The following is a 72,089-nucleotide window of genomic DNA, read 5'->3' on the forward strand; positions in this document are numbered from 1 at the left end:
GAGACCACTGTCTCATTCACAATTGCTTTTAAGTCTCTTCTGACATACATCTCTCCATAGATGTCTTCGGATCAGGCTGCCTCTACTTCTTAGCCATTTGCTATAGCCCATATATATATATTTTCTGGTCTCTTCCGAGCCCACTTACCTCATTTTTTATGCATGAGTGTTCACTTTTGCACGGGTTCTGCACTTTTATTTTTTGCACTTTACTCACCTTTATGTACTTATATATTTTTATGGTTGGATCATGTACTATTATGCTATTGTCTTCTATGCTAGATACACTTTGCTTCACATATGTAATTTTTCATGTTTTGACTATATAACTTTTATTTTTCATGTTATGTCTGCCTTATACACAATATATCTGTGGCCTCTTTACAATATACACACCAGGTTTTATCTTCACCTTTTGTAAATATTTTTGCCTGTACCATTTACCTTCAATGTATTATATACAGGGCTCATGTGCAATATATACGATTTGATATACGTATTACACTTTGTCTCACATATGTAAATCTTCATGTTATGATTATATTATTTATTCTTCATGTTATGTCTGCCTTATATGCAATATACACGCACCGGCCACTTTATTAGGTACACCATGCTAGTAACGGGTTGGACCCCCTTTTGCCTTCAGAACTGCTTCAATTCTTCGTGGCATAGATTCAACAAGGTGCTGGAAGCATTCCTCAGAGATTTTGGTTCATATTGACATAACGACATCACACAGTTGCCGCAGATTTGTCGGCTGCACATCCATGATGCGAATCTCCCGTTCCACCACATCCCAAAGATGCTCTATTGGATTGAGATCTGGTGACTGTGGAGGCCATTTGAGTACAGTGAACTCATTGTCATGTTCAAGAAACCAGTCTGAGATGATTCTGACATGGCGCATTATCCTGCTAAAAGTAGCCATCAGATGTTGGGTACATTGTGGTCATGAAGGGATGGACATGGTCAGCAACAATACTCAGGTAGGCTGTGGCGTTGCAACGATGCTCAATTGGTACCAAGGGGCCCAAAGAGTGCCAAGAAAATATACCCCACACCATGACACCACCACCACCAGCCTGAACCGTTGATACAAGGCAGGATGGATCCATGCTTTTATGTTGTTGATGCCAAATTCTGACCCTACCATCCGAATGTCGCAGCATAAATCGAGACTCATCAGACCAGGCAATGTTTTTTCCAATCTTCTACTGTCCAATTGTCGATGAGCTTGTGCAAATTGTAGCCTCAGTTTCCTGTTCTTAGCTGAAAGGAGTGGCACCCGGTGTGGTCTTTTGCTGCTGTAGCCCATCTGCCTCAAAGTTCGACGTACTGTGCGTTCAGAGATGCTCTTTTGCCTACCTTGGTTATAATGGATGTGTTAGGATAGGGTACACACAAGACAGGGGAAGGTGAGCCCTGAGCTTACCCCAACCTCTGTCCCTTCCTATAGCCCCCCCACGCTAAACCGTGGGGCGACTACTTGAAGACTCGGAATATACTGAGTAAGTGTGGATAAGGGCAAACACAAACAGACTGACAAACATAGAACATGAAAGAATAGTAAACAAGCCGGAGTCACAACTAGAGGGAACGTCAAAGGCAGAATCAGTAAGCAAGAGTCAAAGTCCAAAAACTAGCCGAGTAAACAACAATATAGATACAGATACTGAGCAATACAAACGAGCAGCAACCAGGGAGAAAGGGATTTTCAAACACTGGCACTGGGAACTAGTGAAGCTGCAATTTATGCAGCCAGAACTCCACCTCCAGAATCTGATAGGAGCTGGACAGTACCTGGGAATTAACCCCTCACGGTGCAGAATAACCAGGCACCCAGCAGAGGTTCAAAGTCCCAGCCCCTCCTAGACAGCGCGAGATCTTAGCAGCCGCTGCCCAGGACGAGAGGTGGAGTTTGCGCGGATACGGGGTACGGAGAACGCTGCTGGCACCACCAGAAGAACCAGAAGTCCCAGCAATCTCCCTAGCGAACCTGACAGTACCCCCCCTCTGACGGGGGGCCTTCGGACCCCTAGATCTTAAAGATGGCTTCTGAGGGTTGGCCTGATGAAACAACCTGAGCAACCGTGGAGCATGAACATCTCTAGCCGGAACCCAAGACCTATCCTCAGGACCAAAACCCTTCCAATGGACGAACTACAGTGGTTATTAATAGCAAATTCTGCCAACGGAAGGAATTTCACCCACTGGTCCTGACTGTCCGAGACAAAGAGTCGCAGATATTGAATCATCTCCTGATTCATTCTCTCGGACTGACCATTAGACTCAGGATGAAACGCAGAGGAGAACGACAGATTAACTTCCAGTCTAGAACAGAATGCTCGCCAAAATTTGGAAACAAATTGTACGCCCCTATCAGACACAATATCATCTGGTATACCATGGAGGCGTACAATATTCTGTATAAACAAATCAGCCAATTCTTCAGCTGAGGGTAACTTTTTTAATGGAACAAAGTGTCCCATCTTGGAGAAACGGTCCACTACCACCCAAATCACTGTATAGCCTTGAGATGCTGGCAGATCAGTGACAAAATCCATTGACACTTTAGACCATGGCCTGGTGGGAACTGGAAGCGGAAGAAGAGGCCCCTCAGGACGTCTCCTGGGAGTCTTTCCTCGCGCACAGACCTGACAGGCTTGGACAAATGTGTGCACATCTTTAGTCATGTGAGGCCACCAGTAACTTCTCTTTACGAGATCCAAGGTACTCCGCTTACCCGGATGACCTGCCAATACTGAGCAATGCGTCTCCTCCAACACTCTCAAACGACAAGAAATAGGAACAAACAATTTGCCTTCCGGAAGGTCTTTGGGTGCAGATTTTTGTCCTGCTAAAATTTGAGAGGAGAGGTGGGAGGAGACAGCTGCCAACACAACACCTGGAGACAAAATATTACAGTCCGTAGTCGCTGGAAGCTCAGGAGTCCCAAAGCTACGGGACAAGGCATCAGCCTTCACATTTTTTGACCCAGGTCGGTAGGTGACCACAAAATTAAAGCGAGAGAAAAACAAGGCCCACCTAGCCTGACGTGAGTTCAAACGCTTAGCAGTATCCAAATATACTAAGTTCTTATGATCTGTGAGCACAGTTATCGGATGAAGAGCTCCCTCCAAAAAGTGTCGCCAGACTTCAAATGCCCACTTAATGGCAAGGAGCTCTCGATTACCAATATCATAATTCCTCTCACAAGAGGAAAACTTTCTAGAGAAATATGCACAGGGCCTCAGTCTGGTGAGAGTGGAGGACCCCTGAGACAACACTGCACCTACTCCTACCTCGGAGGCATCAACTTCCACAACAAACGGTAGAGAGAGGTCAGGTTGAACCAAAACTGGGGCTGACGAGAATGCCGCTTTTAAAGTTTCAAACGCTGAGCAAGCGGCAGGGGACCAGTTGTTTGGATCAGCACCCTTACGGGTTAGATCCGTGAGGGGTTTGGCGATCACAGAAAAGTTCTTTATAAAGTTCCGATAATAGTTAGCGAAACCTAAAAATCGTTGAAGGGCCTTAAGATTTGTAGGCCGAACCCAGTCCGTGAGCGCCTGAACCTTACTCGGATCCATCTGTACATCAGAGGGAGTCACAACATAACCTAAGAAGGAAACCTTCTGGACGCAAAAAACACACTTTTCCAGCTTAGCGAAGAGGTGGTTTTTGCGCAACCTGGTAAGTACTTGGCGGAGATGTTGCTGGTGAGAAACCATATCAGGAGAAAAAATCAAAATATCGTCTAGATACACCACCATAAACACACCGATGTAATCATGAAAGATGGAGTTCATAAAACCTTGAAAAACCGCTGGGGCATTACTCAAACCAAAAGGCATAACCAGGTATTCAAAGTGCCCCAAAGGTGTATTAAATGCGGTTTTCCACTCATCCCCTTCTCGGACCCGAATCAGGTTATAAGCCCCTCTGAGATCTAATTTAGAGAAAACTTGGGCCCCAGAAACCTGATTTAAGAGATCCGGGATCAAGGGGAGGGGACCAGAGTTTTTTACCGTTATCTTATTTAATTCTCGATAATCAATACACGGCCGTAAACCACCATCTTTTTTCTCAACAAAAAAGAACCCGGCCCCAGTGGGCGACTCAGAGGGACGAATATGTCCGATTGCCAAACTCTCCTCAATATAGCTCTTTAGTGCCTCCCGTTCTGGCACCGACAAGTTATATATACGACCCTTAGGCAATCTAGCATCGGAAAGAAGGTCAATTTTACAATCAAACTCCCTGTGAGGAGGAAGGACTTGGGACAAGGGTTTAGAAAACACATCTGAGTAGTCAGAGAGAAAACCTGGAAGACTCTGATCTTCCGTCACTACTGTACATAGTGAAACTCTGGTCAGGTGTTCCTTACAGAGAGGACCCCAATGAACCAGCTCCAGAGTTTCCCAATTAATTACCGGATTATGGATCCGGAGCCAGGGTAGACCAAGAATGACATTTTCAGACAGGTTTTCCATAACTAGAAAAGAACACCATTCTTCATGCATAGCTCCCACCATAAGCTTCATCTGCGGGGTTCGGAATTTGATCAACCCTGCCTGTAGAGGGGTCAAATCCGCACCCGACATCTGGATAGGAGTGGACAATGGAATCAATGACATGCCAAACTGAGAGACAAAATTATAATCGATTAAATTAGTCGCAGCACCTGAATCCAAAAAGGCGCGACCAGTGCAGGAAACAGACTGAAACTTAACCGTACAAGGTAAATACATTCTAGCCACAATAGGGAGTACCTGAGCTCCTAAGCAGTCCCCCCGACTACTGCTTAGGAGCGGAAGTTTTCCTGCTGCTGCCTCTTGGAACAGGTGTTGATCTGATGATCAGGACTTCCACAGTAGAAACAAAGATGGCGTCTCACTCGACGTTGCTTCCGCTGTGCAGGAGAGATGCTATCCAGCTCCATGGATTCCAATTCTGGACTACCCGGAGACGGACTGGCCGCTGGCTGACAGTCCGAGGACACCCGAGGTGATCGCCTGGATCTTAGGCGACGATCAACTCGGATGACCAGAGTCATAGCATCATCTAATGTCTGAGGCTCGGCATAAGCTAAGACTAAGTCCTGTACTCGGTCTGACAGTCCGGACATAAATTGGTCTTTTAGGGCGCAGTCATTCCATTGCGAGTCAGTCACATACTGTCTGAACTGGGCACAATACTCTTCTGCTGTCCGTTTTCCCTGACACAGAGATCTAAGGTGGGAAACTGCAAGTGCTCGACGGTCAGGTTCGTCATAAATCTGGCCTAAAGCAGAAAAAAAAGCGTCAAGAGAAGAACGGGATGGAGAGTCAGGTGGGAGAGAAAAAGCCCAATTTTGCGGATCCCCACGCAACAGGGAAATTACCACGCCCACCCTTTGAATCTCTGTGCCCGATGAACGAGGGCGTAAAGAAAAGTAAAGTTTACAGCCCTCCCGAAATGAAAAAAAATGCTTACGGTCACCAAAAAACACGTCAGGGAGAGGAACCTTAGGTTCAGGTATGGGTGGCAGTGGATCCTGCGGTGATGTCTGCCGTGGAACCTGCATAGATTCCTGAATTTGGAGACGGGAAGCTAGATCCTGAACAAACTGAGTTAGGGTCTGGACCTGAGCGACCACAGCTGACAAAGGCTCCATGGAAGGAGAGAATGTAGCAGGTCGGATACAGGATGCAGACCTATGTTAGGCCAGTGTTTCTGTTAGGATAGGGTACACACAAGACAGGGGAAGGTGAGCCCTGAGCTTACCCCAACCTCTGTCCCTTCCTATAGCCCCCCCACGCTAAACCGTGGGGCGACTACTTGAAGACTCGGAATATACTGAGTAAGTGTGGATAAGGGCAAACACAAACAGACTGACAAACATAGAACATGAAAGAATAGTAAACAAGCCGGAGTCACAACTAGAGGGAACGTCAAAGGCAGAATCAGTAAGCAAGAGTCAAAGTCCAAAAACTAGCCGAGTAAACAACAATATAGATACAGATACTGAGCAATACAAACGAGCAGCAACCAGGGAGAAAGGGATTTTCAAACACTGGCACTGGGAACTAGTGAAGCTGCAATTTATGCAGCCAGAACTCCACCTCCAGAATCTGATAGGAGCTGGACAGTACCTGGGAATTAACCCCTCACGGTGCAGAATAACCAGGCACCCAGCAGAGGTTCAAAGTCCCAGCCCCTCCTAGACAGCGCGAGATCTTAGCAGCCGCTGCCCAGGACGAGAGGTGGAGTTTGCGCGGATACGCGCCGGGGTACGGAGAACGCTGCTGGCACCACCAGAAGAACTAGAAGTCCCAGCAATCTCCCTAGCGAACCTGACAGGATGGTGATGTGAGTCACTGTTGCCTTTCTATCAGCTCGAACCAGTCTGCCCATTCTCCTCTGACCTCTGGCATCAACAAGGCATTTCCGCCCACAGAACTCTTTTTCGGACCATTCTCTGTAAACCCTAGAGATGGTTTTGTGTGAAAATCCCAGTAGATCAGCAGTTTCTGAAATCCTCAGACCAGCCCTTCTGGCACCAACAACCATGCCACGTTCAAAGGCACTCAAATCACCTTTCTTCCCCATACTGATGCTCGGTTTGAACTGCAGGAGATTGTCTTGACCATGTCTACATGCCTAAATGCACTGAGTTGCCGCCATGTGATTGGCTGATTAGAAATTAAGTGTTAAAGGGGGGCGTGGCTGGACCTCGAAGACGATGGCCGCACACTGAGTGAGCTCCGTCACCCTGGTGCCAGATTAACCTGAATAGAGAGGAGCTACCCTGGCCCCCAAAGTTAAAAAGGCCCCTGGAAGGGGAGTGAAGACCCCCGGACCACGACCTGCCACACCGGGAGGAGATACGGCACTTACCCGGTACCTCTGCTCCGCTCCCGCCACTGAATCACCGGCGGGGTCCGCGCACAGCTGCAGGATGCCGGCGAAAACGGCTCCACCAGCTTCCCCGAGGACCACGATGTCGCCCACGGCTCCGGCGGGTAAGCGCAGCTCTCCGGACACCACTGCGTCACCCCCGCAGGCACGGCGCTGTGCGGCGGCTTCCCTGCACCAGGCAGCTTCCGGTCGCCATCTTGGCGCCCAAGCGCCACACGGGCAGCAGGCCTCCCCTCTGGCGAAGAAGCGCCCGTCTAAAGACACCTCGGCTCAGGAGTCACAACAGGGATATCCCCAGCAGCAGGATGAAGGTGGGAAGGCTTCCCAAATCGCCCACCCTCCACCCGCTGATGATGGAAACAGGGCAGGGGGACCCTCGGGCACAGGCACCACCTCTCAGATCCCCTACTATCTCACAGCCAGGGGTGTTTACACCCGGAATCCCATATGTCCCGCTGTCACAGTCAATTGGAGATGACATCAGTGCTACTCCTGCTCTTGCACGTTATGCGGCACCCTCCCCAGAATGGAAGTCCTCACCCGGACAACAATATACCGCCTCCGCTACGGATAGGAGACTACCGGTCCCTGATTTGAATTGGCATACCCATTTGCAGAATCTACCTACTAAAAAGGACTTTAAGTTTTTGATTGCTGTCAAGGAAACCTTTAAAACCGAATTCTTGGAGATGCGACATGATATCCAGTCTATGACACAGAAAATTGACAATCTGGAAGCTGAGCAAGCGGATACAAAACGTCAAGTTTCACATACGCAACAGGCTTTGCGCACCCAGTCCTCTATGCCACAGGATATAGCCAGACATCTGGAAGACCTGGATAACAGGGGCAGGCGCAACAATATTCGGGTGAGGGGCATCCCTGAAGTAGAGGGTAAACAAGATGTCCGTTCTACCCTTCAAGCTTTATTTTCTACGCTGTTGGGGGAACCGGAGACACAAATTAAGCTTGATAGAGCACACCGAGCATTGAGGCCTAAATCGATGGGGGCGAATCCGAGAGATATCATCTGCTTGATTTTTAGCTAAAAGAACGCATCATGTCCCTGGCAAGAAGAAAGAGAGATTTTGCTTTTAATGGCGAGGAGGTGCAGCTCTATCGGGACTTATCAGGAATTACCCTTCAGAAGAGGAGGATTATGCAACCGTTGCTGAATGTGTTACGTGAGCACGATATCTCCTACCGATGGAACTTTCCTTTTGCCCTATCAGCTACCAAAGATGGAGTCACGACCACATTATCTGCAAGTGCGGATTTGCAGGAATTCTGCAATGCCTGGGGCATCCCGACTCCAAAGATGGATAACTGGGACCTCCTTCCTCCACCGATGTTTCAGCAGCAAGATGGAAGCCAACTACAGCAGAAGCGATGAAGACCGTGAAATAGGGCCTCATCTAGAGACTCGCGTGATTGAGGGCGACTGACTGCCCTGCTACATATCCTTTAAAGTTAATTTCTTTTGTCATGTTGATCTGGGGGGGGGGGGTTGCTTGGTTGTACTTCCAGGGTATTCTCTCTCTTAGTTTGTTAACTACTTACGTGCACTAAGGCACTGGGGTGCTTCTCCCGATGTGACGTCTTACTGTAATTTGTTTACCTTTTTTTCAAGTTATTTGGACTTGTGCCTTAAAGTGTTTATAGTCCATTAGAGGACTCCACTACCACACTGCCCTCCGTAAGTGGGTCCTTCTCAGACCTTACCCCCCCAGCTTTTAGGTGGAGGAAGGTTCTGGGTCAGCCGACTGCACTCCCCGAGTTCAGGGGTAGACGGGCTGAATAGACCTGCACTGGAGACGGGAGGGTTCTCCTCTCTCTAGTTATAGAATTGTTATTCTATTTTCCTTCTCCCTTCCTTGTTTGTCCTATTTTATTTGTTTCCCCTTCCCTGTCGTTCCTAGTCGAGTGCCTGTCTTGTCGGGTGTCTGTTGTGTCTCTGTTTGTATCTTTTTGTCTCCCCATTGATTTAGGGTGCCGCGTGCAAAGAGTTTCTTTCTCCGCACTTGGAAGAGGCGTTGTGAAAGCAGTGAACAGACCTTCCCAGTCAGAAGCTGAACTTAGGTAAAGCTCACATAGGTGTGTACTATCCGTTCCACACACTATCTGCTAAGTCTATCATGGTCCAGTTCCTGACATTGAATGTGAAGGGGCTCAACTCAGCCCGTAAGCATCGCCTTGTGCTTAACGAGTTGAAAAGGACTAGGGCTGATGTAGTTTTCTTGCAGGAAACACACTTTGAATCCACAGGGAACCTTAATTTTGCGAGGCACCTATACCCTGTCTCCTATATGGCCTCCACAGATAATAAAAAAACGGGAGTAGCGATTTTACTCTCTACTTCTTGTCCCATTGTCCCGGGAATCGGTGACCTCAGATCCCAATGAACGATACATTATCATTCAGGGTAAAATGTTTGGGTCACCAATTCTCTTATGAAAATTGTACGCCCCTAATAAGTCTCAGGTTGTCACCAAAGTCCTGAACAAATTGACTAAACTCCCGCCAGCGCCATTACTGTTAGGGGGTGACTTTAATGTAATTTTTTCGGAAACCATGGACCGCTTAGCAATTAACCCAACAAGATCCCAGAACACTATCTTGATGGCCTTTCGTAGAGTTATTCGACGATTTGCCTTGTATGACTTGTGGAGGGTGGGCAACCCTGGCGACCGCTCCTTCACCTTCTATTCTGCCCCACATGGCACACACACCCGTATTGACTACTGGTTTGGAGACATACAAATATTACGGTTGATGCAATCTGCAGAGGTGGGGGATATTTTGTGGTCAGATCATGCGCCAGTCCATTTGACACTAAGGGAGGACTTCTCTTCAGTTAGGGCCTGTCATTGGCGCCTGAATGAGTCCCTTCTTAAAAATCCCTTAATTAAGGAGGGGCTTACTGCAGCCCTGAAAGAGTATTTTCAATTTAATTAGGAATCCATACCCTCCATCCCTATGATCTGGGAGGCTCACAAAGCAGTTTTAAGGGAACACTGTATGGAGCAAGGGACCAGACTCAAAAAGAATAGATTGCATTTGGAAAGGGAATTGCGAAAGGAGATAGGCAAACACTAGGAGTCGCTTACGCCTGCTGACGGAGACGAGGGAGAAGCTTAGGGAAATTCAAACTCAAGCGGTTGAGAAGCTACTTGTGTTTACAAGACAGAGATACTATGAGCAAGCCAATAAACTGCACTCCCTGTTAGCAAAGCAACTGAGGGAAAAGAGAGATCATCAGGTCCCCCATGTCATACAGGACTCTGCAAGGGGCTTACTCCATGACCCAAGGGCAATAGCATCCCGCTTTCATGATTTTTACACTAAATTATATTCCCTACCAGACACCCTACCCCGAGATGAGAACCTCAGGAAAACAGCTCTGGTTGATTTTCTAGAATCATGCTCCCTTCCAGGGTTACCCCGGGAGGCTGCTGAGGCCCTCAACTCAGAACTAACACCAGATGAGATAGGAGAGATAATAAAGGAAATGCCTAATGGGAAGTCCCCGGGCCCTGATGGACTCACATACTTGTATTATCAAGTCTTCTCTGATGTGTTGTTGCCCCGAATGACGAAGCTGTTCAATGCCTTCCTTAAAGGCGAACTCCTGCCACTCACTCATACATTACTCTCATTCCTAAACCTGGGAAAGATGCAACTGATTGTGTAAATTATAGACCAATAGCACTCTTGAATACGGATTTAAAAATATTCACAAAATTATTGGCCAATCGTCTGATTCAGTGGATTCCCCAACTGATCCATAAAGACCAGGTTGGGTTTGTCCCTGGTTGGCAGGGGGGCTACAACACTAGGAGAACGATTGATCTTATTGACCTGGTCAACAAACGGGGAGATCAAGCACTGGTCTTAAGCTTAGATGCCGAAAAGGCGTTTGACCGCCTTAGTTGACCCTTTATGTTTCAGGTCCTATAACAAATCGGTATAAAGGGGCCCTTCCTTCAGGCTCTGAAAGGGCTATACTTAAATCCCACATCTCAAATTAAGCTTCCGCACGCATCTTCCCCACCTCTGCAGATATGAAATGTTACAGGGTTGCCCGCTATCCCCTCTTCTGTTCATACTATGCATAGAACCCTTAGCCTCCATTATCAGGCAAGACCCCAATATTCATGGCATCGCACTTCGAGATAAGGAATTCAAATTGGCGCTGTATGCGGATGATATTCTGCTCACCGTGACCCGCAAGCCCTAGTAGACAACCTTAAATTGACCTTCAATTACAATTGGAAGACGGACGCTATCAAATATCTTGGGATACTACTGACTCCTTCTTATGGCTCCCTTTATGCATAGAATTTTCCTGGTCTTTTCTGGGAAATAAGATAAGTGCTCGATAAGTGGAACTCCATCCCCCTGTCTCTTTTTGGCAGGATAGCAGCGGTCAAAATGACCATCTTGCCCAAGTTGCTTTATGTTTTCAAAACGTTTCCTCTGAGCGCCCTGCGATCTCTGCAGGCGCTGATTTTACATTTCATATGGCCAAAAAGAGGCATAGGATTTCCAAGTCAGTTTTGCTTTCCCATAAATCTAGGGGAGGCTTGTCAGTACCAGACATAACTAAGTATTATTGGGCGACCCACCTGAGACGCTTTCCGGCCTGGTCCACTTTGTGGGCATTCTCCAAGCGGATGGAGATTGAAAAATTGTGGTTAGCCCCATTCCACCCCAACTCCTACCTTTGGTTCAAGAATCCGCCCCTGACGTCTAGCTCCCTACTAGGTCCCATCACCTTCACAATTAAAATCTGGAGAGCTTGTATGAATAGATTTCCCTTGGTGTCACAGTGTTCTCCAATGCAGTCCTTTTTACATACTCCTTCCTTGCAGTGTGCAGGGGCTACACAGGACTTCAAGCCCTGGCATGAGAAGGGATTATTTAGGTTTGCAGACATCGTGGACTACCGAGATAGGAAGATTTTACCTTTTGAGACCTTGCGAGATAAGTTCAATCTCCAGCCCTCCGCCAACCTCCCCCTTGCCTCCCCGAGGCAAGCTCCCCCTTGCCGCTTTGACCTTCTCTCCAGAGTAAGGGGTATTCGCACAATGGAATCTCTAACTGCCTCCCTGAATAACCGCATTTTAGCTTTTGATAAGGTATGGGACCAGTGGGACCGCTTTTGGGCAGAGGAGTTGAGGCGTGATGAAGAGTGAAGTGGACACCCAATTGTTCGGGTTTTTTGTTTGTATGTTGTTTGTCGTCATTGTGAGTATGAATGTTATCCTTATGTCTCTACTACTGGTTGTTTTTCTTTATTGTTTATTAGGATCTTTGCTAGGAAGGTGTTAACACCTCAGTGGTTGCGCCTGATTGCAGGCCTTGGCAGTGAGGCCAACAACTTCGAAAGCCTTATGCAGTACACGATTGTTTATATATAGGCCTCAGCACTGTCCAGATCTTATATCGTATGGTTACACACCTGAGAATTGCTGTATAATTATTATGCTTGATATGTGGATAGATCCTAGCCGAAAGAAACAGATTGATGTAAATATTGCTTTCAGATCCGATAAGTCCTGTTTTTTATATGTTTATATTGGAAAAAATTTTTACTGCATGTTTCTAAGCTGACATTTGTTGTCACATTGTTTGTAAAACTTTCAATAAAAATACAATTATATATATAAAAAAAAAAGAAATTAAGTGTTAATGAGCAGTTGGACAGGTGTACCTAATAAAGTGGCCGGTGAGTGTATCTGTGGCCTCTTTACAATATACACACCAGGTTTTATCTTCACCTCTTGTAAATATTTTTGTCTGCACTATTCACCTTCAATGTATTATATACAGGGCTCATGTGCAATATATGTGATCTGATATATGTATCTTTTTATGCCTTTTACAATACTTACCACCTGTTATGCCGTTTCACTCCGCATATTAGTTCTTTGCGCGTATGCATAAACCATTTTTTCATGCCGGGTGTTGCTGCTGGTTGATACGCGGATGTTCCTGCAATATCTTGCTATTCTGGCGCATGCGCACTAGATCGCCGGACCGCGGCCGGTGTCTTACATGCCAGCAGATACATACCTGTATGGTCGGTTTGCGCACTTCTTCACGGCATTTATCCAGGTGGTCATTATCCAGTGCACTTTGCAATTGGTCCATGGCATCTTAAATACCTGACACCCCCAACATATAGCAGTCCCCTTGATAAAGCCTAATGGCGAAACACGTGTTGGGGTCTGTGGCGTGTGCACCTATTCTGTGGTATGGTATACTAACAATCCGACTTAGGCTCTTGACTTGGCTGTGTGAGTTTGGTCTCCTTACCCTTATCTCCCCTCTGTGCCATATTTTCTCCTATCATGAATTGTATAACCTACCCCTTAGTCCTCTCTTGGCTATCATTACTTGTGTACAGCCACTTTTATTTGTTCCTTTGGTCTACTCATCACTGTCTTTATTTGTATTAATTTTTATTGTGATTAATAAAAGTTTGACTTTGTCATATAAACTTCTGCTTATTTGGTTATTTTGTTCAAGTATTTGCTCTTCTGACATACAGACATACACCACCTCCTCTCCTATTTGCCCTGACTTTCCAAAAGAGTGTGATGCCTCGAGCCATGTCTCCACTATACCAACAACATCTTACTGTACCTCTAATACCTGAGCCTCAAGCTCACCCATTTTCCTTGTGATACTTATGGCATTTGTGAACATACACTTTAATTTTCCACAGTTATTTATCTGATCTAAAGTAATTTTACCGGCACATATATCGTCACTACTGTTTTGCAACTTGTGGATCTCGTTATCCACTACCTTAGTCCCCCATACACGGCCCACCTCACCACTCACCAACATAACCTGCCCCCTCTCTGACCTGTCTACCCCTTTAGTGTCTACCCCCTTTTCCTCCTCCCCGATTCTAGTTTAAATACTCCCCCACCCCTGCAAGGATATTCTCCCCCAGCACAGAGGCCCCCCTTCCGTTTAGGTGCAAGTTATCTGCGGAAAACTGGTTGTACCCCAATGAAAAGTCAGCCCAGTGCTGAGGCTTGAGGTAGCAAGCAGACAAAAAAGTCTGCTAAGATATCATGTAATTCTTTAGTTTTAACTAGAGATGGGCGAATCGATTCTAATGATTCTAACTTCGATTAGGATTCGTGGGAACAAAGTTATTACCAAAATGGGCATAAGTACAACGTGTTACATGGGGCAGAGAATTCTGGGAAGGAGAAAGGAACACCCTCGATCACATTTGCAGACCTGTAAGCCTATCAGCAACTGGCAGGCTTATGTGATGTCACACAGACTATAAAAGAAGCAGACATTTTCTTATCTCTGCACTTCACACTGCATGTGCTGCCTGTAGCGTCAAGCTGCTTTTACTGTACTGTGCTGTTGTGATTTTTGCTCCAAGGATGTCCGTTATGCGGGATCTGTATACCACAAATAGCAGTTCTTTTTAGTTGCTGAAGTGAATAGGAAGAAATCATATACTTTCTGTAGTGATTTCTGCTCCAATCCCACCGTGTCCATTGTGGGGTATCTGTATAATGCAAATTCCAATACTTTTTTGTTGCTAAATTTGAGAGCAACAAATAAGTGTCAAATCCACATAGTTGATTAACCACTATGTCTAACAGAAAGGTGGCAGAAGGAGCTGGCAGAGGTCGCAGCACACTAAGGGGACGTCGCACCAGGAGTGACTCTGTGAGGCCAGAACTGTCATTGTCATCTAGCGGCAGTGTGTTGATCAACAACCAGAAGTTTGTTGATTGGCTGACTAGGTCACCCAATTCCTCAAATATAACATCTGACAACCCCAGCTAAGAGTCTGTGGATTCGTCAGATACAACAATTAGTTGGCATGGCCCAGGAGCAGGTCAGCGGCCCTCACCTGTCCTCAACCAGCCTCTGTCCTGTTCATTTCCCTCAGCCAGATAGCTACTAGGTGGTCTGGGCTCAGCTCCACTATTCAGCGAGGACAAAGTGTTTGAGGAAAGTCGGCAGCTGCTTGGCAGTGAAGAGATAGGGCAGACATCCTCTGCTTCGTGCATTGGGCAGGCTGTGCATACTGACACCGTTAAGGAGAGTAGCAGTGACAGGGAAACACAAATTGTTAGCTTGCGTGTTAGGCAGCGGAGCAGGCAGCAAGTCGCTACTGTGGCCGTGAGTCAGCAGAGTGGCAGCAGTGTGAGCACAGGAGCCAAACAGCCATGGGGTACAAACCCCGCTTCTGAGGTCCAAGTAAGTAGTGGTACAGGGGCTCACTGAGGCAGCGGCATTAGTAGTCAGTCAGTGCACAGTGTTGGTAGTAAAATCACCACCTCGGCAGTGTGGCAGATTTTTGTTAAGACACCAGAGGAGCCGAGCGTGTGTATATGTAGAATCTGCGGGCAGAAAGTGAAGCGTGGCTAGGGAGCTAACGTTGGCACCATGGCCCTGCAAAAACAGGCTATCCAATGGCCTGGGAGAAGCATGGAACAGATGTCGTTGAGCGAGGCAATTACAAAGAGACAACTGTATGCGTCCAGCCATCCTAAGGTGCAGAAGCTGACCGTGCTCTTGTCCAAGTTGTTGGTACTCCCTTTCCAAGTCGTGGACTCTGCAACCTTTAGATAACTAATGGTTTGTACCGAACCGAGGAGGAGAGTTCCAAGTCGCAATTTTTTTTCCTAAAAGGCAGTGCCAGCCCTTTACCATTATGTACAACAGAAGGTGGGCCAGTCCTTGAGTTTATCAGTTTCTTCCAAGGTGCAAGGCAGCGCGGACGTGTGGAGCTGTAACTACAGTCAGGGCCAGTACATGTTCTTTACAGCCCACTGGGTGAATGTGCTTCCAGCCCAGCCACACCACACGCCAAACCGCTTTCTCCTCCACATTGTCAAACAGCTGCTACTACGCCAGTGTCTGCCTCCTCCTTCTACACCACCATCTCAGCTTCCACAAGTGCTGCTCCATCAAACCACATGTGCAAGCCACAGTGGTGTCACTCAGTTCTACACCTGGTTTGCCTGGGCGAACGAAGTCACACAGTAGAGGAACTGTTCCCCGCCATGCAACAAGAAATCAATGGGGTCATTTACTCATTTACTAAGGGTCTGAACACCGCACTTTTGTCGGGTTTCCTGAATATTTTCATTTTGCGCCAAATTGGCCTGGGTTTTTGGTGCACGGGATTGGAATGTGGCGCATCCTCGTCGGCATGCACGCAACAGAAATGGGGGGCCTTCGGACAACGCGACAGATTCGGAAAAAACACAGAATTTAAAAAACGAATTGTGTCACAAGGTCAAATACTCACATGCACCAGGAAGAAGAAGGTGAAGTCTGGCGGACCTCGGCGCAGCAGCCCACACCTGCAGTAACTCCGGGACACAATCTTAGGGAATCGCAGTAGACCCAAATCCTCGTCGGACATTGCACTGCGGGACAGGACCGGGTAAGTGAACCTGCCCCAATGTGTGGCTTTCTCCGCAACAACTAAAAATCAGAACCATGGTGACAGACAATGGGAGGAACATGGTCTCCACGCTGCACCGAGGAGGGATAGCCCATGCACCCTGCATGGTGCACGTGTTTAATCTGGTTGTCAACAGATTCCTCAAGTCTTCCACCCATCTGCAAGACAATCTAAAAATGGCCAGGAAACTATGCATGTCATTCTTACAAATTCAAGCACACCCTCCTCTAGTTGCAGCGTCAGAACGGCTTACCTCAACATAGTCTGATATGCGATGTTTCCACCTGTTGGAATTCCAGCCTCGATATGTTAGACTGCCTGTATGAACAGAGAAAAACCATTAATGATTTTTTGGTGATGCAAGCGGAACGAAGTACTCCCCAGTGTAACTTTGATGTCAGCTCTTTGAAGAGGCCATGTTATTTGTCAGTCACCAGGACTGCGGAATGAATAACGCCATTCCACTGCTTCATGTCCTGGAGCTCATGCTGCAAAATCGTCAGGGTACTGGAGAAGTGCAGACTACATCTAATGGCCACATGGGTCCGGTGGGGGCTGAACTGGAGGAGGAGGAGGAGGACATTGGAGCAGAGTCTGGTGAAATCGGTGGTTTTTCCACTCAGGTGACAAGAGAGGACGAGCATCTGGAGGAGTTAGAAGACAAGGCAGATGACCCAGAAGCACCGTAGCAGTATACACTGGAAATGGAAGCCAGGAGTCCCTCAGAGTCACTTGCGCAAATGGCCCGCAGCATGCTGCTTTGCCTAGCTAATGACAGCCGAATATCAACATGCGGCATAGGGATGACTTTTGGCTCTCCACCCTTTTGGACCCTCGCTACTGGTCAAAAATGGGTGACATTTTCCAGCTGCTTAGAAGGAGGAACAACTGGCACACAACTGGCACACAGTTGGTCGCTGCCTATGTGCGCCATTGTCAGGTCTGACCGGGGGATTCCTGGCACTCATCGCTCACGTACTACTGCCACAGCTGCTGTGGGGAGCTAGGGGGGTAGGAGCAGCTTAAGTCTGGATTCCTTATTGAGCAACTTTCTTTACCCACCTAGTGATGGCGGTAGCCGCCACCAGCAGCAGCAGCGGGACATGAAGTAGATCCTGCACCAGCAGGTGGTGGCCTACTTAGACAGCACTTTAGCACCTCAGGTAGAGGATCCCATGGACTACTGGACAGCCAAACTTGATGTGTGGCCATGATTTGTGGAGTTTGTAGTAGAGATGTTGCCCTGCCCGGGCAATAGTGTGGCATCACTGCGGGTGCTCAGTGTGGCGGGGACCATCGTTACTTCAAGGAGAACCCGCTTGTCCACCCGTAATGTGAAGAGACTGACCTTTGTCAAGATGAATCAGGCTTGGATCAGCCAGTATTTTAACACTCCAATGCCTTATGCATCAGATTAGATCATCTATGACGCCTCCCCCAAACGTTGAGAAATGAGTCTGGGTTCTAACTACCTGCCTCAGCTACTATTCTGATGCTGCCACCCGCCAGATGCCATACTTCTGCTGCCAGTTGCTCCATCTGCCTCCTACCATCTTTACCAGGGACTGGACTTGTCCACACTATATCATTGTGCCACTCTGTGGGCTCGAGTTCCTGCTGCTGAGGACGCCACCTCCACACTATATCATTGCGCCTCTCTGTGGCCTACCATGTTGCCACCACCTTCACATCTCTGACCTCATGCTGGTGCTGCTGCTGGTGCCACCTTTGCAGTTCTTTTCTGGCAAAGGCCTGATATTTTCAGGAAAACTGTAATGTATTATGGATGTGGCGTCTCTAATCTTCAAATTCAGATTTAAATGTAAAATTTCAATTTCTAATTAATTTCAAACTTCGTCATTGTGCCACAATGTGGCCTCCTCTGCTGTGGGCTTTGTGGGCTGCTGCTGCTGCCACCACCTCGACCTCATTGTGCCACTCTGTGGCTTTCCTTGTTGCTGCCACCTTTGGGCTCCTGCTGCCGCTACCGCCACATTCTACCACTGGGCCACTCTTTGGCTTTTCATGCTGCTGCCACCATGTTGCTGCCACCTGTGGGCTCCTGCTGCTGCTTCTGCTGCCCCCACCTCCACACTTTTATCATTGTGCCACTTTGAGGCCTCTTGCTGCTGCTTCTGCCGCCGCCTCCACGCTCTGTCATTGTGCCACTCTGTGGCCTACCATGTTTCCGCCACCTCCATAATTTGTCATTTTGCCACGCTGCTGCCTACTCATGCTGCTGCCAAAAGGCCGTTGTCTCCCTGGAACACCCTGTGATTTTTTTATAATGCTGTTTTCACCCTCCATCGCTCTTTGACGTTTCCACTATGTTTAGTTTCCACCTTCATTTCATCTGTCAGAAGGAATGAAAAGCCTCAGGATTGATTGCCAAAAGCAGGAGTGGATACAGAACACAGAGGACATGCAAGTATCCCATTTACTGGTCATCTCTGTTTGTTTTTGGCTTTAGCAATATTGATGATGGATTATTGACCGATTGAAAGCGGACACTGACGGACGAAATGAAGGGGAAAATGATCAGTGACTTCTATGCAGAATTACAGCCAACACCCTCTGCACTCTTTTGGGGGGTTTCTAGATGTATCAGGGTTTAACAGAACAGGTTGTGTCATAATCTATGTAATTATCTGATGTCAGTGTAAAAAGAGTGCACTCTTTGACTTTATAGTGGGATCTTGGCCCTCAGCTCTGTCCTTTTGAGTTGGCACAGACGTTACCTTGTCAGGCTGCGTTCCCGCTTCAGTTATTTGGTTAAATTGGCCTATGTAAGTGCACATGGAATTGAAGAGTGAAGCGATTCTAAGAGCGCCTGCTGTCATGTGCATGTCAAACTAAAACACAGCATTGTTTGAAGACCAAACCACACTCCCTACGCATATTTAAGCATGGCACAATGTTCTACAACACCTTACAGTCTCTGCATTAAGTGATTAATCACGATTCGATTCGGGTCGAAATTCGCCCATCTTTAGATTTAACGTTTTCTGAGATGCCTCTGAGACTCACATTTTTCCTCCTGGAACGGTCTTCGATATTGGCAACGTTGTTTTTAAGTGCTTTTATTTAATCTTTTTCTGAGTTTGCAATTACTATTTAATTGTGCGTGGCTGTGATCTCTGCCGTTTTATTTTTAAAGTGGCTTGTTCTATTGCTCCGACCTATAATCTCTTGCCTTAAGTTGGAAAATACAACTTGAAACTCATAATGGATTGTGGTTTTTAGGTCTGTGATAAGAGCTCTAATCAAATTTTCAGAGATGGGATTGTTTAGGTTGCTGTGAGCATTGCCGTCTAATAAAGCTGACTGTGAAATATAATCTGGAGGTTGCTCACTACATGCTTTCACCTCTTAGCTGCCCTACTGCTGCTGTTCTCTGTGCCTCCCGACAGACTGGGTGCCTGTGCTGTGGCTGCTGAGAACGTGGATGTCACACTGGCCGAGGGTGAGTGAAGGGGCGTATATAACATTCACTGCTATCTGCGATGAGGCACGACTTTGTAGCAGGGACCCTCGGGTTTCCTCCATGATAGGTGGACCGCCGGAGTAAAGGATGATAGCATTGCTGGGCTTTTTTTTTTGCTTTCCGCTTAGCCGATCTTGATGGCGGACACATTATCCTTTGTTTGTTAGCCGGTTTGCAGTCTTGGGAATTGCTTTGAGCCAGTGTTTTAGTGTTGCGGCTGGGAGCTCTCAGCTCACGTGTCCTGCTCCATGCACCACTAGCCATGCCTCCCATGTGATGTCACACTTTATCTACAACTTTACCTGCACAGAGCATGCTTATAAAACTTTTCATAGATTTCACTGAACCAACAAAACTTGATGGTTCTGCTGCAATCAAAAAATAGAAATGATTTAGTAGAAATCTACACATTAGGTGATTTGGTTTTAATGAGTCAAAAATTGGTAACACATTCCCTTTTAGAGGAGCAGAAGGTTGCATCTCGCATCTGGAATGAATCATGGGTAGAGATGAGCGAACATACTCGTCCGAGCTTGATGTTCGTTCGAGCATTAGCGTACTCGAAACTGCTCGTTGCTCGGACGAATACTTCGCCCGCTCGAGAAAATGGCAGCTCCCGCCGTTTTGCTTTTTGGCGGCCAGAAACAGAGCCAATCACAAGCCAGGAGACTCTGCACTCCACCCAGCATGACGTGGTACCCTTACACGTCGATAGCAGTGGTTGGCTGGCCAGATCAGGTGACCCTGGAATAGACTAGCCCCTGCCTGCGCTGCTCGGATCATTCTGTGTCTGGATGCCGCTAGGGAGAGAGCTGCTGCTGCTGCAGGGATAGCGTTAGGGTGTTCTATTAGCTTACTGTTAGGCAGGAGTGAGTCTACAAGAACCCAACAGCCCTTCTTAGGGCTACAATAACGTTATACTTTTTTTTTTTTTATTTGCAGCTAGTACCATATTGTGAGGAATTTGCAGGGGGACTTGCTACTGTTGTGTTTAGCTCTTAGTGACACACATATCCACCTCAAACACCAAAGTGGGAAAATTTATTAGGGGTTTGATTTCAATTAGGCACAGTCTGCCATTTACTTTTTATTTTACGTTTATTTTTTCATAACTCAGCGTCATCTCATCTGGCATAGCAGTGTGCTTTCATACTTGGCTAGAAAATAGCCAAAGGAGAATCCAAACGGCTTACTTACGCCTACAATAGCGTTATATATATTTTATTTCTGGTTGATCTGCTGGTGGCTGTCCTTGCTGCAGTGCATCTACTACCAAATTGTGAGGAATTTGTAGTGAGACTTGCGACCTTTGTGTTTAGCGCTTAGTGACGCACATATCCATCGCAAAGACCGAAGTGGGAAAATTTATTAGGGGTTGGATTTCAATTAGGCACAGTCTGCCAGTTTCTTTTTATTTTACGTTTCTTTTTTTATAACTCAGCGTCATCTCATCAGTGTGCTTTCATACTTGGCCCGAAAATAGCCAAAGGAGAATCCAAACGGCTTACTTACGCCTACAATAGCGTTATATATATTTTATTTCTGGTTGATCTGCTGGTGGCTGTCCTTGCTGCAGTGCATCTACTACCAAATTGTGAGGAATTTGTAGTGAGACTTGCGACCTTTGTGTTTAGTGCTTAGTGACGCACATATCCATCGCAAAGACCGAAGTGGGAAAATTTATTAGGGGTTGGATTTCAATTAGGCACAGTCTGCCAGTTTCTTTTTATTTTACGTTTATTTTTTCATAACTCAGCGTCATCTCATCAGTGTGCTTTCATACTTGGCTAGAAAATAGCCAAAGGAGAATCCTTTGGCTATCCTCAGTCTGAGGGGGGAGCAGACTGAGGGATCGGAGGATGATGAGGTGACAGACCCAAGCTGGGTTGAGAGGCCGGGTGAACACAGTGCTTCTGAGACGGAGGAGAGTCCTCGACAGAACAGGTTGGAAGAGGCAGTGGTGGGGCCAGACGGAGAGGCAGGGCCAGAGCAGGTGCATCAGCGCCAAATGTTGCCCGTAGTCCAGCTCCCGTGGCGAGGGCTAGATTTTCAGAAGTCTGGAGGTTCTTTAAAGAAACACCGGATGACCGACGGACTGTGGTGTGCAACCTTTGCCAAACCAGGATCAGCAGGGGTTCCACCACTACTAGCTTAACTACCACCAGTATGCGCAGGCATATGAATGCTAAACACCCCACTCAGTGGCACCAAGCCCGTTCACCTCCGGCCGTGCACACCACTGCTCCTTCCCCTGTGTCAGCTGCTAGTCAGCCCCCTGCCCAGGACCCTGGCACAAAAACCCCATCGTCGCCTCCACGATCCTCCACAGCATCCACCAGCGTTCAGCTCTCCATACCCCAGACGCTGGAGCGGAAACGGAAATATAGTGCAACCCACCCGCACGCCCAAGCCCTTAATGTCCACATCTCCAGATTGCTTAGCCTGGAGATGCTGCCCTATAGGCTAGTAGAGACCGAGGCCTTTCGCAACCTCATGGCGGCGGCCGCCCCTCGGTATTCGGTCCCCAGCCGCCACTACTTTTCCCGATGTGCCGTCCCAGCTCTGCACCAGCACGTGTCAGACAACATCATCCGTGCCCTGACCAAAGCCATTTCTGACAAGGTCCACCTGACCACGGACACGTGGACGAGTGCTGCCGGGCAGGGCCACTATATATCGCTGACGGCACATTGGGTTAACTTGGTGGAGGCTGGGACCGAGTCTGACCCTGCGGCTGGTCATATACTGCCGACGCCGAGGATTGCGGGGCCTACCTCGGTCCAGGTCTTTCAGGCATACTATGCCTCCTCCTCCTCCCACCCCTCCTCCACCTCCTCCTCCGAACTACCATCCGTGGGCATGGCGCCATCAGTCGCTAGCTCTAGGCACAGCAGCAGTGCCGTCGCTAAGCAACAGCAGGCAGTGCTCAAACTGCTGAGCCTAGGCGATAAAAGGCACACCGCCCAAGAACTATTACAGGGCATCACGGCGCAGACTGATCTGTGGCTGGCACCGCTGAACCTGAAGCCGGGCATGGTTGTGTGTGACAACGGCCGTAACCTGGTGGCGGCTCTGCAACTCGGCATACTGACACATGTGCCATGCCTGGCCCATGTGTTAAATCTGATAGTTCAGCGTTTCCTCAAGACATACCCCAATCTGTCTGATTTGCTCACGAAGGTGCGCCGCATCTGTGCGCATTTCAGGAAGTCCAGCACAGATGCTGCCACTCTTCAGCGCCGCCTCCAACTGCCCGCTCACCGACTGTTGTGCGACGTGCCCACGAGGTGGATTTCAACATTAACCATGTTATCCAGAGTTTACAAGCAGCGCAGAGCGATTGTAGACTGCCAGATGTCAACTTCCACCAGAACTGGTAGTCAGGTCAGTCAGCTTCCTCAAGTCTACAATGAGGAGTGGACGTGGATGTCTGATATCTGTCAGGTGCTGAGTAACTTTGAGGAGTCAACACAGATGGTCAGTGGCGATGCCGCCATCATCAGCCTCACCATCCCGCTGCTTGGCCTGTTGAAAAACTCTCTGATCAGCATGAAGTCGGAAGCTTTGCGCTCGTCACAAGAGACGGGGGAAGAAGATTCCCTTGTTGATAGCCAAAGCACCCTTAGGTCTGTTTCTCAGCGCATATATCGGAGGAGGTGGAGGTGGAGGAGGATGAGGAGGAAGAGGAGGAGAATGTTGGCGAGACACAAGAGGGGACCATTGTTCAGTCCTTCACTGTTCAGCGTGTATGGGCAGAAGAAGAGGAGTTGAAGGAGTTGGAGGAGGAGGAAATGGACAGTCAGGCCAGTGAGGGGAGTGAATTCTTACGCGTTGGTACTCTGTCGCATATGGCAGATTTCATGCTAGGCTGCCTATCCCGTGACCCTCGCGTTCAAAGAATTTATTCCAGCACCGATTACTGGGTATTCACTCTCCTGGACCCACGGTACAAGCAAAATATTTCCACTCTCATCCCTGGAGAGGAAAGGAGTGTGAGAATGCATGAATACCAGCAGGCCCTGGTGCACAAGCTGAAACACTATTTCCCTTCTGACAGCGCTAGCGGCAGAGTGCGTAGTTCTGCGGGACATGTAGCGAGGGAGAGTAGGTGAGCAGGCAGCTTGTCCAGCACTGGCAAGGGTACGCTTTACAAGGCTTTTGCCAGCTTTATGTCACCCCAGCAAGACACTGTCACCTGTCCCCAGTCTCGGCAGAGTAGGGCTGATCTTTACAGAAAGATGGTGAGGGAGTACGTAGCTGACCATACCATTGTCCTAAATGATCACACAGCTCCCTACAACTACTGGGTTTCAAAGCTGGACATGTGGCACGAACTGGCGCTGTACGCCTTGGAGGTTCTTGCCTGCCCTGCTGCTAGCGTCTTGTCCGAGCGGGTTTTCAGTGCAGCTGGTGGCATCATCACCGATAAGCGTACACGCCTGTCGACTGACAGCGCTGACAGGCTGACGCTTATTAAGATTAATAAAGCCTGGATTTCTCATAATTTCCAATCTCCACCAGGTGAAGGAAGCTCAACCTGAATAATTTATCCTCCTCCTCATTTTCCTCCTTCTCCTCCTCTTTGTACACTAAAGCAGAGGAAACTGGCTATTTTTTGACAGGGCCCACTGGCTCTAGCTATAGTACTTTATGCATTTAATTTTTCTGGAGGGCCACCTACCCGGTCCTCTGTTTTAAACAATTTTTGGGAGTGCCACATACAGGCACTCAATCTATTCAATTTTTCTGGAGGGCCACCTACCTGCTCCTCTGGTTTGAAAACTTTTTTGGACTGCCACATACAGGCACTCAATCTATTTCATTTTTCTGGAGGGCCACCTACCTGCTCCTCTGGTTTGAAAACTTTTTTGGACTGCCACATACAGGCACTCAATCTATTTCATTTTTCTGGAGGGCCACCTACCTGCTCCTCTGGTTTGAAAACTTTTTTGGACTGCCACATACAGGCACTCAATCTATTCAATTTTTCTGGAGGGCCACCTACCTGCTCCTCTGGTTTGAAAACTTTTTTGGACTGCCACATACAGGCACTCAATCTATTTCATTTTTCTGGAGAGCCACCTACCTGCTCCTCTGGTTTGAAAACTTTTTTGGACTGCCACATACAGGCACTCAATCTATTTCATTTTTCTGGAGGGCCACCTACCTGCTCCTCTGGTTTGAAAACTTTTTTGGACTGCCACATACAGGCACTCAATCTATTCAGTTTTTCTGGAGGGCCACCTACCTGCTCCTCTGGTTTGAAAACTTTTTTGGACTGCCACATACAGGCACTCAATCTATTTCATTTTTCTGGTGGGCCACCTACCTGCTCCTCTGGTTTGAAAACTTTTTTGGACTGCCACATACAGGCACTCACTCTATTTCATTTTTCTGGAGGGCCACCTACCTGCTACTCTGGTTTGAAAACTTTTTTGGACTGCCACATGCAGGCACTATCCAAATTAAATTGTCTCCATAGCAGCCTCCACACGTTGTCTCCATTGCTACCTCCAAAAGTCGTCCATATAGCTGCCTCCATACATCGTCCCCTTATCAAACGAGGTGTGTCAGGCAGAAATTTGGGTTGTTTTCATGGATTCCACATCAAAGTTGTTAACTTTGTCGCCACCCTGCTGTGTTATCCACAAAATATACTGCCAAACTTTTACCATTTAGGGATATTATTTCAGCGCTTCTTGCGCATCTGTTTACATTCCCCTCACCCGCCATATCCCAAACTTATAAGAACGCTACTACACTTAACTTGGTGCAGGCTGGGACCGAGTCTGACCCTGGGGCTGGTCATATACTGCCGACGCAGAGGATTGCGGGGCCTACCTCGGTCCAGGTCTCAAAGGCCTACTATACCTCCTCCTCCTCCCACCCCTCCTCCACCTCCTCCTCTTCCGAATTACCATCCGTGGCCATGGCGCCATCAGTCGGTAGCTCTATGCACAGCAGCAGTGCCATCGCTAAGCGACAGCAGGCGGTGCTCAAACTGCTGAGCCTAGGCGATAAAAGGCACACCGCCCAAGAGCTATTACAGGGCATTCCACATCAAACTTGTTAACTTTGTCGCCACCCTGCTGTGTAATCCACAAAATATACTGGCAAACTTTTATCATTTAACGATATTATTTCAGCGCTTCTTGCGCATCTGTTTACATTCCCCTCACCCGCCATATCCCAAACTTATAAGAACGCTACCACAGTTGATCTTATACAAAAGGTTCTTAGAAGTGCTGTTTGGGGAGTAGCCTAGAGACAGGGGCTTGGATTGGCGAAAGCTCGCCTGGAAGCGGAGCGCCAGCTCTATCCCAAGATCCAACTAACATAGTTTTAACTGCAGCACCTTTAATCTACTACTAGTTCACTGCCTCCATAATAATAATAATAATAATCTTTATTTATATAGTGCCTTCATATTCCGTAGTGCTTTACAAATCATAGGAAACAAATACAAATGTAATGTAACAGAGCACAACATTTGTATGGAACAACAGGAGTGACGTCCCTGCTCGCCAGAGCTTATGGTTTATGAAGATGATGGGGTAACACGAGGTAAAAGGTAAAAATATTTAATGGTCAAGCCATTCTTCTTAGGGAATAGAACAAAATATAATAAATGGAATTGCTGTCGCTTGAACCACTCAGCCGTCATCTTATATACCAGGTCCAGGGTGAATGGGACTGCAGAGAAGTCTGGTGCCTGTTGGTTGCTGGATAACAGATGGGAGGACGACACAGGACGGGTTAGAAGAAGAGTTAAAACTTCATGCAGTTAATGAGTGTTATAGGCTTGCCTAAAGAAATGGGTTTTAAGAGCACGTTTGAAACTTTGGAGGTTAGGTATTAGTCTGATAGTCCGGGGCAGAGCATTCCATAGAATTGGTGCAGCTCTAGAGAAGTCTTGGAGACGCGAGTGGGAGGTCCGCACTAGGGTAGAGGTTAATCTAAGATCACTGGCGGATCTAAGAGCACAGGTTGGGCGATAGACTGAGATAAGAGAGGAGAGGTAGGGGGGTGCAGCATTATACAGAGCTTTATGGATGAGGGTTATTATTTTAAACTGTATTCGAAAGGAGACTGGCAGCCAGTGCAGCGACTGGCATGAACTGTAGGCATACATGGTCCCCTTATCAAACGAGCTGTGTCAGGCAGAATTTTGGGTTGTTTTCATGGCTTCCACATCAAACTTGTTAACTTTGTCGCCACCCTGCTGTGTTATCCACAAAATATACTGGCAAACTTTTATCATTTACCGATATTATTTCAGCGCTTCATGCGCATCTGTTTACATTCCCCTCACCCGCCATATCCCAAACTTATAAGAACACTACTACACTTGATCTTATACAAAAGGTTCTTAGAAGTGCTGTTTGGGGAGTAGCCGAGAGACAAGGGCTTGGATAGGCGAAAGCTTGCCTGGCAGCGGAGCGCCAGCTCCATTCCAAGATCCAACTAACATGGTTTTAACTGCAGCACCTTTAATCTACTACTACTTTACTGCCTCCATACATCCTCCCCTTATCAAACGAGCTGTTTCAGGAAGAATTTTCAGGTGTTTCACCAGATACATAGTGGAACTCGGCCCATCTGTTGCCGCCATGCTGGAGACCTGAAGTTGCAATCATAGCAGCGCAATATGGATGCCCTATACTGTCGCTTTTAATCATGGAAGTCGTCTCCATGGCTGCCTCCACATGTCATCCCCTTATCAAACGAGCTGTGTCAGGCTCATTTTTCGGGTGTTTCACCAGATACGTTATGGAACTTGGTCACTATGTCGCCACCATGCTGTGTTATCGACTAAATATACCGTCAACCTTTTGTTCACATAGGAAATCATTTCAGCGCTTCTTGCTCACCTCCTTTGGTTAAGCCTGAGTCCATTTAGGGCAGTGGTGGCGAACCTATGGCACTGGTGCCAGAGGTGGCACTCAGAGCCTTTTCTGTGGGCACCCAGGCCTTCACCCCAGCATAGAGTTTGACAGACAGGACTCAAGGTTCCCTCCTGCGGTCCATGACAGCTCAGGATGTGCCATGCTCAGCAGTATTTTAAAGCAACATCCTTGGCTGCCAGGACTACAGGAGGAGCAAGAAGGTGTGGATAGAGATGGATTGTCATTAGAATTCCTGCTCTGGGTCTCCTGATTCTTCCTCTTCAGGGGACCCTGAAGGTAAGCTACAATCCAAATTTCTCCATCTTCTTTCTATTGTATTGGTGTCCTCAGGATACCAATAAAATTGAAACCTGTGATACAGCAGGAATCAATAAATAATTGTTTAAATTGGCATGTCAGCACTTATAGGTGGGTTTTGGCTGTAGTTTGGACACTCTGTCTCTAAAAGGTTCACCATCACTGGTCTATACATACTAATTTAATTTCATGTTGCAAGATAATATACGGCAGCATGCGACAAAATTCTTCTCCATCGGACAGCAAAGGTCAAGAAGATATATGATCTATGCCGCCCATCTCCACCTTGAGCCCCCAAAAATACCACAGTCACTTATAGTATAGAGTCTAGTGCAGTGGTGGCGAACCTATGGCACGGGTGCCAGAGGTGGCACTCGGAGCCCTTTCTGTGGGCACCCAGGCGATCACCAGTGAGGACTCCAGGTATCTTCCTACAGTCCCAGACAGCCCAGGACTTGCTGTGTACAGAGCTATTTTAGTGACAGCTCTACCTGGGACTACTGGAGGAATGGGAAGATGTGGACAGATCTGGATTATCATTGTAGCTCCTGCTCCGGCCCTGACAATTCTTCCTGTTTATGGGACCCTGGAGGGAAGCTATAACGATCATCCAAATGTCTTCTATTTTCTGCTTCATTGGTGTCCTCAGGGTGCTGATATCAATGTAAGCTGTGACAGAGAAGGGAGTATAAATCACAAATTAAATTTCTGCGTTGGCACATTGTGATAAATAAGTCGGACTTGGTTGTAGTTTGGGCACTCGATCTCTAAAAGGTTCGCCATCACTGATTTAGGGTAAGTCGCCATGACACTCTCTAGCCTGCCGCTGCTGCCGCTGCCTCTGCATGCCGTCCCCTATAGTGACAGGGTCAATTATTGCATGTTTTAGATGCTATCTAGCCTCATTCGGTCACTCTGTCATGGCCATGCTGTTGCCCATAATTTTGGCATAATGGTACGATTAAGCAGCCTCAGAGGCATCCATGCATGCTGCCCCTGCAGTTTCCTGTCCATTTCCGTGGTGTTTCCATCCTTTTCCGAGGTTCCCAGGTGTTTGGACAAGCTTCCCTGTGCAGAGCCTTGGTCCCCTTGAAAAATGCTCGAGTCTCCCATTCACTTCAATGGGGCTCGTTATTCGAGACGAGCACTCGAGCATCGGGAAAAGTTCGTCTCGAATAACGAGCACCCGAGCATTTTGATGCTCGCTCATCTCTATTGTTAATGTAATGCAACTCATCCAAGATGGCACATCAATGTGAGCTGTGGCAAAAAGGTTAGCTGTGTTGGTCCAGAGTATGGAGAACATAAATGAGATGTGGAGAAGGCCGTAGATGGAAACAACCCAGCAGCAAAAGCACTACGTCCTCCATTTTTGAGCAGGCCATAGCCCTTTAGAATGGCCTCTAGCAGGCCACTTATATCCATTTGTCTGCTCAAACTGTTAAAAAAACACTACATGACGGTCATTTGAGGGCTTGAGATGCACAAGCTCACAGCCGGTCACCATGCTGGATAACTATCCCTTACCAAATTACACCAAGATTGGCAGAAACATGTTAAGTGTTAAAAAGGCAGCGAGTGAACAAGGTGATGGAGCTCTGCTTCTGGGGATTTATCTGTTAATTGCCAGTAGCACAGCTTCTTTGTAGTTAGGTTACACCTTGTTTAACATTCATTAGCCAAACAGCCTGGAACGTTATTTTTGTATTGTTCTACTTTGTTGTTTTCTGCTTTATAAAAGCAGATAAAATAAAGAGAATTAAAAAAAAATTGTCTGGCTATGCCATTCTTGACTGGAGGTAAATATATATATATATATATATATATATATATATATATATACAACATATTTTAAATAAAAGATTTATGTGTAATATTCTTTGAGAAGCTTCTACAAATTTGTGCAAGCTAAACATACTGCAACAATAGCCACAGCAGATACTGAAAAGTCTTCAGAGAACAAAGCTTTTCATTCTGATTAGTTGGCAAAATGTCAGCAGTATCTAAACGCAATAGAGGATGGAAGTATAAAAGGGTCTCTGCACTCCTGGTATCTATTGGATAACACTAGTCCAAAAGGCAAAATGGGAAAGGTAAGAAAATAAAAGTATCCTTTTGTACCAAGTGCATTTACCTAATTTATGTCACAAAATGTTTTTGTATCTGTCTTAGATTATATATGGTGACTTTGATATGAGAAATGGAATATTTTGTAGTAATTACTCACCAGTCATTACCTCCCTAAGCCAGCAGCATCCTAAAGTATTAAGTAGTGAATGAAATATTGTTTCTAGAATCAGATGAGTCATGCTGAGAGGCTAAATCTAAAAATGTGATGAAGTAGTACATCATGTTATTAACCAATTTCAAACCTTTTTTCTATAACAATTTTATTTTTTATTAATTTCATTTCCTGTATGTAGATTATTTTCTATGAAGACAGGAACTTTCAGGGTCGCTCTTATGAGTGTCACTCTGAATGTTCAGAATTGTCCTCATACTTCAGACGTTGTAACTCTATCCGTGTAGAAAGTGGTAACTGGATCTTGTATGAACACCCCAACTACAGAGGACACCAGTACTTCCTTCACAGAGGAGAGTATCCAGACTTCCAGCAATGGATGGGTTATAATGACTCTATACGGTCTTGTCGCTTAAGCCCTCAGGTCAGTTGCTTTCAAAAGGATTGTTTGTAAAATAAGGGTTATTTAGTTCAATCTTTCTAGATATAGTAATTCTTTCTTCCTGTTAACAATTTTTATTGACAATCTACTGTTCCACATCCATTAAATAGATACCCTTGATATTTATTGAAATTTATAGAAAATAGATAGAAAATATTATGTTTGTTCATTCAAAGACTATTTCATGTCATAAAAATGTTTCATCGTTTTTCCTGACAACAGCATCAAGGTTCATTCAGAGTCAGGATTTATGAAAAGGAAGATTTCCGTGGTCAGATGATGGAGTTCAATGAAGATTGTCCTCATGTTTATGAGAGATTCCGCTACAACGACATTCATTCCTGTCAAGTACAAGATGGATACTGGATGTTTTATGAGGAACCCAACTACAGGGGACGTCAGTATTACCTGAGACCTGGAGAGTACAGGAGATACAGCGACTGGGGAGCTTCCAACCCAAGAATTGGTTCCTTCAGACGTGTTCATCATTTTAGTCATTTTTAGCAATTAAAATCTCAGCATTTCATCATTGAGAAAAATGAGTTTACTTCAAAAGGAGTTCAATGTATTCAATCATACAATAAAAATTAATATTCTTGAAGATCTCTGAAGCCAATGGTTACCTGTTATTTAGTTCTCGTATCTATTATTTTATATAAATTTTAAAAAGTTTTATAGCTATTTAGAATTGAGTGCAAAACAGAATCCTGTTCATAGTTTGGTGGCAAAGCTGTGTTACTGCAGCTCCTTACTCAGGTAAACTGCATTCACCCTGCATATTAGGAGCAACTGCTGTGAAACTATTATTACTGACTTCATCTTCATCAGGACCATCTTACTGAAGCAGTAAAGCTTCAAATGACAGCGATTTTCCTTTGGATTATCTTCATACTTTCCATGTGGGCAGAACATGGTTTAACAGGTTTGGGAATTAAAAAATTAAGCTGGATTATGGCATGCTGGAAGCACCAAACAAGCTGGCATGTAACTATTAAATTGAATTTGATGGCGCTATATAAATAAAGATTATTATTATTATTATTATTATTAACACAAAAATGGCTAATGTGTCTTCAAATCACTTCATAACTTGTATTCAGGAGCCCATAAAGAATTTTGATTTTGCTCACATGATTAAGTTGTAATAAGTCACAACTACATATAAGCTTATCTTTGTGAGATACTGCACATAGCTGTGGCTCCAGTGCTGGTAGCATGGGGTTGGTCAGAAGGAAAGCTTTGTTCAAATTATTCATTTCAGAGGCTCTTTCTGAATATGCAGCATTTATTAAATTAAACACATAAACACTAAAAATCTTTGGTAACATAGGTATGGCTTACAACAACAGCATCAGATACCAGTTGGAATGGGTCAAACTATGGTTTAAACTGAAGTTAACAAGGGGATTACATGAGGGAGGTAATGTGGGTTAATAATTTCTGTCAAGAAAGATTAATCCAATACTTGGGCTCAGACCGAAGAGGAAACTCAAGAACCCCAAGTTGCTGGAAACACATTTTAGTTATGGATTCAACTGTGTAGTGCACCAAACATAAATATCATTCTCTTTCTATTTTTTTTTAAGACAAGTACTAAATCTTACCTTTTTTACTCTGGTCTTAAAGACAAACACTAATACTTGACAATTTTTAATTTTCTATGTTTTTTTTTTTTTTTTGCTGCTGTCAGCTCATTTACATCATTGAGAGAATTACAATGGAAGACAGCACAAAAATTGAAAACATTTCCTTTACAATGTGTACAAGGCTCCTGAATCAGATGGGTTACACCCCAGAGTTCTTAAAGAACTCAATTCTGTTATTGCTGTACCGCTGTCTAAAATCTTCAGGGATTCCGTAATGTCTAGTGTGGTGCCAAGTGACTGGCGCAAGGCAGATGTGGTGCTAATATATAAAAAGTGCTCTAGAACTTTGCCAGGCAATTACAGGCCTATAAGCTTAAAAATATTGGAAGGGTTAGTAAAAGACTTTATCCTGGAGTATGTGACATCAAATAATATTAGAAGAGTGAATAAATCAGGCAATACCTTTTTGAGGCTAACTGAGTATTTTTGATGGCGAGCTTTCGAGAATACTAGTTCTCTTCATCAGACATGATGTTATGCATGAAACAGAAAATTCACAGCATTTTATACACACTAAACAGTGATCATCAAATGATATTAAAAAAACCCTCTAAAACAACAGATTGATAAGAACATGGACATCTTATTTACAACAGGATGGCAATAAAAACATTAAAAACCTATGAGGCGAGACACATGAGCCCTGGCTCTTATCTGCTTGTGGCCTCCAATGTTAAGACCACTTTGCAAGGTGTTGAATCTCCTCATTAATTTATACTCCCATTCTTTCCTTTCCCTCTGTGTCTTAAAATGTCCCATTAAAATAGTAATCTGCAAATCTTCCATAGTGTGGTCCTCTCTGGAGAAATGTGCAGCCATTGGGAGATCTCTCCTTTCATTTTTAATATCATATCTGTGTGAGTTCATACGTTGATGGAGTCTCTGACCTGTTTCTCCAACATAAAGGCCTGTGGTTGGACACTGCTGACACATAATAAGGTAGACCACATTAGAGGACCTGCAGGAAAAGGTTCCCTTGATGTACCTGCTGTGATTGAGGTACAGGTACCTGGTCACCTGTGCGAATATGCTGGCACATTTTACACCTGCTTTGCAGGCAGGGTGAGGTACCATTTTCTGATGGAGGTCTCAGGGCACTCCGGACAACCAGTTGTTTGAGGTTTGGTGGTTGCCGGAAGGACAGGAGAGGAGGGACTGGAAATATTTCTTTTAGTCTTGTGTCGTTATGCAGAATCGGTTGGAGTTCCTTGGCAATGGGACGTAGGATCTCCAGTTGTGGGCTGTAAGTGACTACTATGGGTACTCCGGCCTCCTGTTGGGTCTCCTTATATTTGAGTAAATCATCTCTGTTGATGGCTGCTGCTTTACCTATTTTGTTATCAGTCACTTTTGGTCTGTAGCCCAACTGGAGAAATTCAGACCTGAGCTCCAGGAGGTGTTTTTCCAGGTCTTTCTTGTTTGAACAGATACGGTTGTAGCGTATGGCCTGGCTGTATATGATAGATTGTCTGGTATGTTTGGGGTGGAAGCTGTTATTTCTCAGGTAGGCGGTTCTCTCTGTTGGTTTATGGAATATTGTTGTGGTTAAGTGGCTGTCTTTAATCTGTATGGTGGTATCCAGAAAGTGTATCTCCTTGTCTAAATAGCTTAGTTTCAGCCACATACAGGCAATATCCAAATTAAATTGTCTCCATAGCAGCCTCCACACGTCGTCTTTTTAGCGGCCTCCACACGTTGTCTCCATTGCTACCTCCACACGTCATCGCCATAGCTGCCTCCAAAAGTCGTCCATATAGCTGCCTCCATACATCGTCCCCTAAGCAAACGAGCTGTGTCAGGCAGAATTTTGGGTTGTTTTCATGGCTTCCACATCAAACTTGTTAACTTTGTCGCCACCCTGCTGTGTAATCCACAAAATATACTGGCAAGCTTTTATCATTTACCGATATTATTTCAGCGCTTCTTGCGCATCTGTTTACATTCCCCTCACCCGCCATAACCCAAACTTTTAAGAACGCTACTACGCTTGATCTTATACAAAAGGTTCTTAGAAGTGCTGTTTGGGGAGTAGCCGAGAGACAGGGGCTTGGATTGGCGAAAGCTCGCCTGGCAGCGGAGCGCCAGCTCCATCCCAAGATCCAACTAACATAGTTTTAACTGCAGCACCTTTAATCTACTACTAGTTCACTGCCTCCATACATCGTCCCCTTATCAAACGAGCTGTGTCAGGCAGAATTTTGGGTTGTTTTCATGGCTTCCATGTTAACTTTGTCGCCACCCTGCTGTGTAATCCACAAAATATACTGGCAAACTTTTATCATGTACCGATATTATTTGAGCGCTTCTTGCTCACCTCCTTTGGTTCCTCTCTGCCACCCAATGGTTTGAAGCCTGAGTCCATTTAGGGTATGTCGCCATGCCACTCTCTAGCCTGCCGCTGCTGCCGCTGCCTCTGCATGCCGCCCCCTATAGTGTCAGGGTCAATTATTGGATGTTTTACATGCTATCTAGCTTCATTCTGTCACTCTGTCATGGCCATGCTGTTGCCCATAATTTTGGCATAATGGTGCGATTAAGCAGCCTCAGAGGCATCCATGCATGCTGCCCCTGCTGTTTCCTGTCCATTTCCGTGGTGTTTCCATCCTTTTCTGAGGTTCCCAGGTGTTTGGCCAAGCTTCCCTGTGCAGAGCCTTGGTCCCCTTGAAAAATGCTCGAGTCTCCCATTGACTTCAATGGGGCTCGTTACTCGAAACGAGCACTCGAGCATCGGGAAAAGTTCGTCTCGAATAACGAGTACCCGAGCATTTTAGTGCTCGCTCATCTCTAGACATAATGTTTAGACTGGACAGTCTCAAAAAATAACAATTTTTTTTATAATTCAGCATCAGACATTGTGATAAATCTGATGCTGCACACTGCTCAAAACAATAAAGGGAATCTAGCATAATAATTCAGTGACACTTACTCATAGATCCAGGCAACATAACTGTGGTAATTTTTTAATATTTGTTATCCTTGTCTCTTAGAGTGTAACCGTCATTTCAAAAAACATTTGATATGTTGTAGGGCAGGTAATTTTAAGTATTTTTGCAATTACCCAAATCTTGCTCCTTTCTCTTGTATTCTGCAGACTTCCCCTAGATGTTAGTAATTTCTCATATGGCTGTTGCTAAGTACATTCCGTCTTCAGACTACAGAGCTAGAGACACGCCCCTCTCCTCACAGCTGATTACCTCATGGCTCTCTGCTCCAGAAGTCATGTGCTGCCAGGAGCCCTCACTAATGTAATAACCAAACACCTACACTCTCATCTCTCCCTCCGCTTTCACTATACTTGTATATAAAAAATAATCCACACAGACAGAAACTGCAGCCCCCTCTTCCCCCATCACCTCACACTCCACAGCAGGAAGTGGCAGGAGACACTCTCCAAGATAGATAGATAGATGGGAGAAAGATAGATTTGGGATAAATAGATAGATATTATATAGATAGGATATACATAGATAGATAGGAGCTAGATAGGATATTAGATAGATTATATATATACAGTATATGAGTAGATAATAGATACACAGATATATATGATATTAGATAGATATGAGACAGATAGTTAGATATGTATGCTAGATAGATGATATGGGCCAAAAGAGGTGCTAAATGAGGACCGAGAGGCAAAATACTTTAAGGAATAATTCCCAAGGACACCTGGAGCAGAATTATGTATTTTTGTTTTTTTTTTGCTTAGAATGACGGTTACACTTTAACTTCTAGAATCAACTTATCATGTTACACTACTGAGCCTGAAGATGTAAAGGCTGTTGCACTCTGAAGGAACGCATCCCCCTCCCACTGTGTGCTCACTACTCCAAAAAGTTGGAGGGGGAATTGCCAAAGTAGCATGGGAAGGGTGAGTTTAACAGCTTTAGCACAGAAAGGCTCTTATAATCCTCCAGGTCAGTAACATAATTTTAAAAGAACATTACCTCAGTCAAAGTGCCTGAATCTTTGTAAGTGTCCCTGGTTAATATATTTTGATTTTGATTTCCTTTAACTCCTTTCTGACATATGATGTAATAGTACTGCATGGGTTCCCAACCCATGCTGTAATATTAAGTCTTGCTATTGCCAGAACTCGTGGGTTTGGACCACTTACAAGCATGGCACACCACATTCATGATTTCAGCCGCACAATATTAGTGAATCGCTGCATTATACAATAGACAGACAGTGCACTTTCAGTGAACTCCAGTGGGCTTGTAAGTAAATGTGCCCCACTGAGTTACATAACAGACTGCAATACAAATCAGGAGATCAGAAGTTTGCCTGTTCAGGCCAAACTCAGTGAATAAAACAGTAGATAATAGTTTTTTTTTAAAATAAAAAATAAACAAAGAAGGTGATAATCCCTTATACCCCAACATTCAATATACATATATAAAAAAAATACGAAATACACAACCCCCCTGCATATTTGTGGTATTTCTGTGTCCATAACAATCTGTGCAAGAAACCTGAAGCATTATTGCACCCGCTCAGTGAAAATTTAAAAACTTAGCAAAAACAATAATTTTTCATCAAATCCCTTCCTAAAAAATGTTCTAAGAAGGGACAACTCATCACACAAAAAAATAAGCTTTCAAACATCAAATAAAAATACAGAAGTTATGCCTCTGAAAAGATGGCAATGCTAAAGGATATGAGATCTTCTCTAGTTTAGTTTGTCTTCAATAAAATTGGATACATATAAAGAAAACTATATAAATGAGGTTTCACCGTAATCTTAGAAAAACAATAATAATAATAATAACGAATGATAAAAATCTGAAAAAATTATGATTTTTTCCTACACACATTAAAGAGTTAATCTCATCACTAAGCAAAATATGACCTAAAATGAAGTGTATCTCATCTTACAAAAAATAAGCCTTCCTATGTCCAAATTGTCAAAAAATAAAGATTGCATAGTCTTAAAACATTTACAATGCAAATGTGCTCTGAAAGGTGCAGCTTCCATTCCATGCCATGGTGTGTACTGGCATACTCAGGAGAAATTGGGTATCAAACATTGTAGAGCAGTTTTTCCATTGTGAATATGTAAATTTTTTGAAAAATATGCTTAGTTAAAAAATGTACAATTTCAAAACTGCACCTACATTTTGTTTTTACCCGTGAAACACATAAAGGGTTAACAAACTTCATAAAAGTTGTTTTAAATATGATGAGAGGTGTAGTTTCTCCAATGAGGTAATTTATGGTATATTATTATTATTAAGTCCACTCAAAGTCTAAAAAGCTGAGCAGGTTCCACAAAAGTATGATGCGTTTTTATCAAAAATATGCAAAATCGCACCTAAAGGGGCACATTTACTAACAAAAGTGCAAACTGCACTAATTGCAGTTTGCCTGTGTAATGTGCAGGGTACTTTCTTCATGAATCAGGCGCCCCCTGGACTGCTCCAACATAGTGCACAACTTTTTTTTAGCATGGGACGAGCAACACATTTCTGTCTGACTTTCCGTGTTAAATCTGCCACACATCACCGAAACGCCCCCTAATTTGTGTCACATGATGCCTAGTGCAGCTGCGCCACAGAAGGTTTGCATATGACACAGATGTGGTGCAGGCACTTCTTAAATATCTGTATAGAAAGCTGTCGACCAACGTTCTAAGCCCTCCTACCATCCTAAAATGAGAGGAGATTCAAAAACCATTTTAACATAAAGCAGACATTCAGTAAATGTTCGTTATCAAGTTATTTCGGTGTTATGACTATGCATTTCGAAAATAAAAAATGTTTATAAATTTTTGCCAAATATAATTTTTTTCACAAATAAGCACAAAATATATAACCCAAAGTTTTGTGTCATGAGAAAACAATCTCAAAATCACCTGAATACATCAAAGCATTCCAAAGTTATAACCATTTATAGTGACAAGTGTCAGATTTCAAAAAGGGTGCTGTACCATGCAGGTGTTAAGGGGTTAAAGGATGTGAGATATATGTCCAGAAGCCTCTAGATATACATTCTTCAAATTAAAACCCACATTTGTAAAAGCCCCAGAAAAGTGTGGGACTGGCCATGTACTTTAACCCCTTAATGACCGCAGTATCAAGTTATTACGTCGGCCATTAAGGGTACCTAATAATAATAATAATCTTTACTTATATAGCACCATTAAATTCCGTAGCGCTTAACAAATCACTTTTTTTGAAGCCCTGCGCGTCAGAAGAAGATTGTGGGACATCGGGTGCTGCCGGTGTTGGGCTGTATCATCACATCACAGACCCGGCACAAACACACGGGATTGAAAATACTCATATCCTTGGTGTTTATCTACTTCAGCATGATTGAACGATTAAGTGTCCCCCCCCGTGGATCGGACCCCCCAATGAGCTTACCTGGGGATCCGATCCTTCCTGCTGAAGCCCCGCAGGTCCGGCATGTCCCCCGAGGCTGCAGAATCCTCTTCACCCCAGGTTCGGCCTGCTGGAAGGACCCGGCTGTAATTATTTACATTATTACTATTTACATGTGTATTGAACTTGCGACGGATCAATGCTTGTTCAAACCCAAGTCTGGTAAAGTTTAAAAATGAAAAATAGGGCAAAACATTTTGTAATAATAATGAAATAAATAAATAAATAAAAGTTCCCTAAACAGCCCAATCACAAATAAAATCCAAATAAAGTGTATAAAACACAAAGACACAAAAACTACAAATTTCATATCACCGTTTCCGTATTAATCTGTGCAATAAATCTAAATCAATATTGAACCAGCTCAGTGAACGACGTAAAATAAAACACGAAAAAAATTCCCGTAATATGCATTTTTTTCATCAAATACCCTCACAAAAATTGTTCTAAAAAGTTATCAAAAAAGTTACCTGCCCTAATATGATATGACTGAAAAGGACAACTCTTTTTCGCAAAAAAATAAGCCCTCAAGCAGACCTGTCAACAGAAAAATACAGAAGTTATGGCCCTGAAAAGTTTTTGAATGGCACTGATTTAATTCTATGTCTGGCCGTCTGTGTCTGAAAAATCGCACCTAAAGTTCTGCGTCTCACAACATCCTAGAAAAATGAGAGGAAAAATATCATGTTGGAAAAATATCATTCCAACATAAAGCAGACATTCCGGAAATGTTAGTTATCAATCTCTTTGGGTATTTCAATTATCTACCAGGAAAGCAGAACATTTAAAACTTTGAAAATGAAGAATTTTTCAGAAATGTTGCCAAATTTTCTTTTTTTTCATAATGAAATGCAAAAATTATCACTTACATCTTACAATTAGCATGAAGTACGATGTGTCTGAGAAAGTAATCTTGAAATCACCTAGATATACTAAAGCAAGTCAGAATCAAAAAATCGAGATTGGTCATTGGTCAAGCTGAAACAAGCGCCACTGATAAGGGGTTAATTGTTTGTGAAAGTTTATCATACTTTTTTTAAGACAAAAGATGGACCTTTCCCTTTATTCCATCTCTTCCTTTTGACAATTTGACTATGATGGTAAAATATTTAGAGAACAGAGAGAAAGATTTTCAGGTTGGTTTGACCTTTTAAGGCATTTGGCTAGGTTTAAAAAAAACTAAACTTCTAAATTCATTTATAAACCCAAATCCTTTATCATAATGATAAAGCTAATGACATAAATAATTCTACATACTGTATACAATTGCGCTGTGCTGGAATAGCACAATTGTGCACACAGTGTAGCTTTCTTATTTGACTTTGTTTTTATCCATATATGCTAGTGTGAAAGAACTTTCTAAAATATAATAGAAAGCATAGTTTACAATAGCCTCAACGAACAAAACGTAAAGGAAACACAACTAGTTATTCTATTGAGTTGGCAAGTCAGCAGGTCCTCCATACAATAGTACGGGTATATAAATCCCCCTTCCATTCAACAGGGATGACTGAGCCAGGCCAGCAAACCTAAATTATAAAGCAAAATGGGAAAGGTAAGAAGATATTTAGTGTTAAACGTTCTGTCTAAAACATAAGTACATTTCATGGTATTTTTTAACGATGCTAGAAATGTTTCTTAAATGTGACAAATGATATGTTTCACAGTGTAGAAAATCACACAGTATTTCAACATGTTATCCTTTAGGCTATTTTCATTGTGTTCAGGGTATCAATTGGTTTACATGTATTTAAAATGCTCCTGTTGGATACCTCCCCATACACAATGAATAACAGTCTATGTTTTTAATGCATTATAAATAATAAATTAGGTAAATATAACAGAAAGTTGACTTTTATGTGCAAGGACCATTGAAGTATTTTTGTTTTTGTGTGCAATTGATTACAATTATGTATGTTTTTCATACATAATAATATATAATTTTTTTAGGAGACTAAATCATTTAAGGTAATGATTGCTTTCATTGAACAGTGCTGCTGCATTGCAATGTTTTACAGTATGGCTATTTGCCTGATGCTGATGGTAATCCTATTAGACATAGCCGCTTATAAGATTTAATGCATGTCCAAAAATGTCATAGAGTTTACTTTCAAGACAAAATATTTCCCCCTATAATCTCATTGCAAGTGTGAATTTGAATTTGATCTACAGTGTAAATTGACATATTCAGTAATCTCCACTACCAAAAGTATGTCAGTTGTAAGTTACTTTTACTTTGACAGGGCCATCACTGTGCCATTTATGAATAGACATAATGTAGAGCATGTTACTGCGCAGGGAGGTGATATTGCAAGTTTTTGCTATAGTAATTTCTGTATATTGTAAATGTATTAAATTAGTTGGGATATTTGGTTTATATATTGTGTTTCAATATGTAAGTATATTCTGGTCTTTTAGATTAATTCACAATATTTCTAATATTCTCAATTTAATCTTGCAGATTATATTTTACGAGGACAGGAACTTCCAGGGTCGCTCTTATGAGTGTCACTCTGAATGCCCAGATTTGTCCTCAAACTTTAGACGTTGTAACTCTATCCGTGTAGAAAGTGGAAACTGGATCCTATATGAGCATCCCAACTTTAGAGGACACCAGTACTTCCTTAACAGAGGAGAGTATCCTGACTTTCAGCAATGGATGGGTTATAATGACTCCATTAGGTCTTGCCGTATAAGCCCTCAGGTCAGTATATTGGCTTTTTTTTTGCATCAAATATGATTGATGTAACACCTTCCTCTCAGATTCTATGGTTCTTACTTATTTGCAAATGTTGAACTAGCTAGCTTTTTACTACCGTTTTGTTTTCATGATTTATTCTTTAGTTCATTAGAGTGTAGCGTTAACTATGAATATGCAACCTCTTCAATAACATTAATAATACATATTTAAATAATTTAGTTTACTTTATTGGGACATAAACTTGAGACATAACACACTACACTTTCATTAATTCTGTAATTCACTCCAAGGGAGATCAGTCTTTTTTAAATGGGCCTGTAAGACTGATGACTAGTGATAAGTGGATCAGAACTGCACTGCCTGCAATTTCCGGAGCTACACAGCCCAAGCATCGGCAGCATCGATGTGGTTGAGCATGTGGAGAACATGGTGTCTAGAAAATATTCTTTATATTTTCATACAGAAGTTTAGAAAGATGTGGTATGCAGAAGTATTAGAGTACGAACTAAAATACATCGACCCCAGAATGTTTTAAATTTTTGTCTTTATCTATCATTTTCTCCAAGCTCTTTAAAGTCTGTCTATACCACTTTAGTGGCATATAATGAGTTCCTGCACATTTTTCTTTGTTTATTTGTGTGTGTATATGTATATATATATATATATATATATATATATATATATAAACTCTATATTCACTTTATCAGCATCAAGGATCATTCAGAATCAGGATCTATGAGAAAGAAGATTTTAGAGGACAGATGATGGAATTCCATGAAGATTGTCCCAATGTCCATGAAAGATTCCATTACCACGATGTCCATTCTTGTCAAGTAAATGACGGATACTGGATGTTCTATGAAGAACCAAATTATAGAGGACGTCAGTATTACCTGAGACCTGGAGAATACAGAAGATACTCTGACTGGGGAGCTTCTAACTCAAGAATTGGTTCTTTTAAACGTGTTTATCATTTTAATTAGAGTAATAGAAATGTAAATGTATGGATAGTTGAAATGCTATTCAATAAAATTGTTAATCAAACAAATGTATTGCCACTTTGCCACTTGTACTTTCTTCTAAAATATTTTATTATTTAAAAAAAAATTATTTGCTGCGTACATGATCATGTCCCTCATGACTTATCCCTCATATTACTATAACTTATCATTCTCTGGTGACTACATAGCAAACTAAAGTGCAAAATTCCAAGGCAGCACTGTGTAACCAATGAGGCTGGATGCAGGTTTGTGGATTTTCAGGCATAAACCACTACTTATACAATTAGGAAAAACAGGCAGCACTCCCAAATTTCAGTGGAAAATTAGGTGAAAAATGTATTTCAAGATGACACAAGCTGCCGGTGTTTCCTATTTTTGCATAGCAAACTATATATAAACTTATAAGAATCGGATGAAAGAAAGTCAAAAGTTCAAAACATAAAACTTTAATAGGAGCTTTGCATGAGAGGCTTTACTCTTATATAATTGTTAGGCTCCAAAGGAACGATGACATAAGCCGACACCTGGGACAGGAATCTAAGTGGTACCCGGTTTTCACCAGAGGCCGCTGCAAATTGGGTTGTACTTGGTCAAAGCAAAGAACAAGTTGGTGTGTAAAGGCTAAGTAGTGTATAAATTTTATTTCAGTATATAGAAAACACACACAAATGATGCCATGCATCGCATTTCATAAAAACATTTAAAAAGTGTACAAAATACACATCAACAAAAGACATGTGGATTGCAGCCAGTCCAACCGATCCACACACGGCCACCAATCAACATCAAATAGGAGAAATCCCCCCATGCACTAACAATCAAATAGAGATCAATGTTAGCAACAATGTACAAAAATTTCTGGCGCATATATCTACCAAGTGATAGAAGTTTTGGCAGACTCCCAAATGACAAGGTGAACAAATAGTCAAACCCGGGCATCAATCAAAAGGAGTCAACCAGTGAAGAGGTCAAAAAGACAGCATTATGTAGGTAGCTGGAAGAGTAAAGGGTAAGCCATGGGGGGGGGAGTTGTAAGGGGAAAAGGGACGAGTGGCCGGAACACCTCTGCTTAGTTTACAATACTGAATTATACATCAATCATACTCCAGGATAGATTTTTTTACAGTTAAAAAAGAGCAACTGAATAGAATTTTAAATACAGAAATTCTGTATGTTCTGACCATGCTCCAAATACATTGACCCTAACTAGACACATGGCCCCATTCTCTAATGCTAACTGGAGACTAAATTATTGGACCCTGAAAAGATACAAAGATAGATATGGATATACAGGAACACTTTAAGCTGAACCAGACAAATCAGATGCCGATGGCGACGCTATGTTCATCGCATAAAATTGTTGCTAGGGGGCTCCTGCAATACACCCTGCAATACATTAGTATTGCAGAGTATTATAATGAACAAGCAATCAGATGATTGCTTGTTCATGTTCCATGGTGGAAACAGTGAAAAAGTAAAAATAAAATGTTATTCAATAAAAAATGAAGTAATACATCAATAAAAATGCCCATAAGCCCCATAACATATAAAGAGACATACAATCACCGGCCACTTTATTAGGTACACCTGTCCAACTGCTCGTTAACACTTAATTTCTAATTAGCCAATCACATGGCGGCAACTCAGTGCATTTAGGCATGTAGACATGGTCAATACAATCTCCTGCAGTTCAAACCGAGCATCAGTATGGGGAAGAAAGGTGATTTGAGTGCCTTTGAACGTGGCATGGTTGTTGGTTCCAGAAGGGCTGGTCTGAGTATTTCAGAAACTGCTGATCTACTGGGATTTTCACGCACAACCATCTCTAGGGTTTACAGAAAATGGTCCGAAAAAGAAAAAACATCCAGTGAGCGGCAGTTCTGTGGGCGGAAATGCCTTGTTGATGCCAGAGGTCAGAGGAGAATGGGCAGACTGGTTCGAGCTGATAGAAAGGCAACAGTGACTCAAATTGCCACCCGGTACAACCAAGGTAGGCAGAAGAGCATCTCTGAACGCACAGTACGTTGAACTTTGAGGCAGATGGGCTACAGCAGCAGAAGACCACACCGGGTACCACTCCTTTCAGCTAAGAACAGGAAACTGAGGCTACAATTTGCACAAGCTCATTGAAATTGGACAGTAAAAGATTGGAAAAATGTTGCCTGGTATGATGAGTCTCGATTTCTGCTGCAACATTCGGATGGTAAGGTCAGAATTTGGCATCAACAACATAAAAGCATGGATCCAATAGAGCATCTTTGGGATGTGGTGGAACGGAAGATTCGTATGATGGATGTGCAGCCGACAAATCTGCGGCAACTGTGTCATGCCATCATGTCAATATGGACCAAAATCTCTGAGGAATGCTTCCAGCACCTTGTTGAATCTATGCCACGAAGAATTGAGGCAGTTCTGAAGGCAAAAGGGGGTCCAACCCGTTACTAGCATGGTGTACCTAATAAAGTGGCCGGTGAGTGTATAACCCAAAAAAGTCTAAATCATAACACAAACCCCACATATATAGTATCATCTGTAACAACTTGTATAATAAAATGTAATCATTATTGAACCCGTATGATGAACGCCGTAAAAAAGAACTGTTAAAATTATTATAATTTTTACTTATTCAATCTTACAAAAAATGCAATAAAAAGTGATAAAAAAAAACATATGTATTCCAGAATGATACTGGTACAAAGTACAAGCTATCAACCAGCTCCGTAGCCAAAAAAGTAAAAATGTTATGCCACTTGGAAGACGGCAATTCCAAAATGATAGATTTATCCCCACATTAGGGTTTTATATCACAAATTTACTAAAACGTAAGAAAATATATTCAAGTCAGGTATCCCCAAAATCGTATCAACCCACAGAATAAAGATAACATGACTATTAGGCCAAACGGTGAACACAAAAAAAAAGTCAAAAATCCAGGACAGAATTGAGCTTTTCTACTCCTGCCCTCAAAAACAAGTTCCTAAATTTTCAACAATAGGTCATACCAACCCCAAAATGGTAACACTGGAAAAAGCATCTCGTCCCGCAAAAAAATGCTATGTATGAAAAAGTGGAAATTTTATAGCTCACAAAAGGAGGCAACGAGAAAACTAAAATCCTGGCAGCTGCAGGGCACTCCTTCCCTTCTGTTCCTCGCTGTGCGCCCAAAAAACAGGTAATGGCCACATGTGGCGGGTCTCTGTACTCGGGAGAAATTGCAGAACAAATTGTATGGTGGGCTTTCTCTTTTAATCTTTTGGAAATGTGTAAATTTTAGGGCTAAATGAACGTATAACCGGCACAATTTGACCATTCTAAATTTCCATTTTCCATTTTGATTTAACAATCTTCCTAAAAGCTGTTTCTGATAGTTTGTGGGGTGCAGATTTGAAAAGGAGATGGTTATATAGGTTTATTTTTTGTTAAATATAGAAAATTTCATTCAAAATGGTATTTATCCCCAAAATGGTCAATTCTAAAAATACAGAAAATTGATATTCTATTTGTAAGCCGCGTGATCAAAATAAATTATTCAGACATTTCAAAAATGATTAAAATATAAAGAAGACATATGGGGAATGTTATTCAGCAATTTATTTAGGTGGTAAATCTATCTGCCGGAAAACGGGGTGATTTCGCATTTCGAAAATGGCAAATTTTTCAAAAAATTCATAATTTTTTTCTTTTTTTTTTTTGTAAATAAACGCAAAACTTATCATCCAACATTTACCACTAAAATGAAGCACAACATGTGGGGAAAAAACACTTTCATGACAGTAACAGTGTTCAAAAGTTATAACCATATAAAGCGACACAAGTCAGAATCCAAAAAATGGGGCTGAGCCTTAAGCTCAGTTAAATGGCTGCATCCTTAAGGGGTTAAATATATCTTATTTGTTCACTATTGTCTACACCTGTATTTTGATCTGTATTTTGTTTTTTTTTATTTTTTTTGTATAACTATACAGTGGTTTCGGAAAGTATTCTGACCCCTTTAAATTTTGTACTAATTGTTTCATTGCACCCAAGTGGTAAAATAAAAAAAAGGGGCCGACTCATTGCATTACTGTATAAATGTATCTGCTCAAGCGGTTTAGTAGTTACATTTATACAGTGTTATGATTACAACGACAATGCTGAACCTAGTGTTAAATATACAAAACGTGGCATGGCATGAACAACAACAAGAACTCAGAGTGCCCCCACAGTGCACCCCCAGCATACAGTGCTCCTAATGCCCCCCAAAACCATAATGTCACCAGTGTAAGACAAAAGTCTTGACAGGTGGACAAGCGGGTTCTCCTTGGGGTAACAATGGCCTCCGCCGCACTGAACACCCCCTCTGATGCCACAATACTGGCTGGGCAGGACAGCTTCTCTACTGCAAACTCCGCAAGTTGGGGCCACACATCAAGTTTGGCTGCCCAGTAGTTCAGGAGATCCTCCAGGGTCTGCTCCATGTCCTGCTGCTGCTGCTGGTGGCAGCTACCTTCCTCAAAGGGCGGGTGAAGGAAGCTGCTCAAAAGGACTCCATACTTAAGCTGCTGCTGATGGAGCTGCTACTGCTCCTACCCCCCATCCCCACACAGCAGCCGTGGCAGTGACACGGATCTACTTTAGCAACAAAAAAGAATTGAAATTTGGGGAACACAGAACCCCAAACTAGTACAAGCAGCTAGACACAAGCAGCTGGACACTAGAGACAGCACATTCAGTGTGAAATGACGGGATTGCAAATAGCCGTCTGTTTGGTTTTTTTTGTATTTTTTTATTTGAGCTAGTTAGGCATGCAAGTTTTATACAATACACATTAATACACAGAATAATCACTTACAGTTCTTATTTTACATATAAGTACGTTATACTCAATGTCACGGGTGGTCCTGCAACCCATATCGCAACCCATATGCAACCCATATCGCGGGTCGCGGGCTCACCCGTGCCTCTCGCTCCTCGCAGGCGTAGCGCCAGCGCCTCATACCTGTCCCCGCTCCCGAGTCCCGGCCTCCATGTGTGTGCGTCTCCATGTCTTAGGGTGCGAGTGGGGCAGCCTTAGAAAATTTAAAGGGCCACTTTTCACCTTCCTGACACGGTCCATTTTTTAAAAATCTAACATGTGTCTATTTAAGTGGAACTTTGGAACGCTTTAACATATCCAGTTGATTTTGAGATTGTTTTTTCGTGACACGTATTTCATGATGGTTGAGAAATGTAATCAATATGTTTAGTATTTATTTATGAAATAAATGGAAATTTGGCAAAAATTTTGAAAAATTTTTCCAAATTCCGAGTTTTCTACTTTTTGGAAAGTTGGTCATATCACTAAAATAAACTTAATAACTAACATTTTCCATATGTCTGCTTTAACTTGGCATCATTTTTCAAACATCTTTTCCTTTTTTTAGGATGTTAGGAGGCTTATAACTTTAGGTGCAATTTTTCAGATTTTCACAAAAATCATCAAAACCTACTTTTGGAGGGTCAATTTAGTTAGAAGTGACTTTATAAGGCCTACATGACAGAAACCCCCACAAATGACACAATTTTAGAAATTACACCCCCCAAAATATTCAAAACAACCTTTGGCAATTTTGTTAACCCTATGAGAGTTTCTTGAGGTGAAAGATAAATGAAAGTGAAATTACAATAATGTAATTTTATCTTACTATAGATTCATTGAACACTAAAATTTGCACCTTCACAATGGGTTAAAAAGGAAAATGCATTTTACAATGTTTAGGGCAATTCCTCCTGAGCATGCCATTACCCATTTTGCCACTGTACCCTGCTGTACGGGCACAGGGGGGCACTTGGAATGGCAAGAGCGTTGTTTCATTTTTGGAGGGCAAATATGGCTGAAAAAGTTTTCATGTGTCAGGATGCATTTGGAGAGCCATAATGGTAGCAAAACAGAGGAAAGCCCCAACATGAGACACCATTTTGGAAAGTACACCCCTTGGAGAGTTTAGAAAGGTGTAATTTGTGTATTTGCCCCAACAGATGTTTGATTCAATTAGGCCCCAAAAGGGAAAAAAGATGAAAATGTTCTAAAAAAAGGCACTTTTACCCCAAACTTTTGTAAGCCACAAGGGATAAAAGATGAAACAACCCCCATAAATGTGTAAAACTATTGCTCGTAAGCACAGAACTGCACCACTTTTGCATATAAAGTGTTGTATGAGTACACAGTAGAGCTCAGAAGGGAAAGAGGGGCTTTGGCCTTTTAGAAGCCAGATTTGACAATCATCCTTTACATGTGTCAGGATGCATTTGGAGAGCCCTAGTGGTACCAAAACAGAGGAAAACCATTTTGGAAAGTGCACCCTTTGGAGAATTTAGCAAGGTGTAATATGTGTATTTTCCCCTACAGGTGTTTGCTTCAATTAGGTCCCTAAAAGGAAAAAGATGAACATTTACCCAAAAAAGTCACTTTTACGGCTAATTTTTGTATCCCATAAGACATTAAAGATTAAACAACCCCAAAAAATGTGTACTAGCATTTTTCCTGAGTATAAAATTGCCCCACACATGCAAATAAAATGTGGTATGGGTACGCAGTGAAGCTCAGAAGGGAAAGAGGGGCGTTGGCCTTTTAGAAGCCAAAATTGACATGTGTCAGGATGCATTTAGAGACCCGTAGTGGTACCAAAACAGAGGGGAACCCCAACAAGTATCACCATTTTGGAAAGCACACCCCTTAGAGAATTTAGCAAGGTGTAATATGTGTATTTGTCCGTAAAAGTTTTTGATTTAATTAGGACTTAAATAGGAAAAAGGTGAAAATTTTCTTATAAAGGTTATTTTACCCCTAATTTTTTATAGCCACAAGGGATAAAAAAATTTACTAACCCCACAAAATGTGTAATCCTATTTCTCTCGAGTGTAGAAGTACCCCACATGTGTATATAAAATTTTGTATGCGCGCACAGTAAAAGGAAAGGGGGATGTTTGCCTTTTAGAAGCCAAATTTGACAGAAATGTTTGATATGCATTTGGAGAACCCTAGTGGTATAAAACAGATAAGAATCCGAAAAGTGACCCTAATTTTTAAACACACACCCCTTAGAGAATTTTGCAATGTGTAATATATGTATTTGCCCCTACAGGTAAATGATCCAATTAGGCCCCAAACATTAAAAAGGTCACTGTTTCTCCCGAGTGTAGAAGTACCCCACATGTGCATATAAAATGCACACAGTAGAGGAAAAGAGGGGTGTTTGTCTTTTAGAGGCCAAATTTGACAGAAATCCTTCACATGTGTCAGGATACATTTGGAGAGCCGTAGTGGTACTAAAACAGAGGAAAACCCGAAAAGCGACCGTAATTGTAGAATGTACACAATGTACAATTGTTGAATGAATACAGCAAGGTGTAATATGTGGTGTAGTGTAATACACGTGGTGAAATGAGCATTTTGAACATATAGGTGGTTTCCAAATATGATGTGCAATGGAGTCCAAGATGGAAATTGCAATTATTTCTGGAAAGTTCAGTGCCCGTTATGTGGCGCCCCTTATGAAATAATCGAGGGGTACAGGGAGCAACGTGACCTAACAGTTGTTACAATTATTCATTTTACCGAAATGAATTCACAACGGGTTGGGCGTGAATTGCGAATGTGTTGCGTATAAGGAGGTAGAATATACCAAGGGACCAACTAAACTTTTGTCACTCTGGAGTTGTCGCAGGTCTCTTAGTAGTATATAGTGTCCATCCTAACTCCTCTTTTGGAACAGACTCTTTATTGAGTCCTACCATTAGAAGAAGCAGAATTCACCGGTAAAATGCTGTTTTGGCAAAACACAGGAACATCTAAACGAGAAGTACTGGGGCCCCGTCCTTGTCCCAATATTAGTTTCCTAATATCTTCCTCTTGAAAACGGAGAAATGATACGGCAGGACCTGCACACTGGAACAGCTCGTAGGAGTTGTACAGCATAATCTGTACAATGTGCACGGCCGGCGCTTTTGTACCATATCTTTCTTTTTCGTAGGGAAATTATCGCCAAGTGTTGCTCTTATTAAACGTAGTGATGCCCATTGTGACGAATATTGCTGCTTTTGGCTGGACCAAATCGACCAGCCAATAGCGGCAAACATGGACAGAGGGGGCAACATAACCCCTCTGGACCGCAAAGCACAATTGGTGGCTGTCAGGAACAGCCGCCACCCTGCCCCGATCACCATGTCTACATACATGGTGACCGGTATTACTGACGTCATAAGTAAATTCGCTGCTAATGGCTGATCTGCATTAATGAGCCATTAGCATGGGATCATGAACTTAACCCTTCTGTTCCATGGGGCAGGATGGATGGCCGTCAGGAACAGCTGCCATCTTGCCCTGATCACGGTGTCTGAACCTTGTGGGCAAATCACTACCAGCTGCACCGTTCTATAACAACGCGCTTTGGGAATAGGCTATACAATCTTTATTTATTTTTTTAAGCAATTTAGACAAATAAGGGCTTATTTTTTACGAGACGAGATGCACTGTAAAAAAAACTTTATTTTAGTGGGTTTTTATTAAAAGAAATTTTATAAACTTTTTTCGTATAAATAAATAAAATCATCAATTCTTGTTTTGAATTTTTAGCATTTTTTTTGGGGGGGTGTTCACTGCAGCATAACAATAATATATTATCTTTATTCTACGGATCGCTACAATTACAGTGATACTTCATTTATATAGTTTTATTTATATTTGTCCAATTTTATTGAAGAAAGAATTTTATAGAAAGAATTGCATTTGTTTTAGTATTGCCATTTTTATAGCGGCATAACTATAGTATTTTTTGGTTGATGGAGCTGGTTGTGAGCTTATTTTTTTGTGTGACAAGTTGTTCTTTTCAGTGGTATCATTTTGGTGCTTATAACCTTTTCGGATCACTTTTTAGAACATATAATAATAATACAATTATAATTTTTAACATATAATTTTAGAACATATAATAATATATAGCCGACACCCGCAGCTTCTGGCGCTGGCTCCATTCAGGAGCCGGCGCCAGAAGCTTGACGTAATAATACTGCATTTTGCGGGAACGCACCTCCCGCCATGCAGTACTATTACGTCAAATGTTGGGAAGGGGTTAATTGGCACTGGCCATTTTCCATGAGGCTATTTATACCTGCCTCTCCCATCTCACCCTGCCGGATCTTTGTGCCTCACAGCCTAAGATAAAGCTCTATTGCGATTTCCCTGCATTCCAGTGTCTCCTGTGTTCCAGTGTCTCCTGCGTTCCAGTGTTTCCTGAGTTCCATTGTCTCTTGCGTCCCTGTGTCCCCTGCATTCCTGAGTCCCTCCGTGTTCCTGTGTTACCTGATCTCCTCCGTGTTCCAGTATACCAGTGTTCCTCCGTGCTACTGTCCTGTTTGCTGTGTTTCCGTACCCCTCTGCTTGGACCTCCTGTTGCTGATCCCAGATTGGACTCTGACGTTGCATCTCTGCTGCCTGCCCTAACCCTGTGCCTGGACTGTGACCTCGAGATTGACTGCTGTTCCTGTACCTCAACCTTGGCCGCCACTGCAGACAAGTCACGCCTGAGGAACGACCTGGTAGTACCACGCTGCAGCTTGTCTAACCCGCTTTGCAGCGGGCTCTGGTGGAAACCGGGTACCACTTAGAAACCGGTCCCAGGTAGTGGTTTGAGTCATCGTCTGCAGTAGTCCAGAGGATCCACAACCCGCAAGCCTGACAGTAAGATCCGGACATAGTTCTCACTGAGATTCTGCCTCCCAGTAAGTTTCGACAGATTGCTGCACAACGTGATCAGTTGGAACAAGGCACCGCCATGCTGCAGCAACTACTAGCTAACCAGCAACACTAACAGATTCCTGAGGCTATCCCTGCAGCTTCTATTGCTCCGGCTTGTCTTCCCGCTGCTGAACCTAGACGAGGGCTGTCCATGTCCAGCAAGTACGATGGCGACTCCAAGATGTGCAGGAGCTTTATTATTCAGTGCTCCCTGCACATATAACTTATGCCGTCCCAGTTCATCTCCGGAAAAGCGCTGGCCTGGGCTACTCCCCTTTGGGACAGAAACGACCCAGTTATGGCATTTCTTGTGGCCTTTTTGTCTGAATTCCGGTCTGTGTTCGAAGAACCGGCTCGGCCCTCCTCAGCTGAGTCTGCCTTGCTGAATTTACAGGGGAATTCCTCCGTGGGAGAGTTTGCGGTCCAGTTCCGCACTTTGGCTTCGGAGCTTTCCTGGAACGACGCTACCCTGTCCGCAGCTTTCAAAAAGGGTCTTGCCTCTCATGTGAAGGACGCTCTGGCCGCTCGTGATCTGCCGGCTACTCTGAGTGGTCTCATCACCTTGGCCACCCGGATAGACGTACGATTTAGGGAGCGTGCTGAGGAGTCACGCCTCGAGCAACCTCAAGTTTGTCCTCGACGCCTGCCTCGCCTGGCCCCGGCCTTCCAAAGACCACTCCAGCCTCTGGTTGTATCTTCTGCAGAGGAGACTATGGAGGTGGACAGGTGGAGGTGGACTCTCTTCCCAGGAATGCATCAGAAGACACCAGGGCAACCTCTGCCTTTATTGTGCTAGTCATCGGGTCCTGTCCTATCCGTCCCCAGTGTCCGGGAAACGCCAGCACCTAGGGTCCTTGGGAGAAGCGTCCCTAGGTGTAAGCAAAGCTCAAGCCTGTCATCCTAAACTGCTTCTCCCGGAAAGTACCTCCTCCCACATTTGTGGCTGACTCCACCGACACCTATGAGGTAAAGGACATCCCTGATAGGAAGACGGTAAGGGGGAAACGGTTCTTCTTAGTCGACTGGAAGGGGTTCGGGCCAGAAGAGAGGTCATGGGAGCCGGAGGACAATATCCTGGACGGTGATCTTCTCCAGCCCAAAAAGAGGGGGAGGCCAAAGGGGAGGGGGGTACTGTCATGGGTGGTCCCGCGACCCATATCGATGGTCACAGGCTTACCCGTGCCTCTCACTCCCCACAGGTACAGCGCCAGCACCTCATACCTGTCCCTGCTCCCGAGTACAGGCCTCGCTCTGTGTCTGTGCGTCCCCGTGTCTTAGGGCGCACGGCAGCCTTCGAAAATTTAAAGGGCCAGCGCGCCATTAATTGGCACTGGCCATTTTCCATGAGACTATTTATACCTGCCTCTCCCATCTCACCCTGCCGGATCTTTGTGCCTCACAGCCTAAGAGAAAACTCTATTGCGATTTGCCTGCATTCCAGTGTCTCCTGCGTCCCTGTGTCGCATGCGTTCCTGGGTCCCTCCGTGTTCCTGTGTTACCTGACCTCCTCCGTGTTCCCGTGTACCAGTGTTCCTCTGTGCTGCTGTCCTGTGTGTTGTGTTCCTGTACCCCTCTGCTTGGAATTCCTGTTGCTGACCCCGGATTGGACTCTGACGTTGCATCTCTGCCGCCTGCCCTGACCCTGTGCCTGGACTTTGACCTCGAGATTGATTGCTGTTCCTTTACCTCAACCTTGGCCGCCACTGCAGACAAGTCATGCCTGAGGAACGACCTGGTAGTACCACGCTGCAGCTTGTCTAACCCGCTTTGCAGCGTTCTCTGGTGGAAACCGGGTACCACTTAGACTCCGGTCCCAGGTAGTGGCTTGAGTCATCGTCTGCAGTGGTCCAGAGGATCCACAACCCGCAAGCCTGACACTTAACTGTAATAGTAACTTAACATCAAAGCTATGTCTGTTATCTTGAACTTTAAATCAAACAGAATACAGTAAACTTAGAAATCACAAATGCAATGGAACATATTGGAGCATACGTTTACATTGGACATTTCCAAAATATATGTAGAATTGTGCCTTTTTGTGTTTTACACCACCAACACCTATCTGATGCTGCGGAATAAATTAAGGTTAATTTGCTTGAGGTATAATACCAACGATATAGAATTTTCTGCCTTGTTTCAAGGTGGAAGGCGCATCTTGATATACCTCTTATAGCCCGAAATGAATTTTCCCATTTGTTCACATCTATGGCTATACCTAGATCTTTTTCCCAGTGGGACAAACAGGTTATAGAGTCTTTTTGTATTCCTTCCTCTATGGCTCTGTATGCTATAGAAATACCTTTTTTCAAGTTGTTTAAATCCAAAAAGGATAATTCATAGGCGTTGTTAGGGGACAGACATTCCTTTGGTATTGAAAGTATAAAAAGGTTAATTTTATGCCTAAATATGGAATATGTCCTTTCGCTCACATAAAAGGGTACGCTTCTTGCAAATATGATAAAGTTGGTTTGGTTCAAATCTAGTATTTGAGATTTTCCAGCATTTAACGTATAGTACGATATCTTGATAAATTCTTTAACGACTATAGCTACTGCGGCAAGTGATTTTGCAGGTTTGGTAAGGGCAATTATTACATCATCCGCAAATAGTCCAATCTTTTGATCTACCCTTCCCACAGTGATACCCGATATTGCTTTAGAAGCTCGGATTGCCACTGCCAATGGCTCCATAATCATTGTGCATATGAGGGGGGACAGGGGGCAACCCTGCCTTGTACCATTGGTTATATTAAATGGTTTGGAGAAATACCCTGATGTCATGACGTATGCTGACGGGGCAGAGTACAAGGCCATGATACTTGTCATTGAGGCTTCTGGAAATCCGAATAGCTGCGTATGAGATCTTTCTACCCACTCAATGAGGTCTATAAACCTTCTCGTGCCATCCGATGTTACTCTTCCCTGGACAAAGCCCACCTGATTGTGGTGTATAAGAGTGGGCAGAATATTAGCTAACCTACTTGCTATTATCTTAGCATATAATTTTAAATCTGTTTTGGCCGAAAATTTCCCTGGAGAGTTGAAGACTTCCCTGCTTTTGGTAGGGTTATTATTGTTGCTCTCATCATCTCCTTTGGGATCTGACCTGAGGACTGGAAGTGATTAAATACACCTAACAAATGTGGTTAATGAATGTTGGCATACTTTTTATAGTAATCATCAGGTCCATGGGCTTTATGGTGTTTTAGAGATAGCATGGCTTCTGAAATATCTTTTGCAGTGATGAGTTTAGATAAGTCCTCTGCTTGTGCAGGGGTAAGGCTTGGAACCTTTACAGACTTCAAGAACTGAGTAACACCCTCTATAGACGGTTGTGGGGTGTTGGGGTCATCACATAAGTTATACAATGGTTTGTAGTAGTTTGCCAGTTCCTCCACTATTTCTTGTGGCTCAAAAATGTTTTCATTATTTCTATTTAACAGGTAGGATATTCCACTTTGTGTATTCCTCTTTTTTAGCTGGACAGCTAATATTGTACTGGCTTTATTACATAGGGAGTGATATTTAGATTTTAATTTACATAGGGCTTGGTCATATGTATCAAGATTTAGCTGGTGTAGCTGGTCTTGTAAATCCTTACTAATTTTTGTCCTATAAGAATAATGGCTATTTTTGTTCAGTGCATCTGGTAGGACCAATGCTGATGAGATATGCAATCTCATTGCAATCTCAATGTACTTGCATAAAACTCTTATGAGCAAACCATTTGGTCGCTAAAGAGGTCTTGGAGGAGTTATTTGTTGAAAAATACTCTAACAAAGCATTCTGTTTGAGTTTGGTATTTAGCAAGATGGAGATAGTATGGTTTTAGGTGCCATAAAGAGGTTCTTGGTTTATGCTTCAGCTAAAGTCAAATGAATAGGGTCATGGTCAGACCAGGTAAATACATACATTTTTGTGTCTTTGACCCTGTTGTATAACATATGGTTCGCCAAGAATAAATCAATCCTAGAATAAACTCTATGGGGATGAGAATAAAAGGAATAGTCCCTTTTTGTAGGGTGCTGTAATCTCCATATATTTTATAAATCCTCTCTTTGTGAAAGACTATAGAGTTCTGAAGGTTCATCTTTTTTATTAGAGCCAGTCGTGTCTATAGATGGCCACATGGTGGAGTTACAGTCTCCGGTAAGTAGGACTGCAGCTTGTTTTCATGAATTTATCACGGCAAAGAGCTTCTTATTAAATTTCCCGTCTGGTGTCAGGGGCATAAACCGAAGCCAAAGCATAAATAATGTTAATCATAGAACAAACTAATATAACATATCTCCCTTGACAATCTATTACTGAGTGGTGGAGTTAAAATGCGACACAATTTTTTATTGCTATACAAACCCCCCTTTTTTCCCTGTAGCTGGTGCCATATATACGTGCAGATAATTTCTATGTGATAATCTACCTTGGTCTTCTGCATTTAAATGTGTCTCTTGGACGCATAATGGGGCAGATTTATCAAGCTGTCAAGTTGTCACTTCACCCCCTGGCTAAAAAACATCCCAAAAATGCAGTTTAAAAGAATAAAAAGGAACTGCAATAAGGAAAAATATTATGAGGTTCAAGCAACACTCTTGAGGGATAGATTCTTAGAACGCAATTATAGCAGTGAGGATATTGACAAAGCACATAGAGAAATAGAACTAGAAAATATCACACCACGAGTAGAAGTGAATAATAGTCACAGTAAGATAAATGAGAAGGCAAAAGATAAATTGACCATTCCTTTCATCACTAATCACACTTCACATAAAATTAGAAGGATCATTAAAACACACTGGCATATCTTACAACACGATCCGATCATATTACATATGTTGGATGAACCAAAAATAATTCACTGTAGATCACAAAATCTAAGAGATCACATTGTTCACAGTAGTCTCAGCAAGAATTCACACATATCAGAGAAATCACACACTGGTTTCTATAACTGCTCAAGATGTAAAGCATGTAAAAGTATAGGTAAAATAGACACAGGGGGCACACACAACTTTTCATCTTCTGATAATAAAAAAGTGTTTGACATAAAACAACTCACCACTTGCGACTCAACTAGAGTCATCTACATGATTATTTGCCTGTGTGGCTTAAAATATATCGGAAGAACGATGAGAAAATTAAAAACGTGGATAGGGTAAAATCAATCATTCTCTATCCGCACATTTGCGAAATGTCATGACAAAAACCCCAAAGGCATTTCCTTTTTAGCTGTAGAACACATTTCCCCCCATTGGAGAGGAGAAGACATAGAGAAAAAAATTAATCAGCGAGAATCCTTTTGGATTTTTCAGCTAAAAACACTGCTCCCTTACGGCTTAAATGCAGAATTTGAAATCAAATGCTTTCTCTAATCGCTTACCACATTTGCACTGTTTTTGTATGTTTTTTTAACAAAAAGTCATATGTTTACTATTAGATTTTGTAAGTACATAGCTCTGTATATGCTATTGCACTTTGCAATGACACTTTAATGAGATATCCTGTAGTTATGTTTTTATTTGTATATAGAGTTCACACACATTGGTAAGCTCTTTCTTTAAAATGAGCACGTTGTACATGGAGCTATTAAAAGCCATAATGCATGCACGGCGGCCAGCCCCAGAAGAAGCCGCTATTGGCGAAATTCGATTCGGGTAAACAACGCCAAACGTGCATGAGAGTTTTTTTTTACTTAAGGCCTTTTTAACTACAAATCTTTGTGAGTATAATATTAAAGAATACCTCTTTCAAATAGAAGCTGTGCTGCACTATTGTCCCGTATTTCTTTTCACACGTACCACTGCGGACCAAGGCGGAACGAAAAGAGCTGTGACTCAGTTTCCGAGTCGGAAGGAAAAGAGACCTGCACAGCCGCCCGCTGCACGCCGCAAGTGGAGCAACGGGACCGACTAACACACCGCACAGAGGAACATTCTGAGAACGTGATGACCCTATTTTATTCACCTTATTTTCATCTAACTTAAGGTACTGTTCACTGGATATGCCTTTGCATCCGTGCAGGTATTTAAATCTTTGAATGACGTGGATGCAGAGGAAAAACCCATAGTTGCTGCAACAGTGTCTACTTAGGTAACGCATGGCTGTTACTATATCCTATCTTTAATAATGTTCTTTTGTACCACACTTGTGAAGGTTACCATTGAAATATTGTGATTATTCTTTATACATATATAAGCTTGCCCAACCATGATTGTGAACTTATACTACTGTACTGGGGACACTAGGATTTATATAGCACTCGAACGTCCTTTTAAAAATGTTTTTATCTTCTCACTTGATGAATTAATAAAGCGATTGTGTTTATCTTACCTCTTTTGGACATCTGCTTTCCTTTCTAAAATTACATTTATGAGAGATTAACTTCACACAGGAATTTTTTTTTTAATAACATACAATTGAAGAAATGTTTACATATGGCAAATGAATTAAATTAAATGTAAATGCCCAGATGGGAATACCCCTTTAACTATAAATTTCCTTAAGTCTATATGCTAATGTAGACTTGTAACATCATTTTAGAAACTACAGGGTCTGTACTATTGTAACATCAGTTGATGATGTAATGATATGCTAATCAATTAATATCATGTGATTACATTACATCATTATGAAATATATGAACACAAATTAAATTAAAGAGATGCTTTTGTTAATGAACATGCAACACCCTCGCCGATGCAAGGCAGAGCTGTGTTTGCAAATACGTCCCACCATGTAGCTTGCAGCCTGTGTAGGGTCTGATTAGCCTCACAGCATGTCACTACATAACACTAGATAACACAGATGAACTCTGCAGTGGTAGATCCTGCCTGGCAAGGCAGGAGTTAATTCTTTGATGTGGTGTAAGATGTGTCATCCAATCACATGTGTTATCCTAATGTATTGTAAGCTGGGATGTAATTGGAGCAGTAACCACCACATGACCAAGAGCTGAGAAAAAGTGACGGTTGGAGATTTCCAACAGTCAGTTCAGTCAGTTCAGTGAGACCAAGCAGTGAGTTAGACAGAGAGAGGAAAGGGGTATCATTCTACCTTCAAGGGTGATACCTGAAGCACTCCAGGACAGGCTGAAGCTTCCTATTAGGACACAGCTACCTCCCAGCCTGCCCTCTGCATCCAGGCTGGCGATCTACCTCCTGTGGCTCCCTCCAAGTACATCTCAGCAATCCACTACTCTGTTAAAGGCACGTTGCTGCGGTTCCTGTCGGTTCCAATAAAGAACTGTAAGTTGTTTTTGTTCAACCTCTGCCTCCGTCTGGTCCCTGCTACTACAACTACCATCATCACAGGCACCCTGTCCATCACACAGAGACCCATACTCTATACACCAAAGGGTTGCCCCAGGGAGAACCGCTATAGCAGCCTCTCCCTCATCATTTCTTGCCAACACCACCCTGCTGGAGACCTGCCAGGCTGTAGGACAGCCCTCCGGTTCCCCATACCAAGCACCGTGACACTAGCGTGCCTAGGCCGCAACCGCCAGCCACTCAGGTACTGCAGGCCCCGGCTGACTCCAGGCCCCGTGAAAAGGCTAGGCCCCGGTGGGGGGTGTTGCAAGTGGCGTCACGAACACAGGATCATTACTTCTGTGCCTTATTCTGGCACTAGAGACTATCCTTTATTGAAAAACTACTGTGCTGCCTAACCCTGCTGCCATTCGGGTATAGGCCCAAGTGATTTTGTGCTATATTTCACATTGACTTTATTACTGCTGCCAAGCGCTGTTAAGCATCGCTCCAGCAATCAGGGGGTTAATCCCTGCCAACGGACTCTGTTAGCTCAACTACAGTTGGTGCAGAGCGGTTGAAGCATTTACCTCACAAGGCTGTGGCGCAGCAAGTATTTCCAGCCCACCAAATCCTCACTGGCGGGAACTCCAGAGTCGTCACTAGGCTCCGCCCCCTGCGCGAGTGGCGCGAAGCACCGTGGAGGAGGAGCTGGAGCGTGTGCGGCCGGCAACGAAGAGGGTTAATCGGCCATCTTGGATTTCGGCGCAGGTCGCGCCTGAAGCCTGCCAGCAGCGTGCGCCTCATCCGGAGTTCCGGCGCACGTGTCCTGCGACTGGAGGAGAACACCGCTGAGCATCACCGAGCCCCTGCTGCCTGCCGGACATCGGGAACGGAGTCCTTCATGCACCGGAGCTGTCCTGTCACCGCGGCTGATCCTGAGTGAGTACCGCTGGGGAAGTTAAAGGGGGGTAGAGATTGTTTCCGATGCTAGGTTATTGGCTCACCTCCCAGGGAATAGTGACTGTGTCTTAAAGTGCCCACGTCCCATTCTAGCCATCGCCCATAGCAACGGACATTGTGTAACCCTACAGACTTCCCTCAGCTAGGCCAGTCATGTCCGCCCAGGACGAAGATACGGGACTGGAGCAGTTCCCGTCCCCTGGTCCCTCCTCAGGGTACCGGAGCATGTTAAGCCCTCCAAAGAGTCCTTTCACCCCTGCTACAGTCAGGGTCCCTGGGACCCCCACCATGATGCCTCTGACTATGCCATACTATCCAGGGGCCCCCTGGTTACCCCACTACGAGGGAGAATCACACACTCTCCCTGAATTCAGGGACAAGTTGTTAGCCACCTTCACCCTGTACCCGTTCACAGAGGAACAGAAAGTGGGCATCCTAACCGGGCAGTTGAAACGACCCGCTCTCCGGGAAGTCAAGTCTTGGCCCCAAGAACAGTGTCAGAATGTGGTCCAAATTCTTGATAGGCTGCGCAACACCTTTGACAAGTGTACTGCCTCAGAGTTGAAGCAGCAATTCTTCGGGAAAAGACAGAAGCCCCAATAGTCCCTCCGAGACTTTGGCCTCTCCCTACAGGAGACATGGAAGGCCATAACCCGTCTTGATCCCAAAGACGCTAAAACTTCTGATCAAACCCTGAGGGAACAATTCATTAATGGACTTGTTGATAGAAATCAAAGGTGTCAACTAAAGATCATCTCTTCTCAACATGCCCAGGCCTCCTTTCTTGAGTTTAAGGAAATTGCCATTGACATATTAGGGGACCGACCGCCTACTGGACCGCAGAAAGAGCCTGAATCCGTGGAAATAGAGGAGTGACTGTCTCCGCTATGAGGAAGAAAGCTTCAGAGAACTCTGTACGGTCAACTACACCTCGTGACTCCCCGGCCAAACAGTGCCCAAGAGAAGCGAAGTCGTTAAGCACCTGGAGTCAGAAGGAACCCCGCCGGCGGTGCAGCTACTGCCATAAATATGGGCATGAAGAGGATGGATGTCGTCAGTTAAACGACAAACCCTTGGAGCTAAGGGACGACCTCCAAGGGAAGGACCTGTAAGTCCCCGAGATGCCAACTGGATGCCCAGGTTCGTGGGGACTCACCCCATGGTTCATGTAACCATCAACGGAGTTACCCTACCAGCCTTAATTGATACCGGCTCTCAAGTGACCACCCTCCGGAGTGCTGCCTTCGAGAAATGCCGAGGAGGAGCATCCTTAGTCCAGCCTCCCAAGGCTTACTTGAACATTATTGCTACGAACAGAAAACCCGTACCCATCCGTGACTACTGGGAGCCCACGCTAATAGAGATGAGCGAGCACTAAAATGCTCGGGTGCTCGTTACTCGAGCCGAACATTTCCAGATGCTCGAGTGCTCGTTTCGAGTAACGAGCCCCATTGAAGTCAATGGGAGACCCGAGCATTTTTCAAAGGGACCATGGTTCGGGAATAAAATGTGTTATTTAATTGAAAAAGAATGTCTTCTGATAATTTGCAAACATCTGCGATCTATTCTTCACTGTTCCGCGCGTATATTATCTCCCGACAAGTTAGCAGATGTAAAGAACAGTGAAGAATAGAATAAAAACAGTGAACACAGTGAACACAGTGAACACAGGATCATTTAAGATAAAAACACAGTGCAGAACACAGTGCAGAATAGATTACAGATGTTCGGCACATCTGCTTACTTGTCGGGAGATACGCGCGGAACGGCGCGTACAAAATAGCATGTGAAGAACAATATATATGTGTGAAGAAGACATTGCAGATGTATGGAAACATCTGCAATGTGTTCTTTACACACATATATATTGTTCTTCACATGCTATTTTGTTCGCGCCGTTCCGCGCGTATCTCCCGACAAGTAAGCAGATGTGCCGAACATCTGTAATCTATTCTGCACTGTGTTCTGCACTGTGTTTTTATCTTAAATGATCCTGTGTTCACTGTGTTCACTGTGTTCACTGTTTTTATTCTATTCTTCATTGTTCTTCACTGTGTTTTTTTAATTAAATGCTCGATCTCGAGCAGGGGAAATACTCGTCCGAGCAACGAGCCGTCTCGAGTACCCTAATGCTCGACCGAGCATCAAGCTCGGACGAGCATGTTCGCTCATCTCTACACGCTAACCATTGGAGACACTGAGTTAACCAGACAGGGCGTAGTGGTGACACGAGTGCCCGAAAACGGTAACTTCTCCCTGGTACTGGGTACCAATGTCCTCCGCAACTGCTACCCTGAAGTGCTGAAGGCTCTCCACGACTCCCTGCCAACAGTGCCCAACGGTTCCCGGAAGGTAATTCAGGAGACTATGCAGGTTCTAGCGGCGCAACAGAAGTTTGCTGGCCCTAATGGTGAAATCTGCAGAGCCCGGATCAAGGATCCCCAACCTGTCCGCCTTCAACCTGGGACTGAGACGTTAGTATGGTGTCGAGCCTGCATGGGCGTCCAAGGTCAAGACTACCAGGCGATAGTAGAACCTCTACCAGCTGATGAAGACCTGCCCATTCTAGCCGCCAGGAGCCTAGTCACTGTATCCCGAGGACAAGTAACCATTCGACTACTAAATGTGGGAGACTCCCCAGTGGATCTGAGAAAGTACCAAGCCGTAGCCACTCTCTTCAGCGTGCATCCTGAAGACTTGGTGGAAACCTCTCTGTCTGCCTCCCAACAGTTGAAACTGAAGCAAAGTGCTGAAGGTGAGCCTGCCGAGCAATCCTGGTGGCTTGAGCTCAATATTGGAGACGACGATTTTACTCCTGCAGACCAAGTACAAGGTGTCCTGGATGTCGTTATGAAGCACCACCAGGCCTTCAGCGAACACCCACTGGATTTTGGGCAGACTACCCTGATCCAACATACCATTCCTACTGGCTCTCATCCTCCTATCAAGGAACGATACCGGCCCATACCTCCAGCCCGCTACCAAGAGGTGAAAAAGCTGGTACAAGAGATGAAGACAGCCAATGTTATCCGGGAGAGTCACAGCCCATGGGCTGCCCCGCTGGTCCTTGTGAAAAAGAAGGATGGAACCCTTCGATTCTGTGTTGACTATAGGAAGATCAACAATATCACCCACAAGGATGCCTATCCTCTGCCTCGAATCGAGGAATCCCTCGCAGCCCTAGGGTCAGCTGCCTACTTCTCTACCATGGACCTGACCAGTGGCTACTGGCAAGTGGCCATGGCGCCGGAAGACAGAGAGAAGACAGCTTTCACCACCCCAATGGGCCTGTTCGAGTTCAACAACATGCCGTTCGGGCTATTCAACGCCCCAGGCACATTTCAACGGCTGATGGAGAGATGTTTGGGTCATCGCAACTTCGAGACCGTCCTGCTATATTTGGACGACATCATCATCTACTCCAAGACTTATGAAGACCACCTCCACCATCTGGCTGAAGTCTTCCAAATCCTGACCCAACATGGGTTGAAGGTCAAGCCATCCAAGTGCCACCTGCTACAACCTAGCGTCAAGTACCTGGGACATGTGGTGAGCGCTCATGGAATTGAGCCAGATCCAGAGAAGATTGCAGCTGTCCACGACTGGCTTACCCCATCAACCATACGGGACATCAAAAGCTTCCTCGGATTTGCCAGTTATTACAGGCGTTTCATCCCGAAGTTTGCCCAGCTGGCGGCTCCCCTGCAAGAACTTCTAAGGGGCCTGCCAAAAGAGAGCCAACGTTCCAGAGTATCCATTGAGTGGACAGCCGAACGAGAAGCTGCCTTCCAGATGCTCAAGTAACGGTTGACTAAGCCTCCGGTGTTGGGATATCCAGACTACAGTCTGCCTTTCACCCTATACACTGATGCCAGCAAGCAAGGCCTAGGGGCTGTACTATCCCAGCTCCAAAACGGAACTGAAAGGGTCATAGCCTATGCCAGCCGTTCCCTCCGAGAACCGGAGCAAAACGACCAGAACTACAGTTCCTTCAAGTTGGAGTTTCTGGCGTTAGTCTGGGCTGTGACCGAAAAGTTCAAGGACTACCTGGCTGCATCCTTCTTCACTGTCTTCACAGACAATAATCCCTTGGCGCATCTGAACACCACTCGTCTTGGAGCACTGGAACAACGGTGGGCCTCCAGACTTGCCAACTTCAACTTTACCATCAAGTAACGGGCTGGTAAGACCAATGACAACGCCGATGCTCTGTCCCGTCTCCCTGACCAGTGGGAGGGACCCTCCACGGATGCTCAGTGGGAAGATGTCGAGATGCCAGCGTTCTATGCCCGGTTTGTGCGTCAAGATGCCCAGAGAGTTTACTCCTTACCGTCAGAGGCAGCGCCAGCTACTCCTCAAGAAGAGTCAGAGCCCCCTGCGGAAAAGGACCTCTGGATAAGTCTTCAGGCTGATAGCCGCGCCATAGGAGAAGTAATGGACTATCTCTCTAGTGGGCGAGTGCCTGAAAGAATCCGCCGCAGAAGAGCTGATGGAGAACTGTCTCAATTGTGGCGCCAGAGAAAGACTCTGTACATGCATCAGGGTCTGTTAAAGAGAAGAACTCTGGACCCTATCACTTATGACCGGCTGTACCAGATTGTGATTCCCAGGAGGGACGCCAAGATAGTACTGGATATGTACCATGACCAGTCCGGACACTTTGGCGCTCAGAAGACTGAAGCCACCCTCCGAAGGCGCTTCTACTGGGTCAACATGAAGCCCGACATCGAAGCCTGGTGTCGGGAATGCCCAGCCTGCGCCATCGCTCGAGGAGAGCGACACAATCAAAGGGCCCCTCTACATCCCATTGTGAGCCAACGGCCCTTAGAGATCCTGGCATTGGATCATGTGAAGTTGGAGCCCAGCAGATCCGGTCACAGTTATGCTCTCACGATCATCGACCACTATACCAAATTTGTGGTTGCAGTACCTGTCAGAGATCTATCTGCAAGGACCACCGCAGCGGCCCTGTGGAAGAGCTTCATCCTCCACTATGGCTGTCCGGACCAGATCCTTACGGACCAAGGAACAGCATTTGAGTCCCAAGTCTTCCAGGAACTGTGCACTCTATATGGCTGCAAAAATCTGAGGACCACAGCCTATCATCCCCAAGGCAACGGGCTTTGTGAAAAGATGAATCAGACTCTAATCAACATGCTGAGGACTCTGACCCCTGCAAAAAGGGCTGACTGGCCAAAACTGTTGCCCGAATTAGTGTACCTGTACAACAATACCACTCATTGCTCCACAGGATACACCCCGTATTATCTGATGTTCGGGAGACACGGCCATCTCCCTGCTGATATGACATGGAGTCCCCTGATTCCCAGTCTTTACTCCCCCAGACTGACTGGGTTCACGAACACCAGAGGCGCCTGGTGGATGCCAGAGAATTTGTGGATATGCGGTTGGAAGAGGCCCGAGAGAAACAAAAAAGGGACTTCGATCGTAATGCCTGTGCTGAGCCTCTTGCCCCAGGAGATCGAGTGTGGCTGCGCAACAACCATCCCACCAGTAAGCTAGATGGGCGTTGGGAGCGTGAGCCATACCTAGTTAGGGACAGTCTCTCCCCTGAAGTCTACGAGATTTCAAGAGGAGACCATCCACTACTCCGGGTACATAGGAACCGGCTGAAGAGATGTCTTCGTCCTTTTGCCCCTATGTCCACACCTCTCACCTCGACCCCCAACTTACAGACCTCCTTGTGTTCGCCTACCCCCAGTTTCTTGGAACTTGTGACTGTGCCTCAACTCTGTTTTGTTGTTTCCACTCCAGTAAGAGGTACCCCAGAGAGACCATCATCCCCACCGCAGTCTCCAATACTGCTGCCTGTGGAGGATGATCCGGCTCCAGTGTCTGCAACCCCTGAAGCATCAGAGACAGCTGAGACTCCGACTCCAGCGCCTGACTCAGAGGAGGATGATGAGGAGGTTGTTATCTTCTCCCAGCCGGAACTTCGGAGGTCTGCAGGAGTACCAACTGGTGTCACACAGAAGGAGGAGGCAGGTACGCTTTTCTGACACCAAAGTACTTACCACCGAAGAAGATACTGAGTAACCCCTGATGGGCTGAAAGCCTTACCAGGTACTGTGCTTATTGTACATATTGTAAATATTATTACTGCTATGCCATTTGGGCTGAGCGCCCGCTATTCCACAAGAGCCAGAGACTTTCCTGGGACTCTCACCCCTATTTATTTATTTCAGTCAAGAGACATACCTTGAACTGCCCACTGTCATGTGCTATGATAGCACCCCTACAAAGGACTCTGTCCCTCTACACATAGAGGAGACCCTTTGCATCTTTATTGCACTTTTCCCACTTCAAGGGCTGTACCCAGAAGATGGACTTTGCTATTAAAGACCTTCTGAGAGACTTTTGCCAACCTCAAGGAAAAGTTGCTACTTTATTTATTTTTATATTGCACTTAATGCCTTCCTTTTAGGTATGGACATTCTACATGCACTTTTATGCCTTTCCTTTTCAGGTAAAGAGACATTCTATGCTGCTACCCTGAGTAGCCTAACTATCTGTAACGTTTGTAATGTTATAAGATGTGTACCCATTGGGCTCCTAAGCCAATGTGAGTTTACAACATGTTTGCACACTGTCAATATATGTCAGTAGTTTGCACTAACCTTTTATAGGCTTTTCAGATTGTAGTGTGGCTGTGTCGAACCGTCTAATCTGTAAACCTTGACCGGTATCTTATGCCTTAAACAAAAGCTTTGCAAGTGGGGGTAGTCCGTAAACTGCGGGTCCTTAGGGGACCGGGGGTGTTAAAGATATAGCACCTGGATGCCACTCACACAAGGGTAAGAATGTCAGTCGGCAGGTACTTGTACATTGTACAATGTTTTATTGTGTCACATATGCCAATGTAATGCATATATACACTATATATTTGTCGCCAGGGAAGAAGTATTTATATAACAAATATACAGGCCCCGGTGCAAGGAGTGGATTACAGGACATGACACCACACCTTTCCTACTGTACAGTTTGGTTTAATGGCGTCAGCAACCAACTGTCACACATGTCCTTGTCTTAGTCCGACACCAACCCAGGTGCCTGTCTCCAGGACCATGGGCGGTTTGTCCCTACAGATCATGTAGCCTGCACTTCACAGAAGTGCCCTTATCTACCTCTGTGCCCCAATCAGTCTGTAGTCGAGCCGGGGGCGGCTCTTTCAATTGCCCCGGGGGTATGCAACACCCTCGCCGATGCAAGGCAGAGCTGTGTTTGCAAATACGTCCCACCATGTAGCTTGCAGCCTGTGTAGGGTCTGATTAGCCTCACAGCATGTCACTACATAACACTAGATAACACAGATGAACTCTGCAGTGGTAGATCCTGCCTGGCAAGGCAGGAGTTAATTCTTTGATGTGATGTAAGATGTGTCATCCAATCACATGTGTTATCCTAATGTATTATAAGCTGGGATGTAATTGGAGGAGTAACCACCACATGACCAAGAGCTGAGAAAAAGTGACGGTTGGAGATTTCCAACAGTCAGTTCAGTCAGTTCAGTGAGACCAAGCAGTGAGTTAGACAGAGAGAGGAAAGGGGTATCATCCTACCTTCAAGGGTAATACCTGAAGCACTCCAGGACAAGCTGAAGCTTCCTATTAGGACACAGCTACCTCCCAGCCTGCCCTCTGCATCCAGGCTGGCGATCTACCTCCTGTGGCTCCCTCCAAGTACATCTCAGCAATCCACTACTCTGTTAAAGGCACGTTGCTGCGGTTCCTGTCGGTTCCAATAAAGAACTGTAAGTTGTTTTTGTTCAACCTCTGCCTCCGTCTGGTCCCTGCTACTACAACTACCATCATCACAGGCACCCTGTCCATCACACAGAGACCCATACTCTATACACCAAAGGGTTGCCCCAGGGAGAACCGCTATAGCAGCCTCTCCCTCATCATTTCTTGCCAACACCACCCTGCTGGAGACCTGCCAGGCTGTAGGACAGCCCTCCGGTTCCCCATACCAAGCACCGTGACACTAGCGTGCCTAGGCCGCAACCGCCAGCCACTCAGGTACTGCGGGCCCCGGCTGACTCCAGGCCCCGAGAAAAGGCTAGGCCCCGGTGGGGGATGTTGAAAACACTTTTGCATTTGTGATTATTTTCTTGGCTGAAATCTAATGTTTTTACACATGTAATAATCAAGTCAATCAATTCAAAGCCCTTATTAGTACAGAAGGGTACTCTTGAACTGCCCCACAAAGTATCATATTCTATCTTTATTATTGTGTATTATGTTTATTCATTTTACTTTTTAATTATTCTATATTTTTTTTATTTTTGTGAATAATTAATCACCATTTATGAAAATTGTAATTAATATAGACAAATTTAATCTGTTCTATTTCCAGCACAGCATAGTAGGAGGTTATAACAGATCTGAAATATAAGCCCTCACACGAGATAAAGCATTAACTAAAGTTGTGCTACAATATGTAAATTGTTTACCTATACTTACTACACTATGTATCTCTACACATACTACCTATACTTCACTGTAGCTAAAAGCAAACATATTATTCTGTGTGTTTCTGCAATTGTTCCCCATTGAGTGTAATGAAAGCACTATAGTACAAGTGCCATATACAAAATGTAGTCTATTCACATACCAAAAGACCAAACAAATGGTTTTGTTCAATAATGTTTATGGTGTGCTAAGGAAAACTTTTGTATACTACTGCAATCCAGAAGCTGTAACAAAAAGGCCAGCTGAAGTTTAGAAAGGTAAATGTGCTCTGAATAGTGGAGAGCAGTCAGCAGGTACAGTACTGGGGGTATATAAAAGGTCCTTTTCCTTCCTCTGTGTTACATTGAGCACCACAACCTAAAGACCACAATGGGAAAGGTAAAAAATAAGCTGTTATCATATAATTGTACATTGATTATATTATGTTTATTCTATAAATTCTGAATAAATTCTGAAAGGGTTTCACAGTTTTGATGAAACTTACAAATCATGGAGAATTCTCCTAGAGATATTGCTCTGTTCATGTTTAACCCTATAAAATTGTAGGGGATATATGTAACATTTTGCTGATACCCTAATATAGTTTATTCAAAGCTTGCAATTGGGATTGTGTCTATAGTGTTTGCCAGTAGTTTTCTGTGCGGCACTTCCTAAGGAGTGTAAAAAAACCCTTCTGGCACCAAAGTCTCTATACTGATAACTATGCCTTACTGTCTGTTTGCACAGTTGGTGCAGTTAGATGCAGAGAGCTCAGTACAAATCACTAACCTATTCTTACCTAGCGCAGAGGTTAATGGTGAGAGCAGCCAATGAACAGATTCTGCTCGGAAATGAGCTCCTTATAGTTGACAATGGCCCCACCCACCTCCAGTTCCTGCATTCTGTCTTGGCCTCCTCTGCTACCATATATGGAATTTTTTATGTAAATAATGTAAATATTAACAAAACTTTACGGTAATTTAGTTAATCTAGCTTTAGTAGATTTGATTGGATAGATACATATATTGATAGATAAATTACTACTATATTCGTAGCTATAAATATGTCTCAAATTCCTAATGTTTATTAGTCTACTTTATTACTTATCTAGTAGCCTTTTATACATTATGAAACATTCATTTCATTCTTTACATTTAACAGATCATCTTCTATGAAGACAAACATTTCCAGGGGCGCTCATATGAGTGTCACTCTGAATGTCCAGATTTATCCTCCTTTTTTAGACGTTGTAATTCTATTCGTGTAGAAAGTGGAAACTGGATCCTGTATGAAAACTCCAACTACAGAGGACACCAGTACTTCCTACACAGGGGAGAGTATCCTGACTTCCAGCAATGGATGGGCTACAATGACTCCATTAGGTCTTGTCGCTTGAGCCCTCAGGTAATATACAACATACTTGTTTACAATATATTTCTATAAATCTCCAAAAACAAAGAGAGAGAGATTTAGTTTTGCAATTAGCGGGAGTCTGCTTTGATCACAAAAAATCTGAAAACATCAATAATAATCTTTCCCTTGCTTTTCATATTACATTGTGTATAAAATGAGGTTTGGAATCTTACTGTATAAATATATTCAGACTTTAGGCTATATGTTTCATCTATATGTTTACAACTACTTTCATCAAAAGAATATATAAAAGTAAAAAAAATATATGTTGTCAGGGGAAATGTGATAACTAGAGATGAGCGAGCATTAAAATGCTTGAGTGCTCGTTACTCGAGTCAAACTTTTTCCGATGCTCGTGTGCTCGTTTCGAATAACGAACCCCATTGAAGTCAATGGGAGACTCGAGCATTTTTCAAAGGGACCAAGGCTCTGCAATAAAATGTGTCATTTTATTTAGAAATAAGGAAGCCAGTCCTTATTCCCCCCACTGTGTCAATTAAAGATATGGCCAAATTAATAAAATTGTATATGGCATACTGTATCCAGAATGCAGAACCACAATCTGATCATACAGATCATATTTCGGCTATACCTAAACAGATTTACTCCACTTGATGGCAGAGACTTATGGAAAAATAATGGCTTAGAATTCTCTTATCAATAAAATCCTTATGTACTACACGGACATATAACAAGTAAATTTAGGTGCAAGACCACTCCACACAATATCTGTAAGAAAAACGTAAGAACTAGTTGCAACAAACTTGCAGCTAAGCCACTATGGTAAATCAGATTTGCAAATGAGAACTAAAGAGCTCATAAGTAAGATTTTACCTAATGGAAAATGTGCTTAAAATATACTGTTAAAAAAATAATAGGAATTAATGTCATAGTGTTTTCTTTTAACAGCATGGAGGTTCATTCAGAATCAGTATCTATGAGAGAGAAGACTTCAGAGGACAAAAGATGGAGTTCACTGATGACTGTCCTCATGTCTATGAGAGATTCCGCTTCCATGAAATACATTCTGTCCATGTACATGAGGGATATTGGATGTTCTATGAGGAGCCCAACTACAGGGGACGTCAGTATTACCTGAGACCTGGAGAGTACAGGAGATACAGCGACTGGGGAGCTTCTAACCCAAGATTTGGTTCCTTCAGACGTGTTAACCATTTCTATTAAACTGGTGACTTAATCTTGTCATTTAAGTTACCATGAAATAAAAATGTTACAACTATATGTTTTTTAAACACATTTTTTTACTATACCATGAACCACAAAACATATTCAGAAACTTATAGCTAAGTTTGCAAAGTGAATGTCCAGATGAGAATACCACTTTAATGGTACACTGTCACCAGCTTTTACACCACCAGCAGCACCTTTAACCGGTTAAGGTTTCCCGTTTTTTCATCTCCATTTTTCACTCCCCACCTTCAAAAATCTATAACTTTTTTATTTTTACACGTAAAAAGCTATGTGATGGCTCATTTTTTGCGTAACAAATTGCACTTCATAGTGATGGTATTAAATATTCCATGCCATGTACTGGGAAGCGGGAAAAAAATTCCAAATGCAGTGAAAATGGGGAAAAAACACATTTGTGTCGTATTCTTGTGGGCTTGGATATTACGGCTTTTACTTCACTCCACAATGACGCATCTAATTTATTCTTTGGGTCAGTACGATTACAGGGATACCAAATTTGTATAGGTTTTATAATGTTTTCATACATTTACAAAAATTAAAACCTCATGAACAAAAATTTTTTTTTTA

The 72,089-nt window shown here is 43.9% G+C and overlaps 3 protein-coding genes across 3 annotated transcripts; all 3 read left to right on the plus strand.

Moving 5' to 3' along the window:
* Positions 1–30,101: 30,101 nt before the first annotated feature.
* On the plus strand, positions 30,102–31,338 carry LOC140074538 (gamma-crystallin-3-like). The gene is made up of 3 exons (XM_072119511.1): positions 30,102–30,144; positions 30,475–30,717; positions 30,958–31,338. Exons 1-3 carry the CDS (start codon positions 30,136–30,138, stop codon positions 31,237–31,239), a joined length of 534 nt encoding a protein of 177 aa, XP_071975612.1. The 5' UTR covers positions 30,102–30,135; the 3' UTR covers positions 31,240–31,338.
* An 8,850-nt stretch (positions 31,339–40,188) lies between these two features.
* LOC140074539 (gamma-crystallin-3-like) lies at positions 40,189–42,513 on the plus strand. Its single transcript, XM_072119513.1, has 3 exons — positions 40,189–40,319; positions 41,226–41,468; positions 42,173–42,513. The coding sequence occupies exons 1-3, from the start codon at positions 40,311–40,313 to the stop codon at positions 42,446–42,448; spliced, it is 528 nt and encodes a 175-aa protein (XP_071975614.1). The 5' UTR covers positions 40,189–40,310; the 3' UTR covers positions 42,449–42,513.
* Positions 42,514–69,202: 26,689 nt separating this feature from the next.
* On the plus strand, positions 69,203–71,552 carry LOC140074540 (gamma-crystallin-3-like). The gene is made up of 3 exons (XM_072119514.1): positions 69,203–69,296; positions 70,059–70,301; positions 71,220–71,552. The coding sequence occupies exons 1-3, from the start codon at positions 69,288–69,290 to the stop codon at positions 71,493–71,495; spliced, it is 528 nt and encodes a 175-aa protein (XP_071975615.1). The 5' UTR covers positions 69,203–69,287; the 3' UTR covers positions 71,496–71,552.
* The last annotated feature ends 537 nt before the right edge of the window (positions 71,553–72,089 follow it).

The sequence above is a fragment of the Engystomops pustulosus genome, chromosome 8 (assembly GCF_040894005.1).
Source record: "Engystomops pustulosus chromosome 8, aEngPut4.maternal, whole genome shotgun sequence".
NCBI lineage: Eukaryota > Metazoa > Chordata > Amphibia > Anura > Leptodactylidae > Engystomops > Engystomops pustulosus.

What these genes read in the sequence shown, in the direction of transcription:
- LOC140074538 (XM_072119511.1), top strand. An exon ending in CTTGTCGCTTAAGCCCTCAG is followed by an intron (nt 30,718 to 30,957) that starts GTCAGTTGCTTT and finishes TCCTGACAACAG; the next exon opens with CATCAAGGTTCATTCAGAGT.
- LOC140074539 (XM_072119513.1), top strand. An exon ending in CTTGCCGTATAAGCCCTCAG is followed by an intron (nt 41,469 to 42,172) that starts GTCAGTATATTG and finishes TCACTTTATCAG; the next exon opens with CATCAAGGATCATTCAGAAT.
- LOC140074540 (XM_072119514.1), top strand. An exon ending in CTTGTCGCTTGAGCCCTCAG is followed by an intron (nt 70,302 to 71,219) that starts GTAATATACAAC and finishes TTCTTTTAACAG; the next exon opens with CATGGAGGTTCATTCAGAAT.